Raw genomic sequence first — 72,089 nt, 5'->3', positions numbered from 1 at the left:
ATTCAATAAAATTACTCTCTATACACAACGCAGATGCTAAAACATCATCAACCAATCATTTTTAGCCACAAGCATCAATCAAAAGGGCTCAAATAACAAACCAAACTACTTTTTAAATTTTATCAAAATGTAGCAAATTTAAAATTTTAACAACTAATTAGCCATCAAATTGCTACATTTAAAAATGTAAACATGCTTAATCAACCTTAATAAGCATTTTTGGAGGCCAAAAATATCAATAAATATCATCAAAAATTCAAAATTAGAAAATGTCAGAAAACTCAGGAAATTGAAAAATATTAACTTCTAAAATATGAAAATTTGATGAAGAAATTTATCTCAATCAAGTAGAAGGATGTTTGGTGATGCTAATGATTCAAAAAATCCTATAAAACACCTTCTAATTGACCTCCAATTGATGAAATTTAGAACCAAGAACCCTAGCCTTCAATTTCTTTAAAATCGACTTTTTGGTTTTTTTTTAAATTTTAATCAGTTAAAAATGGTTTATGAAGGTTAAAAGAAGTTGGGTTGATATATGTTTACAAAGAAATAGAGTAAAAGAGAGAATTTGTGAAGGTGCGTGTAAACGAGTAAGAAAAAACGGGTGAGAGGTAGGAAGAAGAAGAGAAAATATAGCCTACGTTTTTTGTGTTTAAAAGAGGAAGACGAAAATGCGACCCTAGTCATGTTTCTGGGGTCACGTTTTCTGGTTGGATATTGCAGATTCTAAAACGCAGGTAAAGGAAACGGGCCATAGTCGCATTTCATAGCTTGCGTTTTCAATTTTTTGATCCAAGCTAAAAACGCGGGCAAAACGCGGGTGAGGTGGCCTTTTTGCCCGCATTGTCTTCAAATTTTCTTGAAAATTCAATAAAACGTAACCATAAAATGCGAGGCTAGTCCGTGTTTTAGTGGGTATGCTCTGCACTTTTAGTGCAAAAATTGCAGCAATTTTCTAAAAATCGAGCACATGACTCCAATTTCTAAAAGAATTTGTGGCCAAAAGCTATGCAAAAGTCAACTACGAATAGTGTGCGAATAGTGTCCGGAACTACCACTTTTCTCTCTTGTTTGTTTCACATGCACACTAATCTTTAAATGCAATTCCTTCAACAATATAATTATTCACTCTTAGTAGTCTAGTATAAATTTCTCAAATCTCCACTTAGCCGTTTTGACATGAAATACGCGAACTTCCGACTTGCGTGCGATAAAACGAAAATTTGAACTCACTTACCTTTAATCTCTCAATTAACTTTTATTAGTCTACTATTGCTCATTCTTAATTCTCCAGAATTATTGCACTCTCGGATCGAATATTGTCTCGAAAACGCGTACTCGCTATTTCTCGCTAAACGAACCTACGAAAAATTAAATTTGCTAACATGACATTTTAAAAATATAAGTGAGACATTGTTCCACGTAAATGGATTTAAAATGGTTGAAATAAATTATTCAAAAAAAAAGGTGAATAAATAATTAAATAATCCAATAAAATAAGATAAAATAAGAAAATTTTCGGGTTCTCTTATCCTTCCATCCTTAAAAATAATTTCGTTCCCAAAATTAACATCTAGGATAACATCATACCCCTTAATAGTTATGCTTATAAGATCAATCAATAACTTACACTCTCCAACTTATATCTCACAATTTCTATATAACAAGTTAGCAACCAAATTTTAATTCCCCAATAGGCATTTTAACTTCCAAGTCATAGCGTAATTTAATCGATCTCACGTCTATCCCGCTCATAAAACTAGAGTTTGTAAAAGAATGTGTCATATCAGGGTCACTTAGAACCTTAGGTAAGTAATGAAAAATAAGAATCATACCTTCAAAGACCTTAGTGGAATTAGAAACCTGTTGATGGTCTAATGCATAAACTCTAGCCGTCACTTTAGATCGAATTCCTCCAACACTAGTTTGTTTAGTACCGACTTTTCTGGCCTTTGAGTACTACCTCCTACCTTCGGCACTCTTGGACAACTTGCGAGCTGATGCTCGGCACTACTACAGTACAAGCACTTTCTCGATTCCCTCCAACAATCATTTTCCACATGATTGGACTTGCCACAGTAGCCACAACTAACTTGAGGAGTCACGGCCTGACCACCAGAAGGCGTTTAGCTTACTTGACCTTGCCCATTGTGGCCTCCTCTTGGTTGAGTCCCTTTTGGTGTACTGGATATCTCTACTCTTTCTGTTCCTTTTTTCTTTTTAGAAGGTGGTGTACTTTTACTTGCTTGACCAGAGGAGTAACTAGGAGTGTTCCTTTTCTTATCATGGGAATTCCTAACTTGCAGCCTTGCACTTTCGACTCTCTGTGATTTCTCTAAGACTTCAGTGAAAGTAGAGATTTGGGCTGCCGTCAATCCCTCCTGAATCGCCACATTAAGTTCTTGCACAAGACGTCTTATTCTTTTTCGCTCATTAGTCACCAATTCTGGAGCGTACTTAGAAAGTTTAGTAAATTTTTCTTCATATTCAGCCACGCTAGAAGTCCCCAGTCTCATTTTTATAAATTCATCCTCCCTTTTTTCTTGAATCAAGGGTGGGAGAAATTTCTCATTAAACTCTCGGGTAAACTTTTCCCAAATCCAAGGAGTCTGCGTTCTTTCCCATTTTTCCCTTATCACGCCCACCAAGCACGTGCTATACCCTCAAATTGAAAGGCAGTAAAGTTCACTCGTCTCTCTTCAGTATAGTCTAGGGCGGCAAATATATTAGTCATTCTCTCCAATCAGTTCTCCGCTAACTTAGGGTCGGGTCCTCCGATAAACTTAAGCAGAGCAAATTTCAAAAATCTTTCCAAAGCCCTATCATACTCTCTATTTTGAGCCCCAGGTTGATTAATAGGTCCTTGATCTTCTCGCTCTTCTATTCGCTCTAAAATATCCGTCATGCGGTTGATGACAGTAGCCACCTGGTCACCGTCTACATGTCCTTGTCCTTGGGTCGGCCAAGTTGCCGATCCTTGATCATCCCCTAGAGGTTGAGCTTGCCTAACCCCACGCCCCCGACCTCTACCACTCCTTTGTCCATCCATGATTTTAGTTATGCCTAAATGCAAGAAATAAAATAATTATGCCAGAAGATGATTAAAATAAAAACCAATATGAAAAACCTTGGAAATAACATTAACCAGCATATATTAACAATTCAAGATTCGTACAATTAGCAAGTCATGGGGCCTTTACAAAAATATGGCATATAGGTGCCATAAAAGTACATTTAGTCAGGCACGACAAAAGTTAGTTCAAGTGTCACAAAAGTAGGCCATACAGTTAATCAAAATACAATGGCATTTGAACTAGTATCACTCCAACTATTTCTAACTACAAAAATCAAAAGAGAGTCATTACTCCTAATCTAATACTCTGCAGGACTATCAGGTGGAACCTCCTCCTGAGGGTCCTCCTCCTGATCCTCCTCGAAAGGCTTCTCCTCAGTGCCCTCTTGAACCGGACTCTGCACAACATCCATCACCTCATCAATCAACATAGTAGTGTCTGCCAAGATCTCAGAAACCCGATCCCGGACCTCCTCGCCTATTCTAGTGAGTCGAGCTCTAACCCTCTGAAGCTCATCACGAGCGGCCTCAGCCCTAACCATCTCGTCCACTATCGTCCCCTCTAGCTCTGCAATCCTATCACCCTGAGCGTTCACCATAAGGCTCAGCTCCTCAACCTCTTGGAGTAAAGCTCGGTTGGTATTCACCAACTGACGACGCTCGTCGTCAAGGGGTAGTACTAGGTTATTAGGGTACGCATATGTCGCCCTACAGGGACATTGGGAAATCTCGTAAAAGGCGAGTAACACACACGAGCTCCTCCACCAAGAGCTCGATAGTAAATAGGCCTAAGAGACTTCACGTGACCATTAGCATGACCATTACCATTAGCAACATGTTCCCCATTACCATTCTTCTTCCCTGCAAAACAACCACAATTTTCGGGTTAGAAACTTAAAGTTACTAACTCGCTCAAATAATATTTAAGGTATAACTAAGTTATCTCATTCCTAATCTCAAGAGTAAAGTCTCTAATATATCTTCCAAATAGATCTCTAAACCTAGTCTCTTTTCCACCAATGCCGTTTAAGAAACTCTCGAGTACCAATTCTCTTTAACCACTGGAATACAATAGGTTAATGTTCAAGTGAATCCCACGGTCCGGTATCCTAAACTTTTAGCTTAAGATACACTACAAAGATCTGAACCCTAAGTTCTGATACTAACTGTGATGCCCCTACTTCTCTCAAGGGCGAATCCAAGGGTATCGGCGGGACGCCTGCCCAACTCTCGCCAGGACTCGATATAATTTCAATTCAAACTTAAGGATAAATAACCGAATAATAAAAGTTGAAGGTATAACGAAAAGTCGCTTCCTTAATAAGTATTCAATTCTTACACTTCAAGATACCAAGTACATCACTTTCCCCAAAATATACAACTTTCAAAAGTCATTTAATCAATTACATTCAAAACCCTAATCAAAAGTGCATCAAGTCGGCTTCTCCATAATTCCTTCCATTCCGACTCCTGTTAAGGAAAACAAATCTAATGGGGTGAGCGAATGCTCGTAAGGCTAAGAAAACATACAAAACACATAGTTCAAATAACAATAACACTTATACGAGAATAAAAACTATAACATTCAAGTAGTTTACACTTAACAATATAACACACTTGATAAGGATACGGGAGCTTTCAGGAGTTATATTCCACTTGTTTCGTCAAGGCTTAGTCAAATACTTCCCCGCGATGACACTCCGTCAACCGGGTGGGTATTACGTCTGTAGAACTTCACTTACTTTTCCCCGTTCACCGTAACACCCCCTGCTCCGGGCCCACACTTTTTTTTTTATATAAGATGATACTACTCAAGTATGCCAAATAAGATCTCTCTAATAGATCAAACTTATAAAATTTTTCTCATGTCTCACCAAACTTCACGACCAAGCCTATGCCGGCTCGAGTCGCAAGGTCGGCCGATGAGTTTGGGCGTCCCCCACTATTAAAAATATAAGTCGAGGAGATTTACTCCAATCAACATATGCAACCATAGCATAATTCACTATTGCAATACTTCACTTAATTCACTTAGCAATTCACTTCATACAATTCTATATAATTCACTTAGGAGAGAACGAGTGCGATAAAGTATACACTTGATTCAACACTTTCAAATTACTCAATTAACGAGAACAATTAAGCACGTAACAACACTTCATACACTTGACACTCACCAAGTCAAAAGTGAGTAATTGAGCAAGTAAATCTTCAGGCCTTCGCTTCGAGATTCTCTTGAAGATCACCTTGAGCGCCTGAGCAAATAATAATTGACTATCACTCACTATTACTTACAAACCCTTGCTAACAAGGAAGAATGTACACTTGCAATACTAAAACAATGTCATGAAAGAGAATTTTAATCACTCGAAATTAGAGATTCAAAAGTGAGGAGTCAAAGTCCCAAGAGAGACTTGCCTTTTCCATGAAATCAGGTTTTAAAATGGTTTATCAATATCAAGATAAGGTGATGAGTCCTCAAAAGCTCATTTCATAAGAAATCGGAAAATTTCAGCTTTAAGTGACAAATTTGAAAAAAATCAAATCTTGAGTTTGACATGTCCAAAATTGGAAACTCTACACCATTGGAAACTAGGTTCAGAGTCTAAAAGTTTCTAGAAAACACTTTTCCAAGATTCTAAATGAAAAGCACTCATTTTTCAACTCAAAGTTTCAGTTCCAATAGGACAGGTTTGAACCAGTCTTGGTTTTGCAGTCATCTTTGGAAATTCGGCGTAATTCACAGAAAATGAATCAGCCCTTGAAATTCGTAACACAATAAGAGTTCCAAACAAGGTTTCGAACGCGACAAATGGAACTACTTCGGAGTTTTGAGTGTCAAGATATAGTAGCTTAAAGTTGGCTGACTTTTGTACACTATTCAGAAATTTTTCAGATTTGAAGAGCCAATTTTGGGGCATTATTTGGATATCGAAATGGTATTGAATTTCACTAAATTTGGTACACTTAAACTTCCATATGTGGACTACCTCTCTATCAAATTTCACTCAAAAACTCATGTGGGAAGGCAGTTAACAAAACAACCAAACTTCGAAAAATGTTTCAAGGCTAATCTGCCCTCTTGCCTTTCTTTCATTTCCAAATGTTTTGCATAATGAAATCAGCCCCAATTCGATACACTTTTGAAACCAAGGTTCTAGAAACATTTAATAAACAATTGACAAGCAATTGACATCAAAATTTTTGAGACAAAACATCCCAAAACAACTCTGACCATTCGGCCAGCAAGAACGGAAAAACTTTCCAGTTTTCCAGCTTTGTTGCACTTCAAAATCAGACCACATCTCACTCAATACAAGTTCAAATTGGGAATGGTTGGTGGTGTTGGAAACTAGATTCAAAATGATTTCATTGGAATAAATAATTTTCAAAATCAGTTCACAAGTGAGAGAAATTTGAGCCACAAGATGCAGCTTCTCCATTCCTCTCGGACAACTAGTCATAACAGAACAACAAACTTTGCCGAAACACTACGGATGACTCAAAATGAACTAGCGGGTGATTTTTTTACCGTTGGAAAGCTATGAGTGTCTAGTTTTGAATGCCACTAATAGCACTCAATTTTGACTCTTGTACAGAGAGATACGTTCGAACAAAGAGGTATTGTTCGGCTGCCCAGATTACCATTTCCAGATTTCTTTCAATTTCGAAAACTCTAGTTTTGAGCAACCAATTGAAACAATTTTTGGTAGACACTTTGTACGCATAATATAAAACATATATCACTCAATTTCACAGCCATACAAGCACCAAAAATTCTAATTAAAACAGAGCAACAATGGACAGAATTTCGGCCAGCTCTATGCATAGCTTGTCCTCGATGTTTCCTTCATTTTCTAACCGTATTCATCTCAAATAACACATAAACAACCACAATCAACTAATTACACCTCAAGCCAGTTACCTATAATCCACCTCAAGACCTCTAGCCTAGTGATTAAATGATTAAAATAAGAAATGAGACACCTCAAGTCCGCTAGCCTATTTCAAGCTTAGGGTTTCAAACCCATGCAATCTAAGCTTGATTCTTGAAGAAAATTGAAAGATTTGAGGAAGGTGAAGGGTTACCTCTTAACCTTTGATGAGACCAGAAGTTTTTCACCACAAAACCTCCAAGAAACTCCACTAAATGATGTCTTCCTTCAAGTTAAGATGGATCTTCAAGAAGTATGGAAGTTGGATGGTGATTCGTGAGGGAATTGGAAGCAAAAATGGTGCAAGATGAAGAAGCTTTCTTCTCTTCTTTTTCCTTTTCTTTTCGGCCGAGAGAGAGAAGTGAGGGAGAGAAGGGTTTGTGTTGTGTGAATCTTCCCTTGGAAGCTTGAAGAATTTGTAGCCAAAAGCTATGCAAAAGTCAACTACGAATAGTGCGTGAATAGTGTCCCGAACTACCACTTTTCTCTCTTGTTTGTTTCACGTGTACACTAATCTTCAAATGCAATTCCTTTAACACTATAATTATTCACTCTTAGTAGTCTAGTGTAAATTTCTCAAATCTCTACTTAGCCGTTTTGACGCGAAATACGCGAACTTCCTACTCGCGCGCGATAAAGTGAAAATTTGAACTCACTCACCTTTAATCTCTCAATTAACTTTTCTTAGTCTACTATTGATCATTCTTAATTCTCCAGGATTATTACACTCTCGGATCAAATATTGCCTCGAAAACGCGTACTCGCTATTTCTCACTAAACGAGCCTCCGAAAAATTAAATTTGCTAACAGGACATTTTAAAAATATAAGTGAGACATTGCTCGATGTAAATGGATTTAAAATGGTTGAAATAAATTATTCGGAGAAAACACGTGAATAAATAATTAAATAAGCCAATAAAATAAGATAAAATAAAAAAATTTTCGGGTCCTCACATGAAAGATATGAATGATGCAAGTGAAGACGTGGAACCAGAACCACGCCTTCACTAGGAAATTGCTCAAGAAATGTGAGCTCAGCAACAAGTGAAACTACGACAGATTCTGTTAACAGAAGCCACGTGGCCAAGCTAGATTGATAGAGCCGAGGGAATTAGTTATTAGTTAGCTATATATAGTCAGGATCAGAGATGGAAAAGAGGAATTTGTTAGCCATTGTTAGGGATCATTCCCTGAGCATTGTCCTTTTCTGATTTCCTTCATTCTTGTTCATCTCCTTTTCTTTTTCCCGGCAATTCTGTAATTTTCTTATTCTGATCAATATAAAACACCATTAAGCTGAATTCTTATCAGCTTTCATTATTATTATTGCTTATTGTTAAATTCCGAAGCAAGTTATCTAGTTAATTCAACTATAAACGATTCCATTGTTCGGGTTCCTGTTCGATACCATCACAGACTATTGCTCAGGCCCAAGGCATTTATATAGCTTCATCCTGTGATGGATCAAGCTCACTGCTGTGTTTTTGAACTCGGACCGGACCGGCCGGTTTGACCGGTCAAACCGGGAACCGGCCAAGTATCCGGTCCGAGTCATGTTTAAAAACCGGGCAAGTTAAAACCCGGTCAAATCCGGTCAAAAATCGGGCTTGACCGGAAAAAACCAGATTTTTCGGTTCAAACAGTTTTTTTAAAAAAAAACTCAACCGTTTTCAATATTATGTTTTGATCCCTAAATTGTTAAAAATTATTAATATACCTCAAATATTTCATACTTTATCAATATTTTCTTAAAGTTTGGTATTATTTTTTAATTAAATTCATAATTTTAATTCTAAACTTGTTAATACTCATTAAATAATATAAATTGTTACTTGATTGTTCTAATTTATTTGTATTTTCTTGTTAAAAATATTTAAAACATCAAATATATATGAATATACCTTTATTAATATTAACATGTTATTAGGTATTTTACATATAATATTTTAATTTTTGAACAATTTTTATTTATGACGTCATCCGGTTCAACCCCTATCGAACCCGGTTGAACCCATTGACCCCTGACCCCTGAGTTTGACCAAGTCGATACCCGGTTCGGTTCTGAAAACATAGGCTCACAGGGCATATTTTCCCTCCTTTTCTCCAACTTCCAATACAACGGTAGCACATTGGAATTCCAAAGACCAGGATATAACTTGCAAGTAGGTGGTATGGCTAGCGAAGTTCCAATAGTTGGTGGCACCAAAACGTTTAGGTTTGCTCGGGGATATGGATTTTTTCAGACAGTTCTACAAAGGCCGGCACTGAATGATACGGTTATAAGAGTAGATATTACCGTAATCCCATGCCCAGGAGGAGGGAAAGTTTAAATAATAAAGGAAAAATAAATAATAAGGAAAGCCAATTACAGACCATATACGTACTTGGTGATATATGTTTCTTATGAACTACTTGTTCACTTGACTATCTTACTAAGACATCCATCAAGGAGGATGGGAAAAAATAACTAATAAAAGAAAAATAATAGTTAAGAAAACCAAGTATAGATTGTTATCGTTATTCTGGACTTATATGTACATGGTAATCAATGTATGACGTTTCTTCATGCACTTCTTGTTTCGTCAATATGTCCATCTAAATAAAAACATTATTGGTGTTCTTCAATTACACTTAGTTTCGCATTGCGTCAACTTGTGAATTACATTATTGGTGTTCTTCAATTACGTAAGCTTGTGAATGTGTTAAAATAAGATATGTGCGTTTACTAATAAAGATGTGTATTGAAACTTAGATAAAATCTTCACCTAATTGTGGAATTCGCTTGAACTGATAATTGTACACCAAGTCTAATTGTAAGGTAGTCTTTATTTTTCATAACTTTTGCTTTACATATGATGTACATCCAACTTGCTTTATGAAAAATAATCTTTTACTCAGTTTAACAAATGGTAATCCTTCTCCGATATAACTACCACAACTAATAAAAGGTGACAAAAGACTTTTCCATCTATTTTTTCTTAACATGGTTAAGAACTTCTGTTTTATTGAGCATTAAGCTTAAAGTGCAATTCACCATTTAGATGGGCAAGATGGATAATGGTTTGGCCACAAAATGGTTAGTCAATTCCTTATAAAACGGGAAAGTCAACTTTTGAGCTTTTCTTCAATTTTACTGCTGAATCGTATATAAACATATGTGGATTGGACGGAGCAAAAACATATTACCAGGAAAGTCAACGTTTGAGTTTTTTTTTATTATTTTTTTATTTTTACCGCTAAATAGGGGAGAAACATACGTGAACTTGTAATTCGACTCCAAAAGATATGTGAACTGTTAGGAATTCCGCGAGTTTTGGGGGTATTCGATTGTCTCTTCAGACAAATTTTACAACAACCAGCTACATAGAAATCAACGGAAATTACATTCTCGAGAACTATATTCAAGTGCACTTCTCTAGTGCAATTAAGATATTTGTTTCATTCTAATTTGTCTTCAGACATTCTCTTGTTCGATCAATGTCTTAATGAAGGCTACAAAAGATTTATTATTTCAATCTCTGTTCTTCATCCAACCCTCCCCTTCCCCCCAAACCCCCTAAATTTTAGGGTTAGGAGGTTGGAAGCCTATATGGCGTGTAAATAGCTAAACATTCGTGAACATTTTCAATTTCAACTACAAAATTGAAACCTATACTTGGACATTTTTTTAAATTAATTTTTTAATGAGAGGATGCTAAAAGCCTATTACAACACGTAACTAACAAGAAAATGAGTGGCTCTTATGCAATTTGCAGACATGAATGGCCCCAGACTAAAAGGTGAAATTAAAGGTTAGGGTGCAAAGTGTTCAAAATTAAAATTTGGGGTACAAAATGAAAAAGTGGGATAAGTTCAAAGATGCAAAGTCAAGTTAATCCTTTTCTAGAACCTTATTAAATGTGTTTCCTTGTTTTTTTTTTCAGGTAATTTTGTTTCAAGTTTTTAAGGTTTTCCATTATCCCACAATACAACAGAAGAAATTCTTGACTATCAACTTTGAATGATACATCTGCTGAGTATACCACTCTATACAAACCAATTTTCATAGGTGGCTACCCATTTATATTGAACTCTCTCTTTAAACTTTTTACGCTCTACCTAACTCTTAGAAATGTAATCATATTTCATTTCAACCATTTATATGCAGGAAAATCAAAAGTCAAGATTGATTTAGCTACTCAATGTAAGTTCGGAACCTTATTAAGGTGGTAGAAGTTCGAAGGTGCAAAGCGGAGTTAATTCTTTTCGAGAACCTTGTGAAATGTGTTTCATTGTTTTGTAATTTGTTCTTTAGGTAAAAGTGTTTCAAGATTTCAAGGTTTTTCAATATCTCATTATATATTTAGCAAAAGAAATTCTTGACTCTGAACTTTGAATGACATATCTGCTATGCATACCACACCATTCTACACAAACCTACTTTGATAGGTGGCCACCCATTGAGGTTTAACTCTCTTTTAAAACTTTTTTATGCTCTACCAAACTCTTTGAAATGTAATCTTATTTCATTTAAACCATTCATATGCAGAAAAATCAACAGTCAAGTTTGATTTTTCTTCTGAGTATAAGTTTGGAACATTGTTAAACCGGTACAAATTGGAAGGTGCAAAGTGGAGTTAGTCATTTTTCGGAACCCTGTTAAATGTATTTCATTTTTTTTTTTTGGTAAATGTGTTTCAAGTTTTCAAGGTTTCCATTATTACACTATATAGCAAAAGAAATTAGGAATGACAATGGGGTGGGGGTTAGACAGGGGACTCCTCCCCAACCCCGTCCCCGCCTTGCCCCGCTTCCCCTATGGGCGCACCCACAGGGCGAATAAAAATTTGTCATACAATTTCATTGTAGTCATATTTGAACAAAGGATCAAATACTTAAATGCCAACACATCACCAAATCATTATTCATTGTAATTTCACAATTGTGTGTCATAAAAACAATCAAACAAGATTTATTTAAATACAGCCCAATATGATGAAACAAACACAACTAAAGTAGTCAAGTTTTCACTTTGGATACAAATACAACCACTAAATCATTGTTGTGTGATTTTTTGAGAAAAGAAGTGTTATTGTGTTAAGTGTAATTAGGAATTTAGTATAAATGTATTAGTAAATTTGATACAACTAATTAATAATTTTTATTAGTAGACATGTATAATTATTAGCATTTGATAATATCAATAATATTACAAATACTAATATAAATTATATAATACTTATAACTAATAATATCATTATTATAAATTTGTAACTAATTAAATTAAATATCACATATATAATTATATACATATATATTTAATTTTTCTCAACGGGTGATGGGGCAGGGGATGGGGTGGGTGTAAACTCCCTCTCCGGCTACCCCGTTTTCTAATGGGGGAAAAGGTTCTTCCTCCCCCTGGGCCCCGTTTGGCCGCTGGCACCCTCCTAGATAACCATCACTAAAAGAAATTCTTAACTATGAATTTTGACTGATATATCTGCCGTGTATACCACACCATTCTACACTAACCTAATATGATAGGTGGCCACCCATTGAGGTTTAATTCTCTTTTAAAAGTTTTTGTGCTCTACCTAACTCTTGCAAATGCAATCCTATTTCATTTAAACCATTTATATGCAGAAACATCAAAAGTCAACATTAATTTATCTACTGAGTATATGTTTGGAACCTTGTTAAAGTGGTACAAGTTTGAAAATGCAGAGTGGAGTTAATCCTTTTCCAGAACCTTATCGAATGTATTTCATTTTTTTTTAGGGAGATGTGTTTCATGTTTTCAAGGTTCTCCATTATCCCACACTACAAGAAAATTGGTCATCAGTGACAACTTTTCTCTGTGACGAAAAAAAGTTGTCACAAAAGGGGATCCTTTATTGACGACTTTCTAACTCGTCACAAATCTCTAATGGGAGTCAACTCATTTGTGACAATTTAGAAAAGTCGTCACTAGTAAATTCCCGCCAAGATTTAGCAAGAGCGCGGGAGTATTAGAACACACAATAGTGACGACATTAAGAACATCATCACTATTGTTTGGCCTATTTATGGACGACTTTTTGTTGTCGTCACTGATCACTAAAAAAAAAGTTATTAGTGACAACATTTTGTAGTGATGACAATAAGTCGTCACAAAAGGAGTTTCTTTAGTCGTGACTCCTAAAGTTGTCACAATTGCATCAAAGCAACTAAATGTTTAGTGACGACCCGTTATTTTCGTCACAAACTACATTGCAAGAAATATGGTCATTAGTGACAACATTTTCTAGTGACGACAAAAGTCGTCACAAAACGTGGTTGTTTAGTGACGACAAGGAAAGTTGTCATAATTGCTCAAAACAACTAAGTTTTCAGTGACGACCTTGAAAAACGTTGTCACTAAAATGATTTATATAGTGACAACTTCTAATGTCGTCACTGTCACTCTATCGATTCGGATTTAGTGACAATAATTAATCGTCACTGTTTAAAGTACTTATTTCTAAGTCACTTTCATTAATTCTACTGTGCCACCCTAACTTTTGCGATTTAGCCCCAAATGTTGTAAAAAATTCCATTAATTCCATTATGATACCTTAACTTTTACAATTTAGCCTCAGATGTAGTACACCGATTTCTTTAATTCTATTATTACTCCCTAACTTTTGTAATTTAGCCCCATATGTAATTCACCAATTTCATTAATTCTACTATGGCACTCTAACTTTTGCAATTTAACCCCCATATGTAATACACCAATTTTATTATTTCTATTATGGCACCCTAGCTTTTACAATTTAGCCCCTATTTTTTTATTAGGAAATTGCGAATGGTATCTTGATAAACATAAATATTTTATAATTTTCTCAAACTTAAGTAATAATTTGTTATAAACTCTAAAGATATATCTTTCATTACAATAGTTATAAGGCAGGTAGGTCTTTTTATCAATGGAATAAGAAATTTATGCTAGATTTATCCTTTGTACTACATGCCAAGTAGTATTAACAAAGGAATAACAAAGTACTACAAAGTAATTAACAAAATAGCCTTCAGGGAGTGTAGTTTATGGGCAAATGAGCATTATCTATTCAAAGTACCAACTTTTTATGGGCATTTTACTCTCAAACATATAATTTATGATAAATTTATAAATGTTTGTAAGTAAAATTCAAAAAGTGTTACACTGATTTCTTACAAAACGAAAACTGGCAGGTTATCTTTTCAACATAAATTAAATTTTTTTAAAAAAAGAAATACCCCATAAAGTACCAACTCTTTGTGGGTTTCCTCCATTACATGAACAAATATTCTACTCTTTATGGGCATTTCACTCTGAATCATTTAATTTATATTAAATACATAAATGTTTGTAAGTAAAATTCAAAAAATGTTGCACTAATATTTTTATGAAAGGGAAACTGGTAGGTTTTGTATTTAACATAAATTAAATATGTGAAAGCAAAAAAAAAGGAAATTACCCATAAATCGATGTCTTGCAAATCTATACTAGTAAAATAGTTTCAAACAAAATTAAACATTAAAATAAACTGTAATTTATACACATTAAAATATCTGTAATTTATACACATTTTGCAACTACTACTTGTGTTTTCTCTGTAATGAATTTTTTAACTATTGAGAACTTAAGTTTTGTCTTGTAAATCTATACTAGTACAATAGTTTTAAACAAAATTAAACATTAAAATAAATGTTTGAAAAAGAACAAAAGTACATTTATCACTTGCAGTAATGTAACAAAATTTTCTCAACCATTATCAATATTTTCACAAAAGTATTAAAAACTAGCAATTGACAATATTAAAAACTAGCAATTTAATTAGTGACTACTTTTCTTGTCATTATAATCTTCAATAAATTAGTGATAACATTATGTCATCACTAAATTTTCTTTGATTTTGACTTAACAATAATGTCTTATTAATAGCGTTTGATTATTTTTAATGAAAGTCTGTGTTTAATCTATGCTTCAAACCAAATTAAAAATAAAAAAAAAGCATGATGATTGGTCTCAAATGTTAGGAAAATGATTATTTTTATTGAAACTATGTTATAACCATATAATTTGAGTTTAATTATTTTCAATTACATAATGTTCTTTAGTGCTGCAATTATAAGAAATTAGTGTAAAATATTAGCAAATTATAAAAGTACATTTTCAATTATATGAAATTAACAAATTTTGCCACCTATGTTGATGAAAATTTTTATTTTTTGCTAAAAAATAAAGAATAATACTATAGCATTAAAATCTATGGTTCAAACCATATTACAAATCCAGAAAAAAAACATGATTTTTTGTATCAAATGGAGGGAAAATGAGTGAAGTCAAAATTTTGATCAAATCATAGTGAAAGTGCCGCGCAACAAAAACAATATCCAAAGCAAAGCAAAGACCAAAGCAGCGGAACACATTCTGAAAACAAAAGCAACGGAACACTTGGTCTGAGTTAAAGCAACGGAACACTTGAGCAACACAAACAAACAGAGGGAAAAGCTTTTGGGCAAGAAAAAGGAAAAGCCGAGCGGAGGAGTTGCAATTTGCTGTCAGCTCCGAAAATTTCCACCATCACCGGCGAACATTCACCCAGAAGGAGTATGGTAATTCCAACCTTAAAATTATTCTCTGGTGAATCAGTTTTCTTGCAATTTTCCAGTGATTATTCATAATTGTTTGGCCGTATATGTTTTATGGGGTTGATTGGACTGAATTTTTGTTTCGGACAATTTTTGGGGGCCACTTCTAGCTTTAATTGAACAAAGAATTGTAGAAATTCTTTATGCCCCAACCTGTTTGACAAAATGATCAACTGAGAGTACAACTTCAAAAGACAAATTGATTTCCGTTTTTGCATAACATTCGGCCAGTCCACGTTTGTCAAAGTAGTTCATTTTCATGAAAGAGATGAGAGTTCTTGTTGAAAGATTCGGATGGTTTTGTTTGGCATCCGTTTGTTTAGCATCTGTTCTGTTTCCCTTTTGCGTGATGTTCCTTTGGTATGAAAGCAAATTAGTAATATGAAATTGATTGAGAGGAGACTCGTATGAGGGTAAATTTTGGTTGGAATTTGGAGGTGAACTTTCTGATGTACTATGGCAGCAAGCATTTAGACCATTCGGAGAGGATGATTATTTGTCCAAATTGCCAAAATTTTTGCTGCTTTTGTTCTTGTGTTGCATCCTTAAGATGGGTCTCCCGTGGTTTTATTTGTTGCAACTCTCTTGTTAATTGCTTGTAACTTGCTGAACATACGTGTTTTTGTGGTTCGATTGGATTGAGATATTCATTTTTCTGAATAACTTCTGGGTAGTTTATCTCAAGATATAGGGTAGTTTATTTTATCCCTTTGATGTTAGTTCTTGGTTGTTCATGCTAAAAATCCGCAGGGTAGTCTTGCTGTTTTGATCTTGATGTCTTGTATTTGAAAAAGTAATTTGATAAACTGCAAAGTTTTGCGGCAAGGAAAACCTGGTAGAAGTAAAGTGCAGCAGTTTTCATTTTTCGGTCGCTGAAATTTTAACAGAAATTAGTTGCAAAAACTTCTTGTCTTCTTTTGTTGCATGAAACTTGCATGAGAGTCTTCCAGGAATCTCATTGTTACTAGGTTTTAGCCATGTTTAATTGGAAATGGATCAAAGTGCTGCATGAATCTTGTTTGCCGAAAGTTCCATGGGGTTGCAAAAGCTCCCGAGTGAAAATTGCAGCAGAGATGTTAGCTGGAAATTGCAGAAGCATAAGCTTCGTAACTTTGCATGAACTTGCAAGAAAAACTTTCAAGAATTGCACTTCGGCCCCCCAAGTCTCCCCTTGTTTCGCTATGGCCCAAAATTAATTAATTTGACCCCCTCAAATTTCTTTAATTTTTGCAATCAAGTCACTACTTATTTTAATTCTTACATGGTTTGTTCACCTTCCTTTAAATGCCTTAGATTGATACAAGCTGAGAGTAGACAGATTGCTGAAAAATCTTCAGGCAATGGAATGACATCACAAGAAGCTGCTGGGATGCAAACTGATGGAACTCCTACTTCACAGCATGTTGGATCTAATCAAACTATTGGTTGTCAAAGCAATGAAACTGAAAGTATGCAAGACCTTGAGTCAAACGGTTCACGTATGTCAGTTTTACGTGTAATTCTACTCTAATTAACTAATTACTGCCAGGGCTGCTATTGTTAGCACTTATGGTCTTGTTTACTTTGTATCTACTAGACCAAGTGATGTTAAAAAGAAAAAGAGGATATACGCGTAATATTGCACTATCAAATGAAAAGAAAGCTGGAAAAAATGTGAACATTACTGTTTCTGAAATAAGTGGAAGACTAGTTAGAGAAGGTGCTCAGCGATACATTTCAGAGGCAAGCTGCGTTATTTGAAAGTATGGCAAGTGGAAAGCACCTAAATAGGGCAAGCTTCCTAAAGATGATAGAGATCAACTGCTAAGAATTACTAATGTAAGAATCTGCTATCATAGTTGGAGAAGGTGATCTGTAGTTTTTGGTAACTTGTGGTCACTGTGGACTGTTTTTTGGTAATAGCTGGTAATAGCATTTTTTGGGGCTGATATTTTGCATCATTGTAGACTATTTTTTGTTATAGTTGTGTAGTTTATGGTTATGGTTATGGCTGATCTGTAGTTTTTGGTAACTTGTGGTCACTGTGGACTATTTTTTGGTAATAGCTAGTAATAGCATTTTTTGGGGCTGATGTTATGCATCATTGTGGACCGTTTTTTGTTATGGTTGTGTAGTTTATGGTTATGGTTATAGCTGATATGTAGTTTTTGGTAACTTGTAGTCATTGTGGACTATTTTTTGGTAATAGTTGGTGATAACATTTTTTGGGGCTGATGTTATCCATCATTGTGGACTATTTTTTGTTATGGTTGTGTAGTTTATGGTTATAGTTATGGGGCTGATGGTTGTGTAATAACATTTTTTGGGGCTGATGTTATGCATCATTGTTATCTGAACTTATTCTTTGGGAAATATCTAGGTATCATGTATATAGTGCTGTTAGTTTATCAATAGAGGTAAAAATCTGATTGTTCATCTGCAATAGTATATTATTTTCAAGTACAAGCGACAGACCATGCATGGATAGCAATCTTCTTTTTGCCTATGTAGTGACTTGAAAGAAATGAATATAATGCAAAGGGGGCGTTTGTGAACTTTGATTGGTTTCACCTGTTTAGATGGTCTTCACTTTGACATTGTGAGGCAAATGGCTCATTCTCTTTGCACAGTTTAATCCTACAGAGGCATCGTTTCCTTCATGATTTTTGAAGCATAAACTCCTAAAATCAAAGAGGGCTAGTACCTCCTGTATTCACACCTCGTACAATAAGTTGCTTTCTGTGTTTTAATATATAAACAACCAAAAGCATAAAGATTAAACAATAATTACTGTGGGAGTCCAATTTAATTGTTCAATAAGTTGAGCTATTTAAAGAAGAAGAAAGAAAATAAAAAAAAAACTGTTTTAGAGAGCTCTTTAGTTGAGCTTATGCAGTGTTGTATTTGTATAGATTGAACTGTGATTTCTAACTTCTTGCTGGTGTTGTAATATGTGGGCCCAAATTATATGAGGTTCTTAATGAATTGTAATTTTTGTCTTAATAATCTAAGTCTCATTACTTGTTCTTTATTATTGTACTCCTTCCCTTACCTACTTCTTTTACTCTTTTATGACAGATAAATGCTATTCATACTAGCTTTTGGAAGATATCTATGGTTATGGTTGAAGAATGTTGAAGACAAAATTGCCTTTTGCTCATGGAGTGGTTCATTTAGATGTTCTTCAATTTCTTAAACTGTGATTGCTTTTGTAAATGTACCATATATACAAGTGATATTTTGGACAAATGTTATTTTTGTAGGCATTAGTTGGGTAATGTACACTTGAATTTGGCATTTGAGAATACTATATTATTACCATGTAATCTAATGCAAATACTTTTGGTTATCAATCGTTCATGTTTATTTGTATGATTTGTTTAAAATCAATGATTTAGCAATGATTACAGGCCAAATTATGACTATTAAGCTATTGAGAAAATTATCTAATGACAAAACAAAGTTGTCATTAGTAAATTTGATACAACTAATTAATAATTTTTATTAGTAGACATGTATAATTATTAGCATTTGATAATATCAATAATATTACAAATACTAATATAAATTATATAATACTTATAACTAATAATATCATTATTATAAATTTGTAACTAATTAAATTAAATATCACATATATAATTATATACATATATATTTAATTTTTCTCAACGGGTGATGGGGCAGGGGATGGGGTGGGTGTAAACTCCCTCTCCGGCTACCCCGTTTTCTAATGGGGGAAAAAAATTCTTCCTCCCCCCGAGCCCCGTTTGGCCGCTGGCACCCTCCTAGATAACCATCACTAAAAGAAATTCTTAACTATGAATTTTGAATGATATATCTGCCGTGTATACCACACCATTCTACACTAACCTACTATGATAGGTGGCCACCCATTGAGGTTTAATTCTCTTTTAAAAGTTTTTGTGCTCTACCTAACTCTTGCAAATGCAATCCTATTTCATTTAAACCATTTATATGCAGAAACATCAAAAGTCAACATTAATTTATCTACTGAGTATATGTTTGGAACCTTGTTAAAGTGGTACAAGTTTGAAAATGCAGAGTGGAGTTAATCCTTTTCCAGAACCTTATCGATTGTATTTCATTTTTTTTTAGGGAAATGTGTTTCATGTTTTCAAGGTTCTCCATTATCCCACTATATATCAAAAGAAATTCTTGGCTCTGAACTTTGAATGATATATCTGCTGAGTACAGCACACCATTACACAAACCTATCGTGATAGGTGGCCACCCATTGATGTTTAATTGTCTTTTAAAACTTTTTGTGCTATACCTAACTCTTTGAAATGTAATATTATTTCATTTAAACCATTTATATGTAGAAAAATCAAAAGTCAAGATTGATTTAATTGTTCTACTTTAACCATTTGCAACTGCTACCTCCTCCATCCTATAAATACGGTCATTGAACAAATTATCTTTACCATCTAACTATTTTGTTTCTTCCTTCTTTGTTTTTCAGCTAGCCTTTCAACATACAAAATGGCAAAAGGTTCAGCTTTAGCATCCATCCAAATTTCCCTTGTGCTATTACTAGCAATCTTTGTTTGTTCAGAAGCTAATCGTCTTGACCCTTACTATTGCTGCTGTGGAAAGGAAACAAATATTACTGTGTACCTTCAAGTGTTTACGGGCGGACCAAATACCACCAGTGTTGCAGTTGCCGGCGCCCCTGGTAAGCCGAGAACTCCCTCCAATTTTGGAACCATTATTGTTAATGATTTTAACATAACACAAGGCATCAGCAACAATTCTCCAACTATTGGTCGGGCCCAAGGCATTGAGATAGCTTCATCCCGTGATGGATCAAGATCACTGGGCATATTTTCCCTCATTTTCTCCAACTTCAAATACAACGGTAGCACATTGGAATTCCAAGGAGCAGGATATAACTTACAAGTTGGTAGTCCGGCGAGAGAAGATCCAATAGTTGGTGGCACCAAAACGTTTAGGTTTGCTCGGGGATATGCATTTTTTCAGACAGTTCTACGAAGGCCGGCACGGAATAATACGGTTATAAGGGGCGATATTACCGTAATCTCATGCCCAGGAGGAGGGAAATTTTGAATAATAAAGGAAAAACTAATAATAAGAAAAGCCAATTACAGGCCATATACGTACTTGGTGATTTATGTTTCTTATGACCTACTTGTTCACTCGACTATCTTACTAAGAAATCCATCAAGGAGGATGGGAAAAAATAACTAATAAAAGAAAAATAATAAATAAGAAAACAAAGTATAGATTTTTATCGTTATTGTGGTCTTAGGTGTACTTGGTAATCAATGTATGACGTTTCTTCATGCACTTCTTGTTTCGTCAATATGTCCATCTAAATAAAAACACTATTGGTGTTCTTCAATTACACTTGGCTTCGCATTACGTAAGCTTGTGAATTACACTATTGGTGTTCTTCAATTACGTATGTTCGTGAATGTGTTAAAATATGATATGTGCGTTTACTAATAAAGATGTGTATTGAAACTTAGATAAAATCTTCACCTAATTGTGGAATTCGCTTGAACTGATAATTGTACACCAAGTCTTATTGTAAGGTAGTCTTTATTGTTCATAACTTTTGTTTTACATATGATGTACATCGAACTTGCTTTATGAAAAATAATCTTTTACTCAGTTTAACAAATGGTAATCCTTCTGCTATATAACTACCACAACTAACAAAAGGTGACAAAAGACCTTTCCATCTATTTTTCCTTAACATGGTTAAGAACTTCTGTTTTGTTGAGCATTAAGCTTAAAGTGCAATTCACCATTTAGATGGTCAAGATGGATAATGGTTTGGCCACAAAATAGTTAGTTAATCAACCTTAGGTAGACTAAGTGCTTAGGAAACTTGCAACAGGTTTGTGGTTGCTGCTGATGTGTCAATTCAGCATTGGATAAAAAGTTGTCGTCCTACACGAGGAGATCACGTGACCGCGTGGATGAAAATTGGGTGTGGTTGTACCTTTGTGAAGCAAAGGCTGTCGTCCATTTTCTTTGTCTTTCATTTATTGTTTTTCCTATTTCTTTTATCCTTCTCTTTTTTCCAAGCCACATGATTTTTTTTTTTCGGAGTGATGGGCTTGAGACCACAAGGCACAAGTTGTTCATCTATTCTTCTTCTCTTTTTCTCTCCGTTTCATCTTCTTCTTCTTCTGCTTCGCTTTTCGTTTTTCTCTTTTTCCGCCATTCTCTCTCCTTTTCTTCTCCTCTGCCATCTTCCTCTTCCACAGGCAAGAAAACTCCTGAGGTGATCATTTTTCCTCTGTAGATTTGGATTAAAATTTTTTCCTATTTTTTTTTTTTTCCACTTCTACAAGACCTCTTTTTCCCATTTTACGCTTCCCCCTTAGATATATCTCCAGCTTCTCATTTTACTCTTCTGCAAGACCTCTCTTCGCTATTTTTTCCCTATATTTTTTCACTATTTGTCCACTTCCCACCCCCGTATTTCTCTTGGAGGCTGAAGATGAATCTCATCATATCAGGTTTTTTTCTTTGTCTATTTGCTCTTGTGTGATGCCAAACAATTTCATGTATTTTTTTCCCATAATTATCTTGTTATTTTGTAGGCCTCGGTCTTATTTTTATTTTTTCTGACCTTTTTATTTCCTTTTTTTTTTTGTTCCCTCTTTTTGTTTTCTCTGAGATAAGAACAAATGGCTTGCAGATGTACTTGGTTTTATTCTTTTTCTTCGGAGGTATGTTCTACTCAAGGTTTTTTTCTTTGATAAGACCTTTTTTTTTTTCTTTTTGTAACTATCTCTAAAGTCTCTCAGATCCATCGGAATATTTTTTGTCTCTTATTCTTGAGTGTCTACAGTTATGATGGTTGAAGGGATGATGGAAAAATCACTTGAACCATAGTGTTGTTGTGCTATAAACATTCTATGATTTTATTTAACCAAGTTTTGTTGCCCATTTTTTTTTTGTTAGAGAATGGATCAAGTATTTGCCAGAGAAAGGAGCAAGTAGGGAACTTTTTTCGTTAACTGTTAGGGTTAGGTAAATTACTCCAAATTTAGTGCTTAGTGACTTTGCTATTTCTTGTTTTGAGCATTATCCGGCTATAGCAGGTTTTTTTTTTTTTTAGGCAATCTGTGGTGCCTTGATGTTTTGATTCTGCTTATCTTGATCAAAACTCCACCAATATTTCCGTATGAGAAGTTTTTGTCACTGGTGTAATACGTCTATGTTGACTTGAAAAAGTACCATTCTGAAGGTCGGCTGGCACTGTTGTCAAAGAAATTTGAACTACAAGTGGAAGAAGTAAAATTGACCTGCATGCACATAAAATACAAGGAAAATCTCCAAAATCAAATATGGATGGAATATTACGATGAACAGTTTCTAAACAACTTTAAATTGCATACCCCCTGACTAGGAAATGTATCACATTGCTACACTGTTATAGTTTTTCCCTTTTCTTTTTAGTTAGTAGCTCAAAATCTCTTGTATCTCTATACCTGTAGAAATGGTTTCTGTTTTGTTCTTTTAATCCTTTTTTTTACTTGACTAATTTGTTCAGCTTAATTCTTTTTTAGTTTGATTGAGCTAGACGACTATGAAGCTTAAAGAGTTAGTGACGGCAATTCTCTAGAGGCACTAAGATTAATGAACTTTACTCTAGATGAGTTCAATGTGAATTGCATGAGGTAACATGCTCGAATTAAAAGTTATCAATAGTTTGTTTTGTTGTATGCCTAATTAACAATTTATGGACTTGACTATTTACATCTGGGATAGATAATATTGTCAAAATTCACGTTGAAAGCACACTTTTTTTTTGCCTTTCACATTTTTTGTTACATAGCTAAAAGTGAAAAAATCGTTGTTTTGCAGTTCACCTTTCTCTATTTTTTTATTTGAGTATCAGATCATTTTGCTATGATTTAACATGCATTTAATTGTCTTTTTTCTTAAATAAAAGAAACTTGTTGGAGAGTACAAAGGTGAAACCTGATATAACTCATAGTATCCCTATTAAATTTTACATTAGAGGCTTAACAGTGAATTCTGGTGCAGCAAAAGCTGTCGATCTAATTAAGATATTTGGAGTAATAGCTGAATTCCTTTCCATATGAATGATGAAATTCATTGACTTTTTTGATGGTTGGAGTGTTAAATCTAGGTGTTTCTCCTTCTCAAATTCAATGCATATATTTCTCAGCCTTTGGCTTCCACTATTTGAAATTTTCTGCACTTTTCCTTTTTTTTTATTTATGTGAATAATATCCTTTTTTCTGGGTTTGCAGGTGAAAATATTGAGTTTTTCTGAGAACCATTTCAAAATGGTAAATTTCACATAATTGGAAGGTATTATGCATTATGGTTTTCTGTGCGTTGGATGACTATGTTTGTTACTAATGTAATATCTTTATTAGTGCAATTCCTAAAAACTTAGAATGCATTAGTAGATGATCAAAAGGATTGGTGCTAGTAATGACACTCCACAAACTGCCTATCTGGATTGGGGATAAGTTATTAGGATAGGCGAAAAGGAAGGACAACTTTTGGTAATGCTAGCGTTTCCAATGATTCGGCTTATATCTTTATGACTCTAAGCTCTATTAAGCAGAACTTCATTTTCCCTGAAACATCGAGATGTCCTTTGTATCTTAGTTCCTCATTTTTTATCAAGTGGATGTTCATAATCATTTACATTTAATCTTAATAATTTACATTTTCATCTTGTAGTGTCCTTGATGCCAAATATTGTTTTCATCTTGTACCAAGTCTTGGTTGAATTAACAGTGGGACAAAAAAATTGCTGTAATTGTTTTGACTTTTTTGCATGACTTTTCTTTTGGACTTAATTTTGTTTTAGATTGTTTTTGTATTTATGGTGTCATTTTGCTGACACAAATAATAGTTATTACATTGTTTTACATATGGATACATATTGTAGTTGTTTATATTGTGCAATCAACTATTTAGTCAATGTCTAATGTCTAGGAAGTTAAGAAAGGTTGACTAATGAATGCTTAAAATTGTTACCTCTCCTTTATATGCCACATTATATTTATATTTTAGCAGAATATGACCTTTTTTGTTGTTTAAACTTTGCTGTTAATTTGTGTAATTTCTGATTGAGAAGATGATTTAAATTCTTTAATCCTGCAAAATTTCAGGTTGAGCATGTAATATTGGAAGTGAAGGTGGTGGCAGAATATGACCTGATTGGCATATTCTTGGGACTCATTCTCTCACACTTGCCAGTCATGTTCTTGATATTCAAGGTACATAAAGATGCAGTCACCACATAAGCGGACAACAAAAAGTAACTTTGTAAGTTTTCAAGGTTTAACAATTTGATATTTTGACTTTTAGGTCCTTTGTTATCTGCTGGCATTACAAACTAATCTATTTTGCTTGAATAAGTATTGCATTAGTATGAGCTGGATTTGAAAAATTGAAAATGCATTCAGATGTTTAGTGCTGAATGCTGGTTATTGTTTGGGGAACACAATTTCTTCTCTTCTTGCTAATCCTCAGGCTTTATTACTATTGTTTTGTTTCCTATTGTGGTCTCGCATCCCCTATGCTAGATTTGATGTTCTAACATATTAATTATCTATGCTCCAACAAGTTTCAAATGTTTGTAATAGGTTGAGATATTAAGATTTGTAAATTCTTTTTTGAAGATGAGATTGTTTAGGCTCTCTATTTCTTTTTCCCTAGAAAAAGTTAATCTAATGTCATTTTTATTTTCTTTTTCCCAATAAATTTGATTTTGTTGACATTTATTTATTCTAAATTTTTGTTAGATGAAGGAGCAAAGGAAAAAGGAAGCTACTTTTCTTCATTCAGTCTTGAAGGTACGTTTTGATGTTTTGGTGTTCTCTCGCTTTTTCCCCTTGCCAGTTTTATTGTAATTTTTTGCTCACTTTACCCTATTTATTGGTCTTCACAAAAGTGGAGGATGAACTTTTATGAAGGTATCATATCTCCTCTAGATTTAAAGTCGTTTTCTTTAGTAGTTTACCTATTTCAATAAATTCATCAATAAGAGGTTGCAATTCTTCTTTGACAGCTCCATTGAAAGCTGTGATTATTGATGAAATCATAATCAGTTTTTCTTGTGCTTAGATAGTGTCATTTTCCAATAGCTCTTTAAATATACTAATTTGTAAGAAAATGATGTGCATTGACTGATTGTGGCTTTTAATACTTGCTCTCCTGTCCCTTCTAATGCTTTCATGTTTGAGTAGTTGGTATGAGGTAACTGAAATGGCTAAAAGAACATCATATAAGATGTTTTATGTAGAAAAAGATTCTTCAAGTCCTGCATCCCAATTGTCCAGTTTCAATGCGGTCAGATTGAGTTTCTTGTCAAATTGTGTATTCTGGGGGATGATCACAAGGGTGGAGAAACATACGTGGACTTGTAATTCGACTCCAAAAGATATGTGAACTGTTAGGAATTCGGCGAGTTTTGGGGGTATTCGATTGTCTCTTCAGACAAATTTTACAACAATCTGCTACATAGAAATCAACGGAAATTACATTCTCGAGAACCATATTCAATTGCACTTCTCTAGTGCAATTAAGATATTTGTTTCATTCCAATTTTTCTTCAGACATTCTCTTATTCGATCAATGTCTTAATGAACGCTACAAAAGATTTATTATTTCAATCTCTGCTCTTCATCCAACCCTCCCCTTCCCCCCAAACCCCCTAAATTTTAGGGTTAGGAGGTTGGAAGCCTATATGGCGTGTAAATAGCTAAACATTCGTGAACATTTTCAATTTCAACTACAAAATTGAAACCTATACTTGGACATTTTTTTAAATTAATTTTTTAATGAGAGGATGCTAAAAGCCTATTACAACACGTAACTAACAAGAAAATGAGTGGCTCTTATGCAATTTGCAAACATGAATGGCCCCAGACTAAAAGGTGAAATTAAAGCTTAGGGTGCAAAGTGTTCAAAATTAAAATTTGGGGTACAAAATGAAATTAAAAGTGGGATAAGTTCGAAGATGCAAAGTCAAGTTAATCCTTTTCTAGAACCTTATTAAATGTGTTGCCTTGTTTTTTTTTTTTCAGGTAATTTTGTTTCAAGTTTTTAAGGTTTTCCATTATCCCACAATACAACAGAAGAAATTCTTGACTATCAACTTTGAATGATACATCTGCTGAGTATACCACTGTATACAAACCAATTTTCATAGGTGGCTATCCATTTATATTGAACTCTCTCTTTAAACTTTTTACGCTCTACCTAACTCTTAGAAATGTAATCATATTTCATTTCAACCATTTATATGCAGAAAAATCAAAAGTCAAGATTGATTTAGCTACTCAATGTAAGTTCGGAACCTTATTAAGGTGGTAGAAGTTCGAAGGTGCAAAGCGGAGTTAATTCTTTTCCAGAATCTTGTGAAATGTGTTTCATTGTTTTGTAATTTGTTTTTTAGGTAAAGTGTTTCAAGATTTCAAGGTTTTTCATTATCTCACTATATATTTAGCAAAAGAAATTCTTGACTCTGAACTTTGAATGACATATCTGCTATGTATACCACACCATTCTACACAAACCTACTTTGATAGGTGGCCACCCATTGAGGTTTAACGATCTTTTAAAACTTTTTTATGCTCTACCAAACTCTTTGAAATGTAATCTTATTTCATTTAAACCATTCATATGCAGAAAAATCAACAGTCAAGTTTGATTTATCTCCTGAGTATAAGTTTGGAACATTGTTAAACCGGTACAAATTCGAAGGTGCAAAATGGAGTTAGTCATTTTTCGGAGCCCTGTTAAATGTATTTCATTTTTTTTTTTTGGTAAATGTGTTTCAAGTTTTCAAGGTTTCCATTATTACACTATATAGCAAAAGAAATTAGGAATGGCAATGGGGTGGGGGTTAGACAGGGGACTCCTCCCCAACCCCGTCCCCGCCTTGCCCCGCTTCCCCTATGGGCGCACCCACAGGGCGAATAAAAATTTGTCATACAATTTCATTGCAGTCATATTTGAACAAAGGATCAAATACTTAAATGCCAACACATCACCAAATCATTATTCATTGTAATTTTACAATTGTGTGTCATAAAAACAATCAAACAAGAGTTATTTAAATACAGCCCAATATGATGAAACAAACACAACTAAAGTAGTCAAGTTTTCACTTTGGATACAAATACAACCACTAAATCATTGTTGTGTGATTTTTTGAGAAAAGAAGTGTTATTGTGTTAAGTGTAATTAGGAATTTAGTATAAATGTATTAGTAAATTTGATACAACTAATTAATAATTTTTATTAGTAGACATGTATAATTATTAGCATTTGATAATATCAATAATATTACAAATACTAATATAAATTATATAATACTTATAACTAATAATATCATTATTATAAATTTGTAACTAATTAAATTAAATATCACATATATAATTATATACATATATATTTAATTTTTCTCAACGGGTGATGGGGCAGGGGATGGGGTGGGTGTAAACTCCCTCTCCGGCTACCCCGTTTTCTAATGGGGGAAAAAATTCTTCCTCCCCCCGAGCCCCGTTTGGCCGCTGGCACCCTCCTAGATAACCATCACTAAAAGAAATTCTTAACTATGAATTTTGAATGATATATCTGCCGTGTATACCACACCATTCTACACTAACCTACTATGATAGGTGGCCACCCATTGAGGTTTAATTCTCTTTTAAAAGTTTTTGTGCTCTACCTAACTCTTGCAAATGCAATTCTATTTCATTTAAACCATTTATATGCAGAAACATCAAAAGTCAACATTAATTTATCTACTGAGTATATGTTTGGAACCTTGTTAAAGTGGTACAAGTTTGAAAATGCAGAGTGGAGTTAATCCTTGTCCAGAACCTTATCGATTGTATTTCATTTTTTTTTAGGGAAATGTGTTTCATGTTTTCAAGGTTCTCCATTATCCCACTATATATCAAAAGAAATTCTTGGCTCTGAACTTTAAATGATATATCTGCTGAGTACAGCACACCATTACACAAACCTATCGTGATAGGTGGCCACCCATTGATGTTTAATTGTCTTTTAAAACTTTTTGTGCTATACCTAACTCTTTGAAATGTAATATTATTTCATTTAAACCATTTATATGTAGAAAAATCAAAAGTCAAGATTGATTTAATTGTTCTACTTTAACCATTTGCAACTGCTACCTCCTCCATCCTATAAATACGGTCATTGAACAAATTATCTTTACCATCTAACTATTTTGTTTCTTCCTTCTTTGTTTTTCAGCTAGCCTTTCAACATACAAAATGGCAAAAGGTTCAGCTTTAGCATCCATCCAAATTTCCCTTGTGCTATTACTAGCAATCTTTGTTTGTTCAGAAGCTAATCGTCTTGACCCTTACTATTGCTGCCGTGGAAAGGAAACAAATATTACTGTGTACCTTCAAGTGTTTACGGGCGGACCAAATACCACCAGTGTTGCAGTTGCCGGCGCCCCTGGTAAGCCGAGAACTCCCTCCAATTTTGGAACCATTATTGTTAATGATTTTAACATAACACAAGGCATCAGCAACAATTCTCCAACTATTGGTCGGGCCCAAGGCATTGAGATAGCTTCATCCCGTGATGGATCAAGATCACTGGGCATATTTTCCCTCATTTTCTCCAACTTCAAATACAACGGTAGCACATTGGAATTCCAAGGAGCAGGATATAACTTACAAGTTGGTAGTCCGGCGAGAGAAGATCCAATAGTTGGTGGCACCAAAACGTTTAGGTTTGCTCGGGGATATGCATTTTTTCAGACAGTTCTACGAAGGCCGGCACGGAATAATACGGTTATAAGGGGCGATATTACCGTAATCTCATGCCCAGGAGGAGGGAAATTTTGAATAATAAAGGAAAAACTAATAATAAGAAAAGCCAATTACAGGCCATATACGTACTTGGTGATTTATGTTTCTTATGACCTACTTGTTCACTCGACTATCTTACTAAGAAATCCATCAAGGAGGATGGGAAAAAATAACTAATAAAAGAAAAATAATAAATAAGAAAACAAAGTATAGATTTTTATCGTTATTGTGGTCTTAGGTGTACTTGGTAATCAATGTATGACGTTTCTTCATGCACTTCTTGTTTCGTCAATATGTCCATCTAAATAAAAACACTATTGGTGTTCTTCAATTACACTTGGCTTCGCATTACGTAAGCTTGTGAATTACACTATTGGTGTTCTTCAATTACGTATGTTCGTGAATGTGTTAAAATATGATATGTGCGTTTACTAATAAAGATGTGTATTGAAACTTAGATAAAATCTTCACCTAATTGTGGAATTCGCTTGAACTGATAATTGTACACCAAGTCTTATTGTAAGGTAGTCTTTATTGTTCATAACTTTTGTTTTACATATGATGTACATCGAACTTGCTTTATGAAAAATAATCTTTTACTCAGTTTAACAAATGGTAATCCTTCTGCTATATAACTACCACAACTAACAAAAGGTGACAAAAGACCTTTCCATCTATTTTTCCTTAACATGGTTAAGAACTTCTGTTTTGTTGAGCATTAAGCTTAAAGTGCAATTCACCATTTAGATGGTCAAGATGGATAATGGTTTGGCCACAAAATAGTTAGTTAATCAACCTTAGGTAGACTAAGTGCTTAGGAAACTTGCAACAGGTTTGTGGTTGCTGCTGATGTGTCAATTCAGCATTGGATAAAAAGTTGTCGTCCTACACGAGGAGATCACGTGACCGCGTGGATGAAAATTGGGTGTGGTTGTACCTTTGTGAAGCAAAGGCTGTCGTCCATTTTCTTTGTCTTTCATTTATTGTTTTTCCTATTTCTTTTATCCTTCTCTTTTTTCCAAGCCACATGATTTTTTTTTTTCGGAGTGATGGGCTTGAGACCACAAGGCACAAGTTGTTCATCTATTCTTCTTCTCTTTTTCTCTCCGTTTCATCTTCTTCTTCTTCTGCTTCGCTTTTCGTTTTTCTCTTTTTCCGCCATTCTCTCTCCTTTTCTTCTCCTCTGCCATCTTCCTCTTCCACAGGCAAGAAAACTCCTGAGGTGATCATTTTTCCTCTGTAGATTTGGATTAAAATTTTTTCCTATTTTTTTTTTTTTCCACTTCTACAAGACCTCTTTTTCCCATTTTACGCTTCCCCCTTAGATATATCTCCAGCTTCTCATTTTACTCTTCTGCAAGACCTCTCTTCGCTATTTTTTCCCTATATTTTTTCACTATTTGTCCACTTCCCACCCCCGTATTTCTCTTGGAGGCTGAAGATGAATCTCATCATATCAGGTTTTTTTCTTTGTCTATTTGCTCTTGTGTGATGCCAAACAATTTCATGTATTTTTTTCCCATAATTATCTTGTTATTTTGTAGGCCTCGGTCTTATTTTTATTTTTTCTGACCTTTTTATTTCCTTTTTTTTTTTGTTCCCTCTTTTTGTTTTCTCTGAGATAAGAACAAATGGCTTGCAGATGTACTTGGTTTTATTCTTTTTCTTCGGAGGTATGTTCTACTCAAGGTTTTTTTCTTTGATAAGACCTTTTTTTTTTTCTTTTTGTAACTATCTCTAAAGTCTCTCAGATCCATCGGAATATTTTTTGTCTCTTATTCTTGAGTGTCTACAGTTATGATGGTTGAAGGGATGATGGAAAAATCACTTGAACCATAGTGTTGTTGTGCTATAAACATTCTATGATTTTATTTAACCAAGTTTTGTTGCCCATTTTTTTTTTGTTAGAGAATGGATCAAGTATTTGCCAGAGAAAGGAGCAAGTAGGGAACTTTTTTCGTTAACTGTTAGGGTTAGGTAAATTACTCCAAATTTAGTGCTTAGTGACTTTGCTATTTCTTGTTTTGAGCATTATCCGGCTATAGCAGGTTTTTTTTTTTTTTAGGCAATCTGTGGTGCCTTGATGTTTTGATTCTGCTTATCTTGATCAAAACTCCACCAATATTTCCGTATGAGAAGTTTTTGTCACTGGTGTAATACGTCTATGTTGACTTGAAAAAGTACCATTCTGAAGGTCGGCTGGCACTGTTGTCAAAGAAATTTGAACTACAAGTGGAAGAAGTAAAATTGACCTGCATGCACATAAAATACAAGGAAAATCTCCAAAATCAAATATGGATGGAATATTACGATGAACAGTTTCTAAACAACTTTAAATTGCATACCCCCTGACTAGGAAATGTATCACATTGCTACACTGTTATAGTTTTTCCCTTTTCTTTTTAGTTAGTAGCTCAAAATCTCTTGTATCTCTATACCTGTAGAAATGGTTTCTGTTTTGTTCTTTTAATCCTTTTTTTTACTTGACTAATTTGTTCAGCTTAATTCTTTTTTAGTTTGATTGAGCTAGACGACTATGAAGCTTAAAGAGTTAGTGACGGCAATTCTCTAGAGGCACTAAGATTAATGAACTTTACTCTAGATGAGTTCAATGTGAATTGCATGAGGTAACATGCTCGAATTAAAAGTTATCAATAGTTTGTTTTGTTGTATGCCTAATTAACAATTTATGGACTTGACTATTTACATCTGGGATAGATAATATTGTCAAAATTCACGTTGAAAGCACACTTTTTTTTTGCCTTTCACATTTTTTGTTACATAGCTAAAAGTGAAAAAATCGTTGTTTTGCAGTTCACCTTTCTCTATTTTTTTATTTGAGTATCAGATCATTTTGCTATGATTTAACATGCATTTAATTGTCTTTTTTCTTAAATAAAAGAAACTTGTTGGAGAGTACAAAGGTGAAACCTGATATAACTCATAGTATCCCTATTAAATTTTACATTAGAGGCTTAACAGTGAATTCTGGTGCAGCAAAAGCTGTCGATCTAATTAAGATATTTGGAGTAATAGCTGAATTCCTTTCCATATGAATGATGAAATTCATTGACTTTTTTGATGGTTGGAGTGTTAAATCTAGGTGTTTCTCCTTCTCAAATTCAATGCATATATTTCTCAGCCTTTGGCTTCCACTATTTGAAATTTTCTGCACTTTTCCTTTTTTTTTTATTTATGTGAATAATATCCTTTTTTCTGGGTTTGCAGGTGAAAATATTGAGTTTTTCTGAGAACCATTTCAAAATGGTAAATTTCACATAATTGGAAGGTATTATGCATTATGGTTTTCTGTGCGTTGGATGACTATGTTTGTTACTAATGTAATATCTTTATTAGTGCAATTCCTAAAAACTTAGAATGCATTAGTAGATGATCAAAAGGATTGGTGCTAGTAATGACACTCCACAAACTGCCTATCTGGATTGGGGATAAGTTATTAGGATAGGCGAAAAGGAAGGACAACTTTTGGTAATGCTAGCGTTTCCAATGATTCGGCTTATATCTTTATGACTCTAAGCTCTATTAAGCAGAACTTCATTTTCCCTGAAACATCGAGATGTCCTTTGTATCTTAGTTCCTCATTTTTTATCAAGTGGATGTTCATAATCATTTACATTTAATCTTAATAATTTACATTTTCATCTTGTAGTGTCCTTGATGCCAAATATTGTTTTCATCTTGTACCAAGTCTTGGTTGAATTAACAGTGGGACAAAAAAATTGCTGTAATTGTTTTGACTTTTTTGCATGACTTTTCTTTTGGACTTAATTTTGTTTTAGATTGTTTTTGTATTTATGGTGTCATTTTGCTGACACAAATAATAGTTATTACATTGTTTTACATATGGATACATATTGTAGTTGTTTATATTGTGCAATCAACTATTTAGTCAATGTCTAATGTCTAGGAAGTTAAGAAAGGTTGACTAATGAATGCTTAAAATTGTTACCTCTCCTTTATATGCCACATTATATTTATATTTTAGCAGAATATGACCTTTTTTGTTGTTTAAACTTTGCTGTTAATTTGTGTAATTTCTGATTGAGAAGATGATTTAAATTCTTTAATCCTGCAAAATTTCAGGTTGAGCATGTAATATTGGAAGTGAAGGTGGTGGCAGAATATGACCTGATTGGCATATTCTTGGGACTCATTCTCTCACACTTGCCAGTCATGTTCTTGATATTCAAGGTACATAAAGATGCAGTCACCACATAAGCGGACAACAAAAAGTAACTTTGTAAGTTTTCAAGGTTTAACAATTTGATATTTTGACTTTTAGGTCCTTTGTTATCTGCTGGCATTACAAACTAATCTATTTTGCTTGAATAAGTATTGCATTAGTATGAGCTGGATTTGAAAAATTGAAAATGCATTCAGATGTTTAGTGCTGAATGCTGGTTATTGTTTGGGGAACACAATTTCTTCTCTTCTTGCTAATCCTCAGGCTTTATTACTATTGTTTTGTTTCCTATTGTGGTCTCGCATCCCCTATGCTAGATTTGATGTTCTAACATATTAATTATCTATGCTCCAATAAGTTTCAAATGTTTGTAATAGGTTGAGATATTAAGATTTGTAAATTCTTTTTTGAAGATGAGATTGTTTAGGCTCTCTATTTCTTTTTCCCTAGAAAAAGTTAATCTAATGTCATTTTTATTTTCTTTTTCCCAATAAATTTGATTTTGTTGACATTTATTTATTCTAAATTTTTGTTAGATGAAGGAGCAAAGGAAAAAGGAAGCTACTTTTCTTCATTCAGTCTTGAAGGTACGTTTTGATGTTTTGGTGTTCTCTCGCTTTTTCCCCTTGCCAGTTTTATTGTAATTTTTTGCTCACTTTACCCTATTTATTGGTCTTCACAAAAGTGGAGGATGAACTTTTATGAAGGTATCATATCTCCTCTAGATTTAAAGTCGTTTTCTTTAGTAGTTTACCTATTTCAATAAATTCATCAATAAGAGGTTGCAATTCTTCTTTGACAGCTCCATTGAAAGCTGTGATTATTGATGAAATCATAATCAGTTTTTCTTGTGCTTAGATAGTGTCATTTTCCAATAGCTCTTTAAATATACTAATTTGTAAGAAAATGATGTGCATTGACTGATTGTGGCTTTTAATACTTGCTCTCCTGTCCCTTCTAATGCTTTCATGTTTGAGTAGTTGGTATGAGGTAACTGAAATGGCTAAAAGAACATCATATAAGATGTTTTATGTAGAAAAAGATTCTTCAAGTCCTGCATCCCAATTGTCCAGTTTCAATGCGGTCAGATTGAGTTTCTTGTCAAATTGTGTATTCTGGGGGATGATCACAAGGGTGGAGAAACATACGTGGACTTGTAATTCGACTCCAAAAGATATGTGAACTGTTAGGAATTCGGCGAGTTTTGGGGGTATTCGATTGTCTCTTCAGACAAATTTTACAACAATCTGCTACATAGAAATCAACGGAAATTACATTCTCGAGAACCATATTCAATTGCACTTCTCTAGTGCAATTAAGATATTTGTTTCATTCCAATTTCTCTTCAGACATTCTCTTATTCGATCAATGTCTTAATGAACGCTACAAAAGATTTATTATTTCAATCTCTGCTCTTCATCCAACCCTCCCCTTCCCCCCAAACCCCCTAAATTTTAGGGTTAGGAGGTTGGAAGCCTATATGGCGTGTAAATAGCTAAACATTCGTGAACATTTTCAATTTCAACTACAAAATTGAAACCTATACTTGGACATTTTTTTAAATTAATTTTTTAATGAGAGGATGCTAAAAGCCTATTACAACACGTAACCAACAAGAAAATGAGTGGCTCTTATGCAATTTGCAAACATGAATGGCCTCAGACTAAAAGGTGAAATTAAAGCTTAGGGTGCAAAGTGTTCAAAATTAAAATTTGGGGTACAAAATGAAATTAAAAGTGGGATAAGTTCGAAGATGCAAAGTCAAGTTAATCCTTTTCTAGAACCTTATTAAATGTGTTGCCTTGTTTTTTTTTTTTCAGGTAATTTTGTTTCAAGTTTTTAAGGTTTTCCATTATCCCACAATACAACAGAAGAAATTCTTGACTATCAACTTTGAATGATACATCTGCTGAGTATACCACTGTATACAAACCAATTTTCATAGGTGGCTACCCATTTATATTGAACTCTCTCTTTAAACTTTTTACGCTCTACCTAACTCTTAGAAATGTAATCATATTTCATTTCAACCATTTATATGCAGAAAAATCAAAAGTCAAGATTGATTTAGCTACTCAATGTAAGTTCGGAACCTTATTAAGGTGGTAGAAGTTCGAAGGTGCAAAGCGGAGTTAATTCTTTTCCAGAATCTTGTGAAATGTGTTTCATTGTTTTGTAATTTGTTTTTTAGGTAAAGTGTTTCAAGATTTCAAGGTTTTTCATTATCTCACTATATATTTAGCAAAAGAAATTCTTGACTCTGAACTTTGAATGACATATCTGCTATGTATACCACACCATTCTACACAAACCTACTTTGATAGGTGGCCACCCATTGAGGTTTAACGATCTTTTAAAACTTTTTTATGCTCTACCAAACTCTTTGAAATGTAATCTTATTTCATTTAAACCATTCATATGCAGAAAAATCAACAGTCAAGTTTGATTTATCTCCTGAGTATAAGTTTGGAACATTGTTAAACCGGTACAAATTCGAAGGTGCAAAATGGAGTTAGTCATTTTTCGGAGCCCTGTTAAATGTATTTCATTTTTTTTTTTGGTAAATGTGTTTCAAGTTTTCAAGGTTTCCATTATTACACTATATAGCAAAAGAAATTAGGAATGGCAATGGGGTGGGGGTTAGACAGGGGACTCCTCCCCAACCCCGTCCCCGCCTTGCCCCGCTTCCCCTATGGGCGCACCCACAGGGCGAATAAAAATTTGTCATACAATTTCATTGTAGTCATATTTGAACAAAGGATCAAATACTTAAATGCCAACACATCACCAAATCATTATTCATTGTAATTTCACAATTGTGTGTCATAAAAACAATCAAACAAGAGTTATTTAAATACATCCCAATATGATGAAACAAACACAACTAAAGTAATCAAGTTTTCACTTTGGATACAAATACAACCACTAAATCATTGTTGTGTGATTTTTTGAGAAAAGAAGTGTTATTGTGTTAAGTGTAATTAGGAATTTAGTATAAATGTATTAGTAAATTTGATACAACTAATTAATAATTTTTATTAGTAGACATGTATAATTATTAGCATTTGATAATATCAATAATATTACAAATACTAATATAAATTATATAATACTTATAACTAATAATATCATTATTATAAATTTGTAACTAATTAAATTAAATATCACATATATAATTATATACATATATATTTAATTTTTCTCAACGGGTGATGGGGCAGGGGATGGGGTGGGTGTAAACTCCCTCTCCGGCTACCCCGTTTTCTAATGGGGGAAAAAATTCTTCCTCCCCCCGAGCCCCGTTTGGCCGCTGGCACCCTCCTAGATAACCATCATTAAAAGAAATTCTTAACTATGAATTTTGAATGATATATCTGCCGTGTATACCACACCATTCTACACTAACCTACTATGATAGGTGGCCACCCATTGAGGTTTAATTCTCTTTTAAAAGTTTTTGTGCTCTACCTAACTCTTGCAAATGCAATCCTATTTCATTTAAACCATTTATATGCAGAAACATCAAAAGTCAACATTAATTTATCTACTGAGTATATGTTTGGAACCTTGTTAAAGTGGTACAAGTTTGAAAATGCAGAGTGGAGTTAATCCTTTTCCAGAACCTTATCGATTGTATTTCATTTTTTTTTAGGGAAATGTGTTTCATGTATTCAAGGTTCTCCATTATCCCACTATATATCAAAAGAAATTCTTGGCTCTGAACTTTGAATGATATATCTGCTGAGTACAGCACACCATTACACAAACCTATCGTGATAGGTGGCCACCCATTGATGTTTAATTGTCTTTTAAAACTTTTTGTGCTATACCTAACTCTTTGAAATGTAATATTATTTCATTTAAACCATTTATATGTAGAAAAATCAAAAGTCAAGATTGATTTAATTGTTCTACTTTAACCATTTGCAACTGCTACCTCCTCTATCCTATAAATACGGTCATTGAACAAATTATCTTTACCATCTAACTATTTTGTTTCTTCCTTCTTTGTTTTTCAGCTAGCCTTTCAACATACAAAATGGCAAAAGGTTCAGCTTTAGCATCCATCCAAATTTCCCTTGTGCTATTACTAGCAATCTTTGTTTGTTCAGAAGCTAATCGTCTTGACCCTTACTATTGCTGCCGTGGAAAGGAAACAAATATTACTGTGTACCTTCAAGTGTTTACGGGCGGACCAAATACCACCAGTGTTGCAGTTGCCGGCGCCCCTGGTAAGCCGAGAACTCCCTCCAATTTTGGAACCATTATTGTTAATGATTTTAACATAACACAAGGCATCAGCAACAATTCTCCAACTATTGGTCGGGCCCAAGGCATTGAGATAGCTTCATCCCGTGATGGATCAAGATCACTGGGCATATTTTCCCTCATTTTCTCCAACTTCAAATACAACGGTAGCACATTGGAATTCCAAGGAGCAGGATATAACTTACAAGTTGGTAGTCCGGCGAGAGAAGATCCAATAGTTGGTGGCACCAAAACGTTTAGGTTTGCTCGGGGATATGCATTTTTTCAGACAGTTCTACGAAGGCCGGCACGGAATAATACGGTTATAAGGGGCGATATTACCGTAATCTCATGCCCAGGAGGAGGGAAATTTTGAATAATAAAGGAAAAACTAATAATAAGGAAAGCCAATTACAGGCCATATACGTACTTGGTGATTTATGTTTCTTATGACCTACTTGTTCACTCGACTATCTTACTAAGAAATCCATCAAGGAGGATGGGAAAAAATAACTAATAAAAGAAAAATAATAAATAAGAAAACAAAGTATAGATTTTTATCGTTATTGTGGTCTTAGGTGTACTTGGTAATCAATGTATGACGTTTCTTCATGCACTTCTTGTTTCGTCAATATGTCCATCTAAATAAAAACACTATTGGTGTTCTTCAATTACACTTGGCTTCGCATTACGTAAGCTTGTGAATTACACTATTGGTGTTCTTCAATTACGTATGTTCGTGAATGTGTTAAAATATGATATGTGCGTTTACTAATAAAGATGTGTATTGAAACTTAGATAAAATCTTCACCTAATTGTGGAATTCGCTTGAACTGATAATTGTACACCAAGTCTTATTGTAAGGTAGTCTTTATTGTTCATAACTTTTGTTTTACATATGATGTACATCGAACTTGCTTTATGAAAAATAATCTTTTACTCAGTTTAACAAATGGTAATCCTTCTGCTATATAACTACCACAACTAACAAAAGGTGACAAAAGACCTTTCCATCTATTTTTCCTTAACATGGTTAAGAACTTCTGTTTTGTTGAGCATTAAGCTTAAAGTGCAATTCACCATTTAGATGGTCAAGATGGATAATGGTTTGGCCACAAAATAGTTAGTCAATTCCTTATAAATCGGGAAAGTCAACTTTTGAGCTTTTCTTCAATTTTAATGCTGAATCGTATATAAACCTATGTGGATTGGACGGAGCAAAAACATATTATCAGGAAAGTCAATTTTTGAGTTTTTTTTTTATTATTTTTACCTCTAAATAGGGGAGACATACGTAGACTTGTAATTCGACTCCAAAAGATATGTGAACTGTTAGGAATTCGGCGAATTTTGGGGGTATTTGATTGTCTCTTAAGACAAATTGTACAACAACCAGCTACATAGAAATCAACAGAAATTACATTCTCGAGATCTATATTCAATTGCACTTCGTTAGGGCAATTAAGGTATTTGTTTCATTCTAATTTCTCGTCAGACATTCTCTTGTTCGATCAATGTCTTAATGAAGGCTACAAAAGATTTATTATTTCAATCTCTGTTCTTCATCCAACCCTCCCTTTCCCCCCAAACCCCCTAAATTTTAGGGTTAGGAGGTTGGAAGCCTAGCTATATGGCGTTTAAATAGCTAAACATTTGTGAACATTTTCAATTTCAACTACAAAATTGAAGCCTATACTTGGACATTTTTTTAAATTAATTTTTTAATGTGAGGATGCTAAAAGCCTTTTACTACACGTAACTAACAAGAAAATGAGTGGCTCTTATGCAATTTGCAAACATGAATGGCCCCAGACTAAAAGGTGAAAGTAAAGCTTAGGGTGCAAAGTGTTCAAAATTAAAATTTAAAGTATAAAATGAAAAAGTGGGATAAGTTCGAAGATGCAAAGTTAAGTTAATCCTTTTCCAAAACCTTATTAAATGTGTTTCCTTGTTTTTTTTTTAGGTAATTTTGTTTCAAGTTTTTAAGGTTGTCCATTATCCCACAATACAACAGAAGAAATTCTTGACTATCAACTTTGAATGACACATCTGCAAAGTATACCATTCTATACAAACCTACTTTCATAGGTGGCTATCCATTTATATTGAATTCTCTCTTAAAACTTTTTACGCTCTACCTAACTCTTAGAAATGTAATCATATTTCATTCAAACCATTTATATGGAGAAAAATCAAAAGTCAAGATTGATTTAGCTACTCAATGTAAATTCGGAACCTTATTAAAGTGGTAGAAGTTCGAAGGTGCAAAGCAGAGTTAATTCTTTCTAGAACCTTGTGAAATGTGTTTCATTGTTTTGTAATTTGTTTTTTAGGTAAAAGTGTTTCAAGATTTCAAGGCTTTCCATTATCTCACTATATATATATAGCAAAAGAAATTCTTGACTCTGAACTTTGAATGATATATCTGCTATGTATACCACACTATTCTACACAAACCTACTTTGATAGGTGGCCACCCATTGAGGTTTGATTCTCTTTTAAAACTTTTTATGCTCTACCAAACTCCTTGAAATGTAATCTTATTTCATTTAAACCATTAAGTCAAGTTTGATGTATCTCTTGAGTATAAGTTTGGAACATTGTTAAACCGATACAAATTCGAAGGTACAAAGTGGAGTTAGTCATTTTTCGGAGCCCTGTTAAATGTATTTCATTTTTTTTTGGTAAATGTGTTTCAAGTTTTCAAGGTTTCCATTATTACACTATATAGCAAAAGAAATTAGGAATGGCAATGGGGTGGGGGTTAGACGGGGGACTCCTCCCCTACCTCGTCCCCGCCTTGCCCCGCTTCCCTATGGGCACACCCACAGGGCGAATAAAAATTTGTCATACAATTTCATTATAGTCAAATTTGACCAGAGGATCAAATACTTAAATGCCAACACATCACCAAATCATTATTCATTGTAATTTCACAATTGTAAGTCACAAAAACAATCAAACAAAAGTTATTTAAATACAATCCAATATGATGAAACAAACACAACTAAAGTAGTCAAGTTTTCACTTTTGATAGAAATACAATCACTAAATCATTGTTGTGTGAATTTTTTGAGAAAAAAAGTGTTATTGTGTTAAGTATAATTAGGAATTTAGTATAAATGTATTAGTAAATTTGATATAACTAAGTAACAATTTCTATTAGTAGACATGTATAATTATTAGCATTTGATAATATCAATTATATTACAAATACTAATATACATTATATAATACTTATAACTAATAATACCATTATTATAAATTTGAAACTAATTAAATTAAATATCACATATATAATTATAACATATAAATTTAATTGTTTTTAACGAGTGATGGGGCAGGGGATGGGATGGGGGTATACTCCCTCGCCGGCTGCCCCGTTTTTTAATGTGGGAAAAAATTCTCCGTCCCTCCCCGGCCCCGTTTGCCCGCGGGCACCCTCCTGGATTACCATCACTAAAAGAAATTCTTAACTATGAATTTTGAATGATATATCTACCGTGTATACCACACCATTCTACACTAACCTACTCTGATAGTTGGCCACCCATTGAGGTTTAATTCTCTTTTAAAACTTTTTATGCTCTACCTAACTCTTGCAAATGCAATCCTATTTCATTTAAAACATTTATATGCAGAAAAATCAAAAGTCAACATTGATTTATCTACTGAGTGTATGTTCGGAACCTTGTTAAAGTGGTACAAGTTTGAAAATGCAGAGTGGAGTTAATCCTTTTCCAGAACCTTATTGAATGTGTTTCATTTTTTTTAGGGAAATGTGTTTCATGTTTTCAAGTTTTTCCATTATCCCACTATATATCAAAAGAAATTCTTGGCTCTGAACTTTGAATGATATATCTGCTGAGTACACCACACCATTAGACTCACCTATTGTGATAGGTGGCCACCCATTGATGTTTAATTGTCTTTTAAAACTTTTTGTACTATACCTAACTCTTTGCAATGTAATATTATTTCATTTAAACCATTTGTATGTGGAGAAATCAAAAGTCAAGATTGATTTAATTGTTCTACTATAACCATTTGCAACTGCTACCTCCTCCATCCTATAAATACGGTCATTGAACAAATTATCTTCACCATTTAACTAATTTCTTTCTTCCTTCTTTGTTTTTCAGCTAGCCTTTCAACATACAAGATGGCAAAAGGTTCAGCTTTAGCATCCATCCAAATTTCCCTTGCCCTATTACTAGCAATTTTTGTTTGTTCAGAAGCTAATCTTCTTGCCGTTGCTGCCGTGGAAAGGAAACAAATATTACTGTGTACATTCAACTGTTTACGGGCGGACCAAATACCACCAGTGTTGCAGTTGCCGGCGCCCCTGGTATGCCGAGAACTCCCTCCAATTTTGGAACCATTATTGTTAATGATGCTAACATGACACAAGGCATCAGCAACAATTGTCCAACTATTGGTCGGGCCCAAGGCATTTATATAGCTTCATCCCGTTATGGATCAAGCTCACAGGGCGTATTTTCCCTCCTTTTCTCCAACTTCCAATACAACGGTAGCACATTGGAATTCCAAGGACCAGGATATAACTTACAAGTTGGTGGTACGGCGTGAGAAGTTCCAGTAGTTGGTGGCACCAAATCGTTTAGGTTTGCTCGGGGATATGCATTTTTTCAGGCAGTTGTACAAAGGCCGGCACGGAATAATACGGTTATAAGGGGCGGTATTACCGTAATCCCATGCCCAGGAGGAGGGAAAGTTTGAATAATAAAGGAAAAACTAATAATAAGGAAGCCAATTACAGACCATATACGTACTTGGTGATATATGTTTCTTATGAACTATTTGTTCACTCGACTATCTTACTAAGAAATCCATCTAGGAGGATGGGAAAAAATAACTAATAAAAGAAAAATAATAATTAAGAAAACCAAGTTTAGATTTTTATCGTTATTGTGAACTTATATGTACTTGGTAATCAATGTATGACGTTTCTTTATGCACTTCTTGTTTCGCCAATATGTCAATCTAAATGAAAACACTATTAGTAAATTACACTATTGGTGTTCTTCAATTACGTAAGCTTGTGAATGTGTTAAAATAAGATATGTGCGTTTACTAATAAAGATGTGTATTGAAACTTAGATAAAATCTACACCTAATTCTAGAATTTGCTTGAACTGATGGTGTACGTTTATTATTGCTTTTTACATATGCAAAATCCTCACCATAATGTTTTTGGAAAAATTTTTAACTATCACCCCTGAAGTTTTTGATTATTGCAACTACGTACTCTAGGGTGCTAAAAATTTACGCTCACACTCCTTGATATTTTGATAAGACTATAACAGTCTTCACAAAAGCTTAAAATACTAAGTGAAAATCATGTTGGAAAAAGGAAAAGGAAACCCTTTTAAGCTAATGCCTCTCTATCCCAAAAGTTCCAACCCCATCTAATGTAGTACGTTATATTTCATTCCCAGTTGTGCTGACTGGATTTTTTTTTTCTGAGTTCTGTGAAAAGCTAACCACCAAGTAGGAATGCATTTGTTAAAAGAGATCTCTTCACAAATTAATTAGAAAAAAGAAAGTAAAGTCCAAGCACCAAAAAATGATGCTTTCAAAACATTGTTGAAATTGCAAAGAACTACTCAGAAATTTTTAGATAGTAGGTAATGGAGATATTTGACTTCCTTTGGCATCTAATTTGTTTTAGAAATCAAATAAGGACAAAACCTGTTATGTCGTGTTTAATTTGTATCGAAAAGAATTCAGCCTGAAACTAACACACTAAACTTTTGTATTATGTCGTGTTGTGTCATGACCTGCTTAATAACAAGTTAACCCAATTCACTCATTCATGTAACAAATTAATTCAATACTGAAATACAGTAATACTTAATGAAAAATAGAACTTAAAGAGTTTTCAAAGTTTTTAAAGATATGATACGCAATGAAGTCTTCTTAGTATGAAACAAGTCAAAATCTGATATCAATTGTTATGATCGAAAACAACATAAGAGGATGGTGAATTAGGTTTATTAAAAAACTAATCAAGTTATGGGTACTTTTTGTTCAATATGAAATTTATCTTCTTTTCTATGTGATCACACAATAAATCAATCAATGAATGAACAATATCACTTGAGAGAAGTATAATAGATAAGCAATTTAAGGATCACAACATAACAATAAGTAAATGAGAAGAAAGGAATTGCAAACCAATTGACTACTAAGCTCCTCTTGAACTTGAAGATCAATTCAAACAAGCTTCTTCAAGTTGATGAAATACAACCAATTTTGTGTACAAAGGAAGGCTCACTTCCTCCTTGTCCCAAACTCCACTCGGTCAAGTTAGGGAGTTATACTATCTGTGAGGACTCGAAAATCTATTGTTTTAAAATTTCTAATTTTGACTTAATTAATTATTTATTTGGATTCATGCCACGAATAATATTTTCTAGCCTTATTCGACCTAAGTACATGGTTTTATAGTTTCGTTATATTTTTAAAGTGTCTCGTTTCAAAAATTATTTTCTTATAAGCTAGTTTAGTGAAAAAGTGAAAACGTGTCTAAACACTTTAACCAATTGGGAGTACACTAAGCTCAAAAATTTGGGGACATGTACAATGGTCCTAAAATAGGTAAATTTAGGTTTAAGTATTCAAGTGATAGTTAGTGGTACAATCGTTATAAGAATTTCTCGAAGGTTTTATTTTATTGCGCCTAAATTGGAAATACGTGTTTTCACGTACGCGCTTAATTGAGGGACTTTGGACCATTATTTTGGGATAATTAAGAATGAATAATATTTATATGAATGTAAGTGCCCTAGAGGTTTAGTGCACTAGTGCAACAAACTTAAGAGAAATCGAGCACAAAATGCACGCGTATGCGCACTATTTGCGGATGACTTTTGCGCACTTAAACTATTAGACGTTAAGCTTTCTTTGTACGCAATAGAATCAGACCACACATTTCATTTCTCCAAGCCTCCATGGCTGGCTAGCAGACAGCAAAGGAACAACCGAAAACTCTCCAACATTTCCTCTACAAAACTCACTCAAATCACCACCAAATCTTCTCAAAATTTAGCACTACTTAGTCTAAGCTTTGGAGTTCATATCTAGCTAAAAAAGGGAGGCTTTTCACGACTCACTTAGGAGCAAGGAGGGACTGAATTTCTGACTTGAACATCAACTAGAGTAAGTCATGATCAAGCCTTCTAACTTTAATTTTTGGAAGTTCTAGTATATCTTTTAGCTCTTAATTTCTTATGGGTTGTTGTTGTTGTTGAAAAATATGGAAGGTGGGCTCTATGAACTCCACCTCTGTCTTGATGGCTGATATGGTGATTGATTCTGTTTATAATGTTTGTTTAGTGTTTGAAATGATGGATTAATGGAGTATAATTAGTAGAAATCTCAAGGAACTCATGGGATAGAACAATTCCGATTCTGACCCTGCCTTGTTCGGTTATTTTAAGGCCAAATTTTGATGATCTAACGGCTTGAATATGATGTTTATATGTTGTATTAGTTGTGTAAAAATTTTCATTGGAAAATATTGAGGTTTGGTTGGGCAAATGAATTTCTTTACGAAACTAGTCAAGCTGGAAAACTGTTTTCGTGTAGCTCTGTCCAGCGATAGTGTTTCGGCCGTAACTTTGTCCTCCGATGTCGAAATCGAGTACTGTTGGTGACATTTGAAACTAGACATCCGCACCTTTCTAACGGTATAAAATTCACATTTTGGTTCCAAGTTTGTGAGCCAAACCAATCGTTTTAAGAAGGCTGCCCTGTTTCTCTGTTCTGCTGAAATGATTTGATGATGCTGCAACTTTAGGCTTAATTTCGAGCCAGTTGCATGCTGAATCTTAAAACGGTTTCTTCTGTGAAATTATATCCCTATGAATGTATTTTCTATCACTATCAACCATGCTCTAATCCAAGTTAAATTGAGTGAGTTATGATCAAAATACGGTGACTGTCTTGTTCTTGAAAGCCCTTGGATTTGGACAAATTTGATGTGACACTTGTTGTGGTCTTACTAAATGAATTTCTTGGTGCTAAACACCTACCAAATGTACCATGAATGTTTCTTAGACTTTTCTTGTGCAAATGAATCATGTTTGGAGGTTTTCCTTAGCCGAATGTTTGGAAACGGAGAGAAAGGGAGCTAAAGACAGTTTTGCCTTAGTAATTTCAAAATTTTGGTTGATTGGTTAACCACCTTTCCGAAGGTATTTTTCCACGAAATTTGATAGAGAGATACCTTTCATATAGGAGTACTCTACTGCAAAATTTGGTACCAATCCAAGTCCGTTTCGACACTTAACTAAAGGTCCAAAGTCAGAAACCCAAATCTGAAAATTGTTTAACAGTCTTGAATTTTTCCCGACTTTGAGCTACCATATCTTGGTGCTCGAAACTCCGATTCTCGATCCGCTTGTTCTGTCCTAAATCTTACTTGCACCTCTAATTGAGCTATAAATTTCAAGAGCTGGTTTGCAACGAATAAATTCTGCCGAATTTCCAAAGTTAGCGAAAAACCAACCCCGGCTCAATCCTGGGTGATCTGGAACAGCAACTTTAAGCTCATTTTTGAATACCTTCCATTTAGATTCATGGAATAGTGTCTTCTAAGAACATTCAGTACTTTTAAAGACGATTCCAACGGTACTAAGCTTATCCATTTTTGACAAGTAGAAAAGAAGTTATGATTTTTCAAAAATTTTACCAAAAATCGAAAATTCTGGAATTTCAAAAGAAATCCGGCCTTGAAGCATTTTTCTAGAATCCGGCCTTGAATCCGGCCAGTTTCTGGCCAGATAGGTGACTGGATTGTAGTTGGGATTTGAAAAAAATGAGGATGACTACTGCCTCCAATCCGGCCAAGAATCCGGCCGGATTGTGATGTGGCCAGTCCACTTTCAACTTCGGTCGTTCGTTTTGAGATTTATTCGCACGTACTCGAGTCTCGTACCTTTTTGCGAATCCAATTTCAAAGACAAATTCAAACGAAATTTCCAAAATATTTCCAGACCACATTTGTGTTCGATCTCCTCGTCTCTTAGGAACCTATAGTAATGATTTTTTATTCGATGTTCAGGCACGCACGAGGACCTCCAAGAGGATCCTACCGTGGAAGTTTGAACACTCAATCGAACCTGCTTGTTTGCCTAACTTGGTGAGTGTCAAGTGTTTGACTACTTGAACTCTATGGACTTGATTACATGTTTAGCCTACTTGATTTTTATGAAAATGAAGTCGAATGTGTACTTTATCGCACTCGTTCTCATTTGAAAACAAATGACTTATGCTTAACATGATTTACCTGGTTTACATGACTTGAAATACCTGCTTAGATCTGTCAAATGCTTGAATACATGACATGGCATGCTATGGCATGCTATGGCTGCATACGTCGTTGGAGTGAATCTCCTCAACACTTACATGATACATGGAGGACGCCCAAACCCATAGGCCGACCTTGGAACTCGAGCCGGCATGGGCCTGATCGGGAACCTTGGTGAGCCATGAGAATTACATGATAAGTTTGATCTATTTGAGAGATCTTGCTTGGCATACTCGTAGAGTATAGCCTTCTAAATATCGTGCGGGCCCGAAGCGGTGTATGGTGGACGGATGAGAAGTAAGTGGTGAACTACGGATATGAAATATCAACCCGGTTGACGGAGAGTCATCGCGGGGAGGTATACGAATGACATCGGCAAAATGTGGAATTTAGCTCCTGAGAGCTACCACATCCTTGAATTATTTTTTTTGTTACATTTTGTTGACATTATTAATTACTTGCAATTTATTACTTGAATTGTTACTTGGCTTGTTACCTGAGCTATGTGCCTGCATGTGTGTTTTTGGCCTCACGAGCGTTTTGCTCACCCTGTAGATTTGTTTTCCTTAACAGGATTGAATTTGGCTAGGTATCGAAGAAACCTTCCTGATACGCTTTTGTTTAGGGTTTCTACTACTTTTGACTATGTCTTGGCTTTTGGGTTGTATTTTTGAAATCTGAATGTAACTTTTGGGGCATGATGTATATTTGGGATTTATGATGGTTGTTGAACACCCGATGTGCAGGTTGGATAACAGATGACTTTTATTAAACTTGAACGCTTCCGCATTTATTGTATCTAAGTTATTGACCGTATGGTGTAGTCCGGTAATAAGTTTGAATGGAATTACTTGAGTCCTGACGAGAGTTAGGCAGGCGTCCCGCGGATACTCTTTGGTTCGCCTTAGGGAGAAGTGGAGGCGTCACAGTTGGTATCAGAGCGCTAGGTTAGCGCTGGATTAGAGATCTATATGAGAGACATATTAGATACTCTACCCTTAAGACCTGAGACCGGATAATTTAGTTACACCTTATGAGGTATTTGGGGCATACTAGAACTTGGGTTAGGCATGCATAAACGACATCCGAATTATATAGCGATTTAAATTTCTAACCCGAAAGGTGCTATTATTTTGCAGGGATGGAAAACGGAAATGGAGTTCCGGCAGCTAACGGGAATGGCCAAGCGAATGGTCATGTAGTGCCTCCTAGGCCTATCTACTACCGAGTTTTAGGTGGGAGAGCTCGTGTACGCTACTCGCCTGCTACTCGATACTCCCGATGTGCTTGTAGGGTTACCTTTGCTTACCCGAACTACCTTGTGCTCGCTCTGGACGACGAGCGTCGTTAGCTAGTGGATCATAATAGGGATCTACTTGAAAATAATGAATTAGGGGAATAATTTATTTCATTGATTCAAGAGAATATATACAACAGATTTCAGCCTATATTAGGAAACTATACACAATTATATCCTTAATCCTAGGAATAAGATTTTACCCCAATTTAGCTCCTCTAATCTCTCCTAATTTACATGGTTTTATTACTCAATATTCTACTTCCCAAAAATACAGATTTTCCCACACTCCCCCTCAAGCTGGTTTGAAGATATCTTTCATCACCAGCTTGCTCACTAACAAATCAAACTGTTTTTTGGGAAGACTCTTTGTAAGCAGATCTGCCACTTGGTCTCTAGTTGGCACATAGGTCATGCAGACTACACCTTCTTCTATTTTTTCTTTGATGAAGTGCTTATCTACTTCAACATGTTTCGTTCGGTCATGAAGAACTGGATTGTGAGCAATAGAAATAGCCGCTTTATTGTCACAATACAATTTCATAGGAAGTACTTCTGAAACCTTCAACTCCTGTAATATTCTTCTAATCCATATCACTTCACAAATACCTTGAGCAACAGCCCGGAACTCTGCTTCTGCACTGCTTCTTGCCACAACATTCTGCTTCTTACTTCTCCAAGTTACCAAATTACCTCCCACATACGTACAATATCCAGAAGTTGATCTTCTATCTGTTATACATCCAGCCCAATCCGCATCGGTATAGGCTTCAACTTGAAGATGTCCTCGTGCCTTAAAGAAAATACCCTTGGCAGGTGTTCCCTTTAGGTACCTTAGGATTCTATGAATTGCTTCAAAGTGCTCTGAGCCTGGTGAATGCATGAACTGACTTACAATACTTACTGGAAATGCTATGTCAGGCCGAGTGTGTGATAAATAAATAAGTCTTCCAACTAGTCTTTGAAACTTTTCTCTGTCTCTTACTTTCTCTACACTAGCTGGTTGAAGTTTCAAATTTGGCTCCATGGGAGTTTCAGCTGGCCTGCATCCCATCATACCTGTCTCTTTGAGCAAATCAAGCACATACTTCTTCTGACTTACAACAATTCCCTCCTTGGATCGTGCAAACTCCATCCCGAGAAAATACTTTAAGTTTCCCAAGTCCTTGATTTCGAATTCCTTGGCCAGAAACTTCTTCGAATTCTCTAATCCTCCACAATCATCCCCTGTTAAAATAATGTCATCAACGTATACAATTAAAATTGCAACTTTACCTTCTTTTGAATGCCTATAAAACAAAGTATGGTCAGCCTGACTTTGTAAGAAACCAAATTTTTTAACCACTTTGCTGAAGCGTTCAAACCAAGCTCTTGGTGATTGTTTAAGTCCATAAAGAGATTTCTTCAGTTTGCAAACTTTTCCAACACCATATTTGTCTACAAAACCTGGAGGAAGACTCATAAACACCTCCTCTTCTAGGTCTCCATTAAGAAAGGCATTTTTCACATCAAGTTGGTACAATGGCCAATTTGCATTAATAGCAAGAGATAAAAGGACCCGAATAGAATTTATCTTGGCAACAGGGGCAAATGTTTCTTGATAATCTATTCCATGGGTTTGTGTAAAACCCTTCGCAACTAATCTGGCCTTGTGCCTTTCTACAGTACCATCTGCTTTGCTTTTAACTGTAAACACCCATTTGCACCCAACAATCTTTTTCTCCCTAGGCAACTCCACCACATCCCATGTATCATTCTTCCTCAATGCTTCCATCTCTTCAAACACTGCAGATTTCCAGTTCTGATCAACCAACGCTTCTTTAATGTTTCTAGGAATCACAAGTTTTGAAATTTCAGTGGTAAAGGCTCTATATTTAGGGGAAAGGTTATCATAGGACACATATTTGGAAATTGGATGTCTAGTACAAGTACGGGTTCCTTTCCTAATGGCAATGGGAAGATCAAGATCAGATTCTTGAGTAGGAAGGTTTAAAACTGGGTCAGATTCTGGAACAGCAGAAGAAAAGAAAGGTGAAGTATTACCTGATGTATTTGGACAGACTTCCCTCGAGGACTTCTCATGAACAGGAGCTGGACTCATCAATGGACCTTCACCCTTTTTGAAAATATTTCTCCTAGTGTATACCACAGGCTCAAGATTGGAACGATTTTTTTCTCGTCGTAATATTTCCATATCTGATAAACCAATATCAGTTTCTGCACTATCAAATTGAGGGATCTTCGTTTCCTTATCTGTTTCAAAAATTATAGTTGGTAAAGCTTCAGTTTCCCAAAAATTTGATTCACTAGAATTCTCCCCCTGAATCAAAGGTTTGTTAAAGAAAGGAAGACTTTCCAAAAAGGTTGCATCCATAGTGACAAAGACTTTCCGTGTAACAGGATTAAAGAATTTGTACCCTTTTTGATTTGGAGCATAACCAACAAAGACACAATTTTCGGCCCTAGGATCCAACTTGGACCGAGATTTCTTTGGAATATGCACATAAGCAGTGCAACCAAATATTTTTAAAGGCAAATCTGAATTAACTCTTGATTCAGGGAAAATTTTTTTAAAACACTCTAAAGGAGTACTATATTGTAAGACCTTGGAAGGCATCCTATTAATTAGGTATGATGCTGTTAAAACAGCATCCCCCCAAAAATATTTTGGTAAGTTCATATAAAACATCATGGCACGAGCAACTTCCAACAGATGTTTGTTTTTACGCTCGGCAATTCCGTTTTGTTCGGGGGTATCAGTGCAAGAAGACTAATGTAAAATCCCTTTTTCTTCAAAAAATGTTCCAAGGATACTATTATAATACTCTGTTCCATTATCAGACCGCAAAATACTTGCTTTTGTTTGAAATTGATTTTCTATCATGTTATAGAAATTTTGAAAAATGGTTGCTACTTCTGACTTCTTATGCATTAAGTATACCCAACATAGACGAGTATGGTCGTCTATGAATGTTACAAACCACCTTTTTCCCGAAACAGTAGTAACCCTTGAGGGTCCCCAAACATCACTATGAAACAAATAAAATGGTTTTGATGGTAAATAAGGCCTTGGGACATAAGATTTTCGTTGACTTTTAGCAAGCAAACAACTTTCACATTTCAGTTTCAGGGGGTTCACATTCTTAAAAAGCAAAGGAAACAAATGTTTTAGATAAATAAAACTAGGATGGCCCAATCTGTAATGCCAAACCATTATTTGTTCATAAGCAGATACAGAAATATTACTACTATACTCTTGAGCAATTTGAGCACTAGGTGAATTATCCTCAAGACAGTAAAGGCCATTGATCATTCTAGCTCTGCCAATCGTCATCCTCGAATTCTTGTCCTGAAAAGCACAATGAGATTCATCGAAAATAGCCAAACAATTAGAATCTTTTGTTAGTTTACTAACTGATAAAAGACTGCTGGCCAATTTTGGAACATGAAGAACAGATTTCAGGTTAACATTTTTTGAGATCTGTATTGAACCTTTACCAGCAACAGGAGAGAAACCTCTATCTGCAACCTTGATCTTTTTATTTCCAGAACATGGTGTATATGATTGGAAGAGTTTAAAAGAATTTGTCATATGGTCTGAGGCTCCAGAGTCTATGATCCAAGGAGAAGGAAAGGTTGAGGAATTAGACAAAAAAGAATTGAATAGAGCCTTAGATCCAATACCTGTATGAGCCATAGAAGCATTAGGAAAGTCAGATGAGGTAGAACTGGATTTCAGTAGCATAAGAAGATGTTCCATTTGTTCTTTGGTGAAAGGGCCAGCATCAGCTTCGTTAGCAGTAGGAACTCCTCGTCCAGACTTTTCTCCTCCTTTGTTTTTCCAATTTGGAGGTTTTTCGTGCAGTTTCCAACATGTGTCACGAGTGCGACGAGGCTTATTACAATAGTCACACCAGACCTGTGATTTTTCACTGAATTTTTCTCCTGTACTACGCGGATAAGTTGATGTTTTAAAGGATGAGGTAACCTCTAAAGCCGATCCTTCAACAGCAATTCCAGGACCCTTCTTTCCCAGCATTACATTTCTTCTGCTTTCCTCCCTTCTAACCTCTGAGAACACCTCACCAATTGAAGGAAGAGGCTGTCTCCCAATAATTCTCCCTCTAACTTCATCAAATTCAACGTTTAGCCCTGCCAGAAATTTAAAGATTCGGCTGTCTTCAACAGTTTTCTTATGATGCTGAAAATCCTCTGTTGATTTCCACTCATAGCTGTTGAAGAGATCCAAATCCTGCCATATTCGCTTAAGCGAATTGAAATATTTTGTGACAGTGTCTTCCCCTTGACGTAGATCTGCAATTTTGAGAGTCAACTCAAAAATTCGGGACTGATTTCCCAAATCAGAGTACATCTGATTGATATTTTCCCATAACTCTTGTGCCGTTGAATAGCACATGTAGTTAGAACTGATATCTTCCTCCATTGAGTTTACAAGCCATGTCATAACCATGGAGTTTTTCACGTCCCATGTTGCGTAAGCAGGATCCGTGCATATTGGAGCCTTTGTTTCACCAGTTAAATACCCCATCTTGCCACGACCTCTGATATACATCCGGACTGCTTGTGACCATCGGAGAAAATTATCTCCATTCAGCCGAATGGTAGTAATCTGAATTGAGTGAGAATCAACCCCAGTTTTCAAGGATTCGATTCTATTTTTTGATGAAGAGGCAGTAGTTTGAGGATTAATGGTAGAGTCTGATGATGTTTCAGACATGATGAAGGGACAGGGGACAATGTGAAAAAACAACTAGGAGGAAAAATCAGGCAAACCTAGCTCTGATGCCAACTTGAAAATAATGAATTAGGGGAATAATTTATTTCATTGATTCAAGAGAATATATACAACAGATTTCAGCCTATATTAGGAAACTATACACAATTATATCCTTAATCCTAGGAATAAGATTTTACCCCAATTTAGCTCCTCTAATCTCTCCTAATTTACATGGTTTTATTACTCAATATTCTACTTCCCAAAAATACAGATTTTTCCACAGATCTTTAGGCAGAGGTGCACGAGCTTAGACAGATAGTTAGCGTTCAGGGTGAGCGGATTGCCGAGCTCGAGGAGGTGATTGAGGGCGAGGTAGCTACGTCTGCTGTGGTTAATGAGGAGATTCGGAGCACTAGGGCTCAGCTTACTAGGTTGAGGAAGGAGGTTCGTGATAGGGCTTCTGGGATCGTAACTGATACCACTAGGCTAGTGGAGGATGCGATGGAGATAGCTCCTAGCCCTGAGGAGGAGGATCCTGAGGAGGAGGTTACTCCTGATAGTCCTACTGTGGACTAGGTCTAGACAGTTTGACCACTCTTTTGACTCTTTTGACTAGTATAGCTAGAATTAGCAGGGTTGATGCTAAGTGCTGAGGCCATTGTATTTTGCATGACTGTGTGGTTTATTTTTTGAAGCACTTGCTTTTACTTTAGTCTTCTGTGACTAAAAGTACTCTTGTGGCACCTGTGTGCTGTATTTTGCGACTACCCCATGACTTGCTAATTGTATGAACTTGATATGTTAATGAATGTAAATTAATGTTAATTCCAATGTTTTCTTGATTGGTTCCTACTTTTTGTTATGCATCGCATAATTTATTTATTTCTTGCACTAGGCACGCCTAGGTTATGGAAGGACTAAGAGGTGGTCGAGGTCGTGGGTGAGGGACTAGACAGGCCCAATCTCAAAGGGGTGACCAGGGATCGGCAACTGCACCGATCCAAGGTCAGGAAAATATTGAGGGTAATCAAATGGCTACTGCCATTAATAGGATGATTGATATCCTAGAGCGTTTGGCTAATAGACAAGACCCTGGACCGTTCAACCAACCTGAGGGTCAAGAAAGAGGAGAGGATAGAGCCTTAGAGAGATTCTTGAAATTTAACCCGCCTAAGTTTCTTGGCGAACCTGATCCTGAGGTGGCGGAGAATTGGTTGGAAAGGATAACCAACATATTCGCTACTTTAGACTATACTGAAGATAGGCGAGTGAATTTTGCTGCTTTCTAATTTGAGGGAGTAGTCCGTGCTTGGTGGGATCTGATAAGAGGAAAATGGGAGAGAACTCAAACCCCTTGGACTTGGGAGAATTTCACAAAGGAATTGAATGAAAAGTTTCTTCCGCCCTTAATCCAAGAGAAGAAGGAGGATGAATTTATCAAGCTAAAACAGGGAACTCTTAGTGTAGCGGAGTATGAAGGAAAATTTACTAAACTTTCAAAGTACGCTCCCGAACTGGTGACCAATGAGCGAAAAAGGATTAGACGGTTTGTTCAGGGATTTAATGTGAAAATACAAGAGGGCCTGGCCGCAGCCCAAATCTCTACATTTACTGAGGCTTTAGAGAAGGCACAAAGGGTTGAGAGTGCAAGATTTCAAGTGAGAGACTTCCACTGTAGAAAGAGAAACTTTTCTAGTCATGCTTCTGGACAAGCTAGTAAAAGTGTGCAGCCTTCCAAAATGAGAAAAGGGGTGGGAGGACCAAGGACTACTGAACCTTCGAAAGGAAGTTTATCTAGAGGAGGTCGTAGTGGACTGACACAGGCAAGAAATGCGCCTTCTAGTGGTTCAGCGGTGATCCCTCAAGTTTCGTGTGGTTACTGCGGAAAACCCAACTATTCTGAAAATGACTGTTGGAGAAAATTTGGGAAGTGCCTGGCTTGCAGTAGTACCGAGCATCAGCTCGCGAACTGTCCAAACAAAATGAAGACGGGAGGTGATACCCAAAGACTGGAAAAGTCAGCCTCTAAGCAAACCAGTGCCGGAGGGAGTCGACCGAAAGTACCGGCCAGGGTTTATACACTGGATTATCAACAAGTTCCTGAGGCAACTGAGGTGGTAGAAGGTACGATTCCAATCTTTCACCGTTTAGCTAGGGTTTTAATTGATTCAGGTGCTACACATTCTTTTGTAAACTCTAATTTCATGAGTGGGATAGACTTGAAACCAATTAAGTTACCATATGATTTAGAGGTTAAAACGCCTACTGGGGATCAAAGTCTAATTGCTAACTTGGTGTATCAGGATTGTGAAGTTTGGGTTGGGGAACGAAAATTATCGGCTGATTTGATGGGATTGATGATTAAGGGGTACGATGTAATTTTAGGGATGGATTGGTTAGCCCGTTATAATGCTCAGCTAAACTGTAGGACGAAGGTTGTGGAGTTGCGTATTCCAGGAGAAGCAACCCTGAAATTGGATGTAAGAGGTAAATTAGTTTCGCCTGCACTTATTTCAGGAATTCGGGCTAGAAAGTTGTTAAGTAAAGGAGTTCAAAGATATTTGGCTTTTCTTATTAACACCCCTAGTGATAAGGTGAATTTGGAGGGCATGCCTGTAGTGAAAGACTTTCCTGAAGAATTGGAGTCCCTACCCCCGGAACGGGAAATAACCTTTAAGATCGATGTAACTCCGGGAGTAGCCCCTATTTCTAGGACGCCATATCGAATGGCCCCTGCCGAATTGAAGGAGTTGAAATTGCAATTACAAAATTTGTTACAACGGGATTTTGTACGGGAAAGTGATTCACCGTGGGGAGCCCCAATTTTATTTATTAAGAAAAAGGACGGAAGTTTGAGGTTGTGTATAGACTATAGAGGCTTGAATGATGTTACAATTAAGAATCAGTACCCTTTGCCCCATATTGATGAATTATTTGACCAATTGCAAGGAGCTGTAGTATTTTCTAAGTTGGATTTGAGACAGGGTTATTAGCAGTTGAGGATTCTGGAGAAGGACATACCCAAGACTGCTTTTAACTCGAGATATGGACATTTTGAGTTTGCCGTGATGTCATTTGGGTTAATAAATGCTCCTGCTGCTTTATGGACTTAATGCATAGGGTCTTTAAACCTTATCTAGACCAATTTGTGGTGGTCTTTATTGATGACATATTGGTGTATTCTAAGAATGTGAAAGACCATGAGAAACACTTGAGGGTTGTTTTGCAAATCTTAAGGGAATACCAATTGTATGCTAAGTTTAGCAAGTGTGAGTTTTGGTTAAAAGAAGTGACTTTCTTGGGACACATAATTTCTAAGGATGGTATTAAGATGGATCCAGCTAAAGTTGAAGCTATTTCGAAATGGAAACGACCGAAAAACCCTACTGAGGTTCGGAGTTTTATTGGATTAGCAGGGTATTACCGGAGATTCATTCAGAATTTTTCAAAAATTGCTGGACCCATGACTGAATTGACCAAGAAAAATGGGAAGTTTATATGGAGTCCTAAGTGTGAGGAAAGTTTGCAGGAGTTGAAAAGACGGTTGACAAGAGCGCCTGTGTTAGCTTTGCCAAACGGAAAGGATAGTTTTGTGATTTATACTGATGCTTCTAAGGAAGGACTGGAATGCGTTTTAATGCAAAATGACAAGGTGATAGCTTATGCCTCTAGGAAATTAAAGCCGCATGAAGGAAACTACCCGACTCATGATTTGGAGTTAGCGGCTGCGGTCTTTGCTTTGAAGAAATGGAGACATTATTTGTACGGGGTAACATTTGAGGTTTTTACAGATCACAAAAGTCTTAAATACTTGTTTTCTCAAAAGGAGCTGAATTTGAGGCAACGTAGATGGATGAAATTTTTGAAAGACTATGATTGCACTATTAAGTACCATCCGAAGAAGGCCAATGTAGTGGCCGATGCTTTGAGCCGTCGAGTGCAAATGGTTGGATTGATGATTAAGGAGTTCCAATTATTGGAAGAAATGAGTTACTGGAATCCTCGATTGGAACCAAGGAAGGTAATTTTGGAAAATATTGTATTGACTTCCACTTTGATGGAACGTATCAAGGAATCTCAAGGAAAGGACACTGAAGTACAGAAATGGTTGGAAAAAGTTAAAAAGGAGGACAAGTCGGACTTTAGCTTGGGATCGAACGGTGTATTGAGATTTCGGAATCGGATAGTTGTGCCAAAGGATGAAGGGCTTAAAAGGAAAATTTTAGAAGAGGCACACCGATTAAAGTTTACGGTATATCTAGGAGGGAATAAAATGTACCAGCACTTGAAGAGTCTGTACTGGTGGGAGAACATGAAGAAGGAGATTGCTAAATTTGTCCAAACATGCTTAATTTGTCAACAGGTTAAAGCCGAACATCAGAAACCATCAGAACTGTTGCAACCTCTAGAAATACCTGAGTGAAAATTGGAGAATATCACTATGGATTTTGTATCGGGATTACCAAGAACACAGAGAGGCCATGATGCGATTTGGGTAATCGTGAATAGATTGACCAAATCGGCCCATTTTCTGTCGATTAACATGAAGTACCCGTTGGAGAAGTTGGCCAGATTGTATTTGGATGAGATCATTAGGTTGCATGGAATACCTGTGAGTATCGTGTCCGACAGGGATTCGAGATTTGTTTCGAGATTCTGGCAGAAGATGCAAGAGATATTGGGGACTAAATTGAATTTTAGTACTACTTACCATCCCCAGACTGACGGATAGTTGGAAAGGACAATTCAAACACTTGAGGACATGTTAAAGACTTGTGTTCTGGACTTTGGAGAAAATTGGAGTAAGTTTTTGACTTTAGTGGAATTTGCCTACAATAATAGTTTCCACTCTTCTATTCACATGGCCCCGTATGACGCATTTTATAGTCGAAAATGTAGGTCTCCAATTTGTTGGGATGAAATAGGTGAATGGAAAATTTTAGATCCGACCACAGTATCTTGGATTGAGGAAGCCAATGAAAAGGTAAAGTTGGTACGCCAGAGAATTCAGGCTGCCCAGAGCCGCCAAAAGAGTTATGTGGATAATCGGAGGAAAGATTTGGAGTTTACTGTTGGAGATTTGGTATTTCTTAGAATCACGCCCTTGAAAGCAAGGTTGATGTCTGGAAAAGGAAAGAAGTTACAGCCAAGGTTTGTAGGACCTTACAAGATTATCCAACGTGTGGGGAATGTAGCCTATAAGCTTGAATTGCCGCCGAACTTATCTCGAATCCATAATGTGTTCCATATATCTATGCTTAAAAGGTACCACCCAGACCAATCACATGTCTTACAACCAGAGAGTATTGAGATTGATGAAACCTTAACCTATGAGGAGAAACCGGTTAAGCTTCTGGATAGGAAGGTGAAGGAATTGAGAAATAAACAGATACCATTAGTAAAAGTCCTCTGGAAGAACCATGGGTTGGAGGAAGCAACTTGGGAGGTCGAAGAAGCAATCCGAGAAAAGTATCCAGACCTGTTCGTCAATCAAGATAAATTTTGAGGACGAAATTTTCTTAAGGGGGAGAGGATGTGAGGACTCGAAAATCTATTATTTTAAAATTCCTAATTTTGACTTAATTAATTATTTATTTGGATTCTTGCCACGAATAATATTTTCTAGCCTTATTCGACCTAAGTACATGATTTTATAATTTCGTTATATTTTTAAAGTGTCTCGTTTCAAAAATTATTTTCTTATAAGTTTGTTTAGTGAAAAAGTGAAAACGTGTCTAAACACTTTAACCAATTGGGAGTACACTAAGCTCGAAAATTTGGGGACATGTACAATGGTCCTAAAATAGGTAAATTTAGGTTTAAGTACTCAAGTGATAGTTAGTGGTACGATCGTTATAAGAAATTATCGAAAGTTTCATTTTATTGCGCCTAAATTGGAAATAAATGTTTTCACGTGCGCGCTTAATTGAGGGACTTTGGACCATTATTTTGGAACAATTAAGAATGAATAATATTTATATGAATGTAAGTGCCCTAGAGGTTTAGTGCACTAGTGCAACAAATTTAAGAGAAATCGAGCACAAAACGCACGCGTATGCGCACTATTTGCGGATGACTTTTGCGCATTTAAACTATTAGACGTTAAGCTTTCTTTGTACGCAATAGAATCAGACCACACATTTCATTTTTCCAATCCTCCATGGCCGGCTAGCAGACAGCAAAGGAACAACCGAAAACTCTCCAACATTTTCTCTACAAAACTCACTCAAATCACCACCAAATCTTCTCAAAATTTAGCACTACTTAGTCTAAGTCTTGGAGTTCATATCAAACTAAAAAGGGGAGGCTTTTCACGGCTCACTTAGGAGCAAGGAGGGACTGAATTTCTAACTTGAACATCAACTAGAGTAAGTCATGATCAAGCCTTCTAACTGCAATTTTTGGAAGTTCTAGTATATCTTTTAGCTCTTCATTTCTTATGGGTTGTTGTTGTTGTTGAAAAAAATGGAAGGTGGGCTCTATGAACTCCCACCTCTGTCTTGATGGCTGATATGGTGATTGATGCTGTTTATAATGTTGGTTTAGTGTTTGAAATGATGGATTAATGGAGTATAATTAGTAGAAATCTCAAGGAACTCATGGGATAGAAAAATTTCGATTCTGCCCCTGCCTTGTTCGGTTATTTTAAGGCCAAATTTTGATGATCTGATGGCTTGAATATGATGTTTATATGTTGTATTAGTTGTGTAAAAATTTTCATTGGAAAATATTGAGGTTTGGTTGGGCAAATGAATTTCTTTGTGAAACTAGTCAAGCTGGAAAACTGTTTTCGTGTAGCTCTGTCCAGCGATAGTGTTTCGGCCGTAACTTTGTCCTCCAATGTCAAAATCGAGTGCCGTTAGTGTCATTTGAAACTACACATCCATACCTTTCCAACAGTATAAAATGTACATTTTGGTTCCAAGTGTGTGAGCCAAACCAATCATTTTAAGAAGGCTGCCCTGTTTCTCTGTTCTGCTGAAATGATTAGATGATGCTGCAAATTTAGGCTTAATTTCGAGCCAGTTGCATGCTGAATCTTAAAACGGTTTCTTCTGTGAAATTATATCCCTATGAATGTATTTTCTAACACTATCAACCATGCTCAAATCCGAGTTAAATTGAGTGAGTTATGATCAAAATACGGTGACTGTCTTGTTCTTGAAAGCCCTTGGATTTGGACAGATTTGATGTGACACTTGTTGTGGTCTTACTAAATCAATTTCTTGGTGCTAAACACCTACCAAATGTACCATGAATGTTTCTTAGACTTTTCTTGTGCAAATGAATCATGTTTGGAGGTTTTCCTTAGCCGAATGTTTGGAAACGGAGAGAAAGGGAGCTAAAGACAGTTTTGCCTTAGTAATTTCAAAACTTTGGTTGATTGGTTAACCACCTTTCCGAAGGTATTTTTCCACGAAATTTGATAGAGATAGACCCTTCATATAGGAGTACTCTGCTGCAAAATTTGGTACCAATCCAAGTCCGTTTCGACACTTAACTAAAGGTCCAAAGTCGGAAACCCAAATCTGGAAATTGTTTAACAGTTTTGAATTTTTCCCATCTTTGAGCTACCATATCTTAGTGCTCGAAACTCCGATTCTCTATCCGCTTGTTCTGTCCTAAACCTTACTTGGACCTCTAATTGAGCTATAAATTTCAATGGCTGGTTTGCAACGAGTAAATTCTGCCGAATTTCCAAAGTTAGCAAAAAACCAACCCCGGCTCAATCTTGGGTGATCTAGAACAGCAACTTTAAGCTCATTTTTGAATACCTTCCATTTAGATTCATGGAACAGTATCTTCTAAGAACATTCAGTACTTTCAAAGATGATTCCAACGGTACCAAGTTTATCAATTTTTGACTAGTAGAAAGAAGTTATGATTTTTCAAATATATTACCAAAAATCGAAAATTCTGGAATTTCAAAAGAAATCCGGCCTTGAAGCATTTTTCTAGAATCCGGCCAGTTTCTGGCCGGATAGGCGGCCGGATTGTAGTTGGGATTTGAAAAAAATGAGGATGGCTACTACCTCCAATCTGGCAGGATATCCGGCCAGATTCCTACCGGATTGTGACGTGGCCAGTCCACTTTCAATTTCGGTCGTTCGTTTTGAGATTTATTCGCACGTACTCGTTTCCATCCAATGATTTCAAGAATAATAATCCGATATTACTCGAGTCTCGTACCTTTTTGCGAATCCAACTTCAAAGACAAACTCAAACGAAATTTCCAAAATATTTCCAAACCACATTTGTGTTCGATCTCCTCATCTCTTAGGGACCTATAGTAATGGTCTTGTATTCGATGTTCAGGCACGCACGAGGACCTCCAAGAGGACCCTACCGTGGAAGTTTGAACACTCAATTGGACCTGCTTGCTTTCGTAACTTGGTGAGTGTCAAGTGTTTGACTACTTGAACTCTATGGACTTGATTACATGTTTAGCCTACTTGATTTTTATGAAAATGGAGTCGAGTGTGTAGTTTATCGCACTCGTTCTTATTTGAAAACAAATGACTCATGCTTAACATGATTTACCTGGTTTACATGACTTGAAATACCTGCTTAGATCTGTCAAATGCTTGAATACATGACATGGCATGCTATGGCTGCATACGTCATTGGAGTGAATCTCCTCGACACTTACATGATACATGGGGGACGCCCAAACTCATAGGCCGACCTTGGAACTCGAGCCGGCATGGGTCTGGTCGGAAACCTTGGTGAGTCATGAGAATTACATGATAAGCTTGATCTATTTGAGAGATCTTGCTTGGCATACTCGTAGAGTATAGCCTTCTAAATATCGTGCGGGCCCGAAGCGGTGTATGGTGGATGGATGAGAAGTAAGTGGTGAACTACGGATATGAAATATCAACCCGGTTGACGGAGAGTCATCGCGGGGAGGTATACGATGTCAAAATGTGGAACTTAACTCCTGAGAGCTACCATATCCTTGAATTTTTTTTTTGGTTACATTTTGTTGGTATTATTAATTACTTGCAATTTATTACTTGAATTGTTACTTGGTTTGTTACCTGAGCTATGTGCCTGCATGTGTGTTCTTGGCCTCACGAGCGTTTTGCTCACCCTGTAGATTTGTTTTCCTTAACAGGATTGAATTTGGCGAGGTATCGAAGAAACCTTCCTGATACGCTTTTGTTTAGGGTTTCTAGTACTTTTGACTATGTCTTGGCTTTTGGGTTGTATTTTTGAAATCCGAATGTTACTTTTGGGACATGATGTATATTTGGGATTTATGATGGTTGTTGAACACCCGATGTGCGGGTTGGATAACGGATGACTTTTATGAAAATTGAACGGTTCCGCATTTATTGTATCTAAGTTATTGACCGTATTGTGTAGTCTGGTAATAAGTTTGAATGAAATTGCTTGAGTCCTGACGAGAGTTAGGCAGGCGTGCCGCGGATACCCTTTGGTTCGCCTTAGGGAGAAGTAGGGGTGTCACACTATCCCTCAGGACAACCCTCACAAAACTACACTATTGAAGTATTCACTTACAAATGAAAAGTTCACAATGAATTTCACACCACAAAGACTACAAATCTTCCTTGGAGAGTGTTTTCTCACTAAAACTACTCTATATCTTTTGTATCTTCAGTGTGCAAAAGTTGTTTGAAATTTTTGACCACGCTCTATTTATATGAGACAAAAAAAGTGCTTCATTAATGTTTCCAATGGATAGAAGACAGTTGAAGAATCAACTAGCCGTTGGGAGTATTGGACGTTTGGTGTACCGTCCGACAGCAGACAGGTTGAGAGTATTGGACGTTCAGTACAATTGATACTTGTGTCAGATAGCAGACAATATGTTTGAGAAATCATCTTAATTCTTTCGGACACCTGGTACCTCTAATGCTTGTGTCTGAAAGTAGATAGTGAGTTAGAAGGAATTTCTTAATTCTTTCGGACGTCCGGTGATGGAATTCTTCATCCGTCCGAAGTGCTGCATTATTTATTGGACGTCCGATGTTGTTTTCGTGAGCGTCCGATAGCTTTCAACTTCCTTTATCTCTTGCAAATGCTCTTGTTCTTTGAATCAGATTTGCTTTATAGCTGAAAGTATTTGTTGAAAATATATTAGTATCATCCAATTGTTTTGTAAATATAAAAAGTTAGGGACCAATGTCAACACTGCTCCATATACACTTATTCAATGATTACTCCATTCAGGAAAGCTTACTTGACATTCATTATATAAATTTTTCAGTTATTTTAGGCAATTAGAGAAATTATCATACGGATTGTGTCCAAGTCTGGTAACAGGTGCAAACATCTCAAAATATTCAATTCTAGTCTCCTGCTTGGATCCTTTCACCACTAATCTCTTCTTGTTTCTATTAACTTCTCCACTAGCCTTAAATTTCGTCTTATACACCTACTTTACTCAAATGACTTTTATACAAGTTAGAGGAAAACTAAGCTCCCAAGGATCATTTTTCTTAATTGCATGAATTGTTTCCTCCATTACTTTTGCCCAATGATCATCGTTGGCTGCCTCTCATACACAATTGGATCACAATTTGTAAACAAAGCAAAATTAATAATATTTTCATTGGAAGGAATATTATCTGGAGTGATAACATAATCCTGCAAATGAATTGGCATTTGCCACTGATGTTGTGGACATTCAATTAATTCAATTTGTGGATTCTAAGCAACTGGTGATGGTTGAATATCATTATCAATCTCTTCTTGCTGATTATTTAGTGTCACCTCTGCTACTTTAGGACTTTTAGTAGACCAATTCAAGACATCTCTTTCATCAAAGGTCACATCTTTACTCACTATAAGATTATGCAACCTATAAGTTCAAAAAACTTCATTGTAGCCAATAAAGACACATTTCTCTCGTTTCTCATCAAGTTTCTTCTTCAACTGATCAGGAACATGAGAGCAGGCAATGCCCTCAAATACTCTAAGACGACCAATAAAAGGCCTCCTATCACTTCAAATTTCTTCAGAAGTTTTTTTCGGGAATACTTCTAATAAGACACCTGTTCAATAGAAAAATTGCATAAGAAACTGCCTTTACCCAGAAAGATTTTGGCATACTTTTTAGCTTTAACTTACCATATCCATCACTATCTTATTTTTTTTCTCTACCACTCCATTTTGTTGCAGAGTGAACCTAGTAGTCAACTGATGCTATATGCCATTTTTCTCAAGAAAATCATTACAAACCAAATATTCTTGACCCTTATCTATTCTCAAAATTTTAATGCGACAGCCACTTTGCTTCTCAACAAAACTCTTAAAAATTTTGAAAGTGTGTCATGGGCATCAAATTTTTGTTTCAAAAAATACACCCAAACTTTTCGATTAAAATTATCAATAAAGATAATAAAATACCCGAACCTCCACAGTACACAAATCCGATTGAATAATCTTCAATGGTCTTCTAACCCTTCATGATTTACCAGTCTAAAAAATATCCCTGTATTGCTTTTTCAAAATGCACTTATCACAAATTCTGCTAAGATTTCTGATACTAGACAGCCCATCAACTATTTTATTGGCCAAAAATTTCAAATTGTCAAATTTAAATGATTGAATTGCATATGCCACAACCAATTACTATCATCTATCACCATACTCAGACAAAAACAATTTGTAGTACTCAAATTCAATGAAAATAAGTGATTTGAAGTCATTGACACACTGACAATCATTCTAATATTTTTATAAAAAATAGTAGAAGTACCACTTCTGATACAAATATCATATTTTTGCTCATACAATTGACCCATTCTCAATAAATTATGATGCAGCCCAAAAATATAAAAAAAAAACATCACAAATAAAATTAGTAGACCAATTTATTAGGCTGATAGGAATTTTTTCCTTGCCAACACTGATAAAATAGTGTTATTTCCAAATTTAATTTCACCGTGGACAGATTCATCAATGTTAGCAAATAATTCTTTACTGCCATATATATGATTACTGTAACATGTATCAAAATAGCACTTATTTTTATCTACCATATCAATAGAATTACCATCTAATAATAAAGTCTCAGATTTTTTATTATTATCATGAACCTGTTTGTTAGCAACATTAGTCTGAAAATTCTGTCTACATTTTCTCCAAATCTACATTCAAATTGTCCGTGACCAAATTTTTCACAATTATAATATTGAACCCTCTATCCAAAATTATTCTTAAACTTATTTTGATTAAAATTATTTCTTTTGCCAAAATTACCATCTCTGCCTCTACCAAGACCACCTCTAAAACTAAAATTATTACTTCTACCAGATCCATAATTTGATGTACCTCCACTGCCTCTATGATTGTTGTCATGACTAGTTTTGTTATTGTAACCACCTATATTATTGTAGCCTGGGTTCCTCTGATTGAATTCATCTTACTCCTTGACATCGCTATTGCTTCTTAAATTAAACTACGTCATGCTGCACCTTCTCTATTGTATCCTTCAGTGGAGTATCTTCCAACTTCCCATTAATTTTTTGTTCATGCAGAATTAATGACCACTATTAATCTTTAATAGTGAAATTCTCCAAATCTTTTATCTCCTGGATCACACTATCACATGATCAAATTTCATGAACAGGGTATTGAGACCTTTCTCAACAAATGTCTTGACAGGAAGGTCATGCTGATTAAGTGCCATCTTATTTTTAATATCTGACAAACGAAAAAAGTAAAATTCAATATATTACGACTTCTCCATCGTCATGAGTTCAAATTTCCTCATCAACATCATCAAATTATTTTGTTGGACATTGTCAATCCCTTTGTATGTCTTATCTAATATATCTCAAGACTTATTTGTCATATCAGCTGTAATAATTTTTCCAAAAGCTAACATCACAATTGCCTGATGAATTTGTGGCAAAGCCAAATTATCTTTCACCTTATCATCCTCACTAGCGTCCTGAGCAAGTGTAGATTTAATAAATCGATGTAATTTACATGCCTTGAAATGGATTATCATATGTTTCTCTCAAAAATTAAATTCTGTTTTTGTTTTTAGTTTTTAGAGAGAACAAATAATATTGGTGTTAGGGTTTACCGTATTTTAATCTACCGTAACTCTGATACCACTTTGATGGACCCGAATTAACAATAACATAAACCCATAGGAACATTTACAAGAAATTGATGAATAGGGAAAGGAAATTCCTCTCGTATTGACAAACGGCTGCGGCTACAGTAGTATTCTTAATGCAAAAAATACCTCGACTTGAGGCTATCATTGATACATATATTTGAGACTAGAGACTCCTATACAATAAGCCCTATGTTGGCACGAAAAATCACACACACACACAGCGGAAGCAATTTTGATGTAGATATATAAAAATTTATGGGAAAAGGAGGAGAACAAATACTCAATAATTTATTTAATCCAAAACCTAGTAATAACAGCCAAGTCATAGCCTTTCGCTCACGACAACTTACAAATCTCAATTATGAAACTTTCTTTCAAACCTACTCTTACAACCCAACTCAACTCTTCAAATAGACTAGTAGTATTTATAGACTACAAAGTTTCCTAAAATAAATACAATTGTAAGCTGAAATTTATTTGAAAATTGATTTGAGATTTCCTAATCTAACATGGAAACTAAGCAAATAAGGCACCAAAAGGAATTAGGAAACTAATAGTGAAATAGCTTGGTTTAATTTCCTTCACCCTATATGGCTTTTTATCTAATACGCCAGTAATATCCCCAAGATAGCTACCGAATCCTAATACTAGTAAGAAAGGGAATAATCCCATACAACTCCAACACAAATTGACCAACCAAATATGAAACGTAGACCACTAATAAATAAACATTAAAGCTTTGTCGAAATTTCCTACACAGTCACTTAGCAACTTACTTTCACCTTGCATCTACTACTTCCTTCCATGTACATATTCAGCAATCCTTTAGCCAATGGCAAAATGTTTAGTTCTAACATCAATCCAAATATGTGGAGTACTTTTACTCTCCAGATTTGTCTATTTAGAAGCTTGTCTTCATGAATGTCGTTGCCTTCCGAAGGAAACAATGATGATTGTGTTCAGTCAAGAGTTTATGCCGGACCAAATGGCACTGTTGCCGCTATTGCAAGAATTCCTGATATGCCAATAAATGCCTTTCAACTTGGAACTATTTTTGTTGTTGATGCCGACTTAACATAGAGGCATTAGTATCAGCACCCTACAAATTGGCTGTACCCAAGGGATTTATGCAAGCTCATCCCTCGATGGAGCTAACCTACATATATTGCTTTCATTTATCTTTACAAACAAAAGGGATGATGTGATAAGTGTGAATTTTACATGTTTTTAGTGTATTTTATTAGTTAGTTATAGTGTGTTTTAATTATTTTTGTAGCTAATTAACTAGATTTCTAGTGAAAATGTACATTTTGTAGTTTAAATATCAAAAGTTGCATTCCTATGAATTTTAATGGTGGAAACTTCATATTTTTGTAGGTTTAATGATTCAATCATCAAAGTGAGCGAATTGAGAAGATAATTAGATGATTATTGATGATTTGAATTGATTTAAAGAAGATATGAAATGCAAAATATTCAAAGGATGAAATGTAAGTTTTTCATTTCGACTATATCTTGAGTTTCAAGTATCGAATTGAGGTGATTCTTAGCCATTTTGAAGCTAACACATAGCTCTACATTTGTTATGAAGAAGTGAAATTTTGTTGTCAAAAGTTGAAATAGGGGATTGACCAATTATGGGTATTTTGGTCATTTATTAGTCCACAGCTCCAAATTGGATGATTCTTGATGCATTGAAAAACTAAATCAAAGGGCTACAGTTTTCATGTTTTGTACAAGAGTTAGTTCAGCCTCCATCATCAAGAAAATATCAGTGAAATTTGGTACAAAAATAGAGTAAGGATGAAAAACAACCAGAATGAGCAAACCTGCAAAAGAACAAAACGTGGGTACAATACGCGATCTCAGGTTGCAATTTCGAGGTCGCATATTCTTCAATTTTGACTACAACTTGTGCTTTGTTTACATAAGTTTTTGACCCATTTTTGTGCAAAAAATTCTGTGGAAACAGACCAAGACAATTGCCAAAGAAGCTTTACAACTCAAATCTAACTTGTTTATAGGATCAAGGAGAATCTTAACATTATTTAACACATTTCTCTTTTGCATGGAATTCGTCTATAAATAGAGACCTAACATTTTCACAACTTTGGAAGGTTAAAAAAACTCCACAAAGATGTAGTTTTCACTAGTTTTTCTTAGTTCATTAGTATGGTATAGTTAAAGTAGTTTATCCTTCTTGTATTTGTAGCTAGATTTGGATGAAGATTTGAAGAGCACAGAATGAGAGATTGAAACTCATGTAACAAGGATGAATTCTTTTTTATCACTTTCTCTTTTGTATTTAAGTTCATGTTTAGCTATAATACAAATTTGGCGTTTGTTCCATGTTTTGTTAAAATTTATGCCTAGAGTTATGGATGAACTTTCTATATCTTGTTTGTGATATTTACTTGGTTATTTGATGATATTATTTTGAACAAGTTATTTATCACTTATGCTTTTCTAATCATGATTGACTGGCCATTAGTTGTGATAATCTTAAGGTGTTAAGTTTACAATTAGAATTGGAAGTTAACACTAATTCAAGAAAGTGATAAACCTAGGGAGTACACAACGAGAGTAGAGGTGCACCTTTGTGGCTTTAGTGACTTGTTTCATGTAATTTCATAGAAGAAATGAGTTTGTAATTAATTTCATAACCATGAGAGTAGGTATGATTTAGTTACAAGTATAATTGATTCACTATGAGAGTAGGTTTCATATACATGAGGAAATTACGCCATAACTAGCCAAAATAATAACATTCATTTAACCAGTAATTTCATTTGTAGGAGTAGTGAGGAATTCCATACCTTTAAAAGTTTTTTATTGTTATTTATACTACTTTTATCTCATGCTTATAGTGTAAATATAATTTCTTGCACTTGTGACAGTCTAAATAATAAAGGAGTTCGAAAACCATCGATAATTGAACCTCTTCCCTGTGGGTTCGACCCTTAATACCTTATACTCAGTTACGACTCATATACTTGCGAAAAGTCGCATGTGGGGTATCTATGATGTATAAATGTAAAACTTGACTGTGGATGAACTAATTGTTATATGTATGCCCTACGCTCATCAAGTTTTTGGCATCGTTGCCGGGGAAGATTTTGTTAATATCGGTACTAAAAATAATTTTATTAATTTAGACTTTTTTGTTGTGTCTAGTGTCTTAATTGTTGTATTTAGTGTCTTGTTGAATTTTTTATTTTGTGTTTAGTATCTTGTTTTTATATGTGTCGAGTCACCTATTCTTCTTGACTAAACTTATTTTGAATTACTTTGAAATTATGCTTAGGGATTCAAGGAGAGTAAAAAACATGGGCGAACAATATTTGAAAAGTGGAAGATTAGCAATGAATTGTACCAAGTGCAAAGCTCCTTGAATAGAGGTAACCAAGAAATTACCGAAGGTATGTCGTTTGAAAATGGTTTAAGGAGTTTAAAAACTAAACTTGATGTTATAATATTAAAAGTTCAATTGGACACTATTATGCATGAGATTGAACAAAAGAAGAATGTTAATGCTTTTAATTCTAATCGTATGATTTGTGACTTGTGTGGAGATTATCATGCTACTCATACATGTAGGCAAGCACAAAATATGGATTATTTTGATAAATTTGGGCATTGCAATCCTTATTTTAATCAATATGGTCCTAAGTGAGGTAATTTTTATGCTTATGGTTAGGATAATCAATGTACTAATAGAAATTCTCCTTGTTTATATGATTACCAATCCGAATGTGTTTAATATAAATCTAATCTATCCGAAGGTTAGCTAATGTATCTTTACCTTGGGAATTAGAAAGTGAACCATTAGCTGACGATTCTAAGTCATCTTGGGAATTAGTTATAGAAAAGCTGGCAAATGCAACCTCCAACCGTTTTGATAGAGTTGAGAAAAGGTTAGATGAATTAGTTTCTCACGTTGGTAGAATACAAGGTCATTTACATGTTTTGTGTAAAGTTATTTCTTCTAATGATATAAAACATGACCCTAGTATGAATGGTGGAAATGTTATACTTGAAAATAAATTGCATTTTGATGAAAACAGTGCATCAAATATGCGTTTCAATGAGAAAGAGCCCATTTCACAAGATAATATCTTTGGAACTAACTTTGAATCTCAAGAGATTGACATCAATGATTCATATTTAATCCCTCTTGAGGAATGATTTGAAGGTGAAGGTTCTAAAGATCTTATCTTCCAAGAAGGTCATGCCGACATTCCTTTGGTGAGCTCTCAAGTGACACATATTCATGGTAATATCTATGAATCACTTGAGATAGGTAAGCAACTTCCACCTCTGATATCATTTGAATATGTGACTTTTGCTATTAAGCCACCATTTATTAATCCACCACGACCTAAAATGGTGGATTATTTATTGACAAAGCCTCCTTGAATATTCCTTGAAAAATGAAATTATATATTCGAGCCAACATCTATAAACAAAAACACTAATTGGGAGATAACCCAATATTTTGGTAATTTATGTTAATTTGGTGTGATTTTATGTTTAAATTATGTGTTTAAATTATTTTGTTATTTTTTGTTTTGTAGGATTAGAAAATAGAAGTTAAGGTGACCAAATAAGGTGAAAAAAGTGAAGTTCGATCAAGGAACTCAACCCCTTAATTTGAGTAAAAGTTGTTTTTGATTTGTTAAAGAGGATTAAAATGCATGTTCTGATCATTTTACATGTGCTCACATTGATTATTGTATAAGAAAAAAGATCTATGATGCATTTTGAGCAATTGGGGCAACAAGTGTAATTTTTGAAAAGTAAGACAATTCTGCAGAAAAAATTGTGGAACTGTGAAAACGTAGCTCAATACGTGACTTCAAGTCGTGTTTTCTCCAGCCACATATTCAATTCTACAAAGTTAAAGAAGAATACGCGGTGCCAAAACACGACTTTAGATCGCGTATTCCTTGAAGCCACGTATTTGTTTTTGCAACTTTAAAGCAGAAAATGCAACTCAAAGAAAACGTGGGCATAAATCACATTTTCCTCAAGTCGCGTTTTCATCCCTTGTTTTAAATAGCAAAAAAAGTGAGTTCCCTGTTTCATGTTCTTTTTCTTCATCTCACGTATTCCTTACACTCTTACACACATTTCACAACTTCTTATTTTTCCACTCTTTTCTTGCAAGAAAGAATCCAACAAACATCATTTGACCTTCATAAACCCTTTTTAATTAATTAAAATCCAAGAAAAACAACAAAAAAATCGGTTGAAGGTTAGGGTTCATAGCTTCTAATTCAAGTAACCCTTTTCTTGCAAGAAAGAATCCAACAAACATCATTTGACCTTAATAGACCATTTTTAATTAATTAAAATCCAAGAAAAAAAACTCAAAAATCAGTTGAAGGTTAGAGTTCATAGCTTCTAATTCAAGTAATTAGGGGTCAATTTGTGTCGCCCCCACTTCTCCCAAGGGCGAACCCTAGAGTATCGGCAGGACACCTACCTAGCTCGCGCCAGGACTCAATACTTAAAATGAGAAAATAGATTTCACGCTAAAAGAAAGTTCTATTTACTTTATTACAGCTTCAAAAGTTGCATAAACTAGTACATCAAGTTATACATACCACGAGTACCAGAAAGTAAACCCTAAAAAAGCTGATAACTACAACCACCACGACAACTATATACATCTTACTAGTCAACTTATAACAAG

The 72,089-nt window shown here is 35.1% G+C and overlaps 2 protein-coding genes and 2 long non-coding RNA genes across 29 annotated transcripts; all 4 read left to right on the top strand.

Annotated features, from left to right (window-relative positions):
* Positions 1–15,319: 15,319 nt before the first annotated feature.
* Positions 15,320–17,087, top strand: LOC140007521 (uncharacterized). The gene is made up of 2 exons (XR_011814836.1): positions 15,320–15,609; positions 16,939–17,087. It is a non-coding gene; the product is annotated as an uncharacterized lncRNA (long non-coding RNA).
* Positions 17,088–20,101: 3,014 nt separating this feature from the next.
* Positions 20,102–21,010, top strand: LOC140007520 (uncharacterized). The gene is made up of 2 exons (XR_011814835.1): positions 20,102–20,140; positions 20,245–21,010. It is a non-coding gene; the product is annotated as an uncharacterized lncRNA (long non-coding RNA).
* Positions 21,011–21,696: 686 nt separating this feature from the next.
* LOC113689923 (pterocarpan synthase 1) lies at positions 21,697–29,802 on the top strand. 16 transcript variants are annotated; one of them, XM_072050857.1, is made up of 8 exons: positions 21,700–22,139; positions 22,322–22,352; positions 22,588–22,656; positions 23,907–23,967; positions 24,783–24,939; positions 25,419–25,469; positions 28,903–28,932; positions 29,037–29,802. In XM_072050857.1, exons 5-8 carry the CDS (start codon positions 24,901–24,903, stop codon positions 29,505–29,507), a joined length of 591 nt encoding a protein of 196 aa, XP_071906958.1. In that variant the 5' UTR covers positions 21,700–22,139; positions 22,322–22,352; positions 22,588–22,656; positions 23,907–23,967; positions 24,783–24,900; the 3' UTR covers positions 29,508–29,802. The 16 variants fall into 16 exon arrangements, 7 of the variants coding, with proteins under 7 accessions (XP_071906961.1, XP_071906958.1, XP_071906956.1 ...); XM_072050855.1 differs by having other exon boundaries at positions 22,306–22,352; XR_011815113.1 differs by lacking the exons at positions 22,588–22,656; positions 28,903–28,932; positions 29,037–29,802 and adding exons at positions 26,703–26,827; positions 26,927–27,147 and having other exon boundaries at positions 21,697–22,139; positions 22,306–22,352; positions 24,783–24,890.
* Positions 29,803–30,488: 686 nt separating this feature from the next.
* LOC140004464 (pterocarpan synthase 1-like) lies at positions 30,489–38,594 on the top strand. 11 transcript variants are annotated; one of them, XM_072050849.1, is made up of 8 exons: positions 30,493–30,931; positions 31,114–31,144; positions 31,380–31,448; positions 32,700–32,760; positions 33,576–33,732; positions 34,212–34,262; positions 37,695–37,724; positions 37,829–38,594. In XM_072050849.1, exons 5-8 carry the CDS (start codon positions 33,694–33,696, stop codon positions 38,297–38,299), a joined length of 591 nt encoding a protein of 196 aa, XP_071906950.1. In that variant the 5' UTR covers positions 30,493–30,931; positions 31,114–31,144; positions 31,380–31,448; positions 32,700–32,760; positions 33,576–33,693; the 3' UTR covers positions 38,300–38,594. The 11 variants fall into 11 exon arrangements, 7 of the variants coding, with proteins under 7 accessions (XP_071906954.1, XP_071906950.1, XP_071906948.1 ...); XM_072050847.1 differs by having other exon boundaries at positions 31,098–31,144; XR_011815105.1 differs by lacking the exons at positions 31,380–31,448; positions 37,695–37,724; positions 37,829–38,594 and adding exons at positions 35,496–35,620; positions 35,720–35,940 and having other exon boundaries at positions 30,489–30,931; positions 31,098–31,144; positions 33,576–33,683.
* Positions 38,595–72,089: the final 33,495 nt, after the last annotated feature.

The sequence above is a fragment of the Coffea arabica genome, chromosome 5c, assembly GCF_036785885.1.
Source record: "Coffea arabica cultivar ET-39 chromosome 5c, Coffea Arabica ET-39 HiFi, whole genome shotgun sequence".
NCBI classification, from domain to species: Eukaryota; Viridiplantae; Streptophyta; class Magnoliopsida; order Gentianales; family Rubiaceae; genus Coffea; species Coffea arabica.
This window is presented reverse-complemented; position numbering and strand designations above follow the sequence as displayed.

Excerpts from the sequence above, each read along its gene's own strand:
- LOC113689923 (XM_072050858.1), top strand. The coding sequence starts at position 24,901 with ATGCAGTCACCACATAAGCGGACAACAAAAAGTAACTTT. Across the intron at positions 24,940-25,418 it reads GGACAACAAAAAGTAACTTT|ATGAAGGAGCAAAGGAAAAA; the intron begins GTAAGTTTTCAA and ends AATTTTTGTTAG. Across the intron at positions 28,933-29,036 it reads AACATACAAAATGGCAAAAG|GAAACAAATATTACTGTGTA; the intron begins GTTCAGCTTTAG and ends TGCCGTGGAAAG.
- LOC140004464 (XM_072050850.1), top strand. The coding sequence starts at position 33,694 with ATGCAGTCACCACATAAGCGGACAACAAAAAGTAACTTT. Across the intron at positions 34,263-37,694 it reads TTCTTCATTCAGTCTTGAAG|CTAGCCTTTCAACATACAAA; the intron begins GTACGTTTTGAT and ends TTTGTTTTTCAG. Across the intron at positions 37,725-37,828 it reads AACATACAAAATGGCAAAAG|GAAACAAATATTACTGTGTA; the intron begins GTTCAGCTTTAG and ends TGCCGTGGAAAG.